Below are 71,558 nucleotides of genomic sequence, written 5' to 3'. Positions count from 1 at the left end.
TATGAGATATTCGTATCCAAACAGCCCTTAGTTTACTTCTGAAAATAATATTTAATCCTTGCTCAATAAATGGAGCTTAAGAGACAAACCTTGATGAACATTTCCAAGGGAGCATCGAAAACTACTTCCACTTCAGAAGGATTTGGAGCAGGCTTAAATGCTTTCTTTTCATTAAGTATGCCAATAACAGGAACAACTCTCAGGAGGTGCTGCATAGAAAACAATGGTAACGCAACCACCAAATAGGAGAGAACCTAATCCATACTTAACATATAATTTGTCACGGACTCACATGTGATTCAGAATTGAAACTTTAGTCTATGACAATCTCACCTGTAAATGTAGTTTACTTTGGAAAAAAATCTTACACGGTAGTCATAAGGGCAAAAAATGAAATCATTAATGATCATAACTTATGTAAGTCATGTAACCATCACCAGAAGTTGAAGGCTGAATCATTAAATTTAAAATGATAATTTCTTATAAAAAAAAATAAATGAGTCCTGAATTCTGTTGACATTTCAGAATTCTGCAACCTGAGAAAGTTCCCCAACCGGCTCAACCTTGAAAATAAAAACCTGACGGTTCAATATAAGCATAGTTCCCCTGATATGATTTGGACTACATCTCGTGACTCAGATTTTGATTGTACGCACTAGTCTTTCCTAACTGATTATGCAAAACTTCAACTTCGACATTGAAAATTGTACGCACCATGTTTTGAAAATTTTGAAGATGCTAAATGACTGGAAACACAGTAAGTCTATATTCACCTAATTGGTACATTGTTATGCACTTGATCTCCATTAAAGACATACCACAAATGCCTTACAAAAATGACAATGGAAAAAATGCAAAAGAATTGATACCTTAGATAAGAAAGGTTCAAGTACAGTGACAACATTGACAAGTGAAGTATCCAACCCAATCTCCTCCCTCGCCTCCCTTGTAGCAGTATCTACATCATCTTTATCCCCCTCGTCAGCTTTCCCACCCGGCAATGCTATTTCACCTGCAAAAACAAAATTCTAATATATTATTTGGTAATCTGAATCACTAACCACATCACAATCATCAGTTTATTTCCGTTTGGTTCCACTGTTCCATAAAATGGAGGAAAGGGGAAAAAAATAAAAAGTAAAAACCAGCCCAGAGAAAATTTCCATTTGATGTTGTATTTGTACAACAACTAAACACAATTGGAGTGAAAAAAGAAAATTCAAACCAAAAAGCCCAACACAAGACTCAATTTTTTTTTCTCCATTTATTTCCTTTACGCATTTTTTTCTCGGGCACCAAGCAAAAGGATGTGTCCGACACCACTTACCGGAATGAGTGGACAGCCTCGCAGACCGCTTCGTGAGAACCACGCGCAGATCCCCAGCATCCCCTTCAAAAAGACAGACCAAAACAGCGGCTCTCTTGGGTCTAAAACTTTCTGGATCTTGCGCAATTGGAGTGGCCGATTCCGGAAAACCAACCTGGGAAACCACTTTTCCAGCGGTTTCTTCGAGGCACTGCTCGTTGATGTCCTCGAGGGTAGGCGGAGCCTTGTAAAGGCGGAGCTGTTGGGCCAAGGCGGCAAGTCTCCGAGAGCCTCCTAAGGAGCTGGACGCGTCCATAAGCTTCGAGAGCGGGTCTATGGCCGGCACTGACTTTGATAGCCTGCGGAGAATTGGAATCATAAAGAAGACCTTTGCATTCTCTCTTTCAGCGTGATGAAAAGTGCCGAGAGGCGACAGGCGAGGATGGCTAATGGGCCTGGCTGGGAAGAGAGGTTGCGGGAATAGAACTCGACTGCATAATTCGAAACGATGTTGGGTCATTGGGTGCATCCAGAAAATTTTATAATGCATTGCTACCTACCTTGGCAATCCATATAATTTTATTGGGATCATGGATTAAAGCATACCAGAAAATTCAGGCTACCAATCACCAAAAGACGTTTTTTAAAACATTTTAAAAAAAGAAGATTTTAAGAAAAATATTAGATAGAGTTTATAAAGTGGGCTAAGTTCTGCACATTCTTCTTCTTTTAAAAAAGAAGAAGATATAATTATTTAAAAAAAAAGCATAAAATTTATGTATTGAAAAACTATCAATATCAATATTTTAAAAAAGAATTAAGTTTTGAGAGAAATTTCCCACCCTTTATGCTATACACTACATTATCATCTCATTTTTATCTCATTAAATAAAATGTAGCACATTCATTATTATTCAATGATAAAAAAAAAGTCAATAAATAATTATTTAATACTAATAAATATGTCAAATCTTATTTAATGGAATAATAATATAATAATAATATAGTGTATATAATTTTCTTTATGTACCACACCAATGGAGGGAAGGGATCTTTGCCATTGATGATATGGTGGCGAAAGAAGTCTAATGTCCTCCCCTAATCGTCTATTTTATCTTTTAATTTTATTTAATGATTTTTTCTTTAAAAAATGTAGCAGGATCCATTATATTATCGCGTAAAATATTCAGAAAATACGTATATTTATATTTTTTGATCAATATATCAAGTTGTGACCTGCCACCTAGAATCTCATATGGTTGGAAGACGGCAGACACTTGAATTGGTTAAGAATGACGCTACTCTGACACTCAGAGTGCACCGCTTAAGCTGATCTGTTGAATCCAATATTTTAAGTTTTGTGTAATTATATATTTACACATGGATTTTGATGATAACGGGTGGAACAAATTTTGAGAGAACCTTCACGAGGTGTAAGTACTCGATCATCTCTTAGAAATATTTGCAATCATACTGCTTTTCTATTTCAGATTGAATCCAAAAATATTAATGACGCACTTCTTGATGAATTTTGGATTCTAGCTATGCAAGAAGAGTTGAATCAATTTGAAATAAATGATATTTGGACACTTGTTCCTAGACCCAAAAATCATACTATTATTGGAATAAAATGGGTTTTTAGAAACAAGAAAGATGAGTCCGGAGTCATTACTAGAAATAAGGCTCGACTTGTAGCCTAAGGTTTTAATCAAGAAGAAGGAATCGATTATGATGAGACATATGCACCAGTCGCAAGATTAGAAGCTATTCAAATGCTACTTGCATATGCTTGTTATAAAGATTTCAAACTTTTTCAAATTGATGTTAAAAGTGCTTTCTTAAATGGTTTTATAAATGAAGAGGTATATGTTGAGCAACTTCCAGGTTTTGAAAATCATATTTCCCCAAATCATGTTTTCAAACTCACAAAAGCACTATATGGACTTAAACAAGCTCCTAGAGCTTGGTACGAGAGACTCAATGGTTTCTTAATTGAAAAAGGTTTTCAAGAGGAAAAATCGACACAACTCTTTTCATTAAATATAAAAATAATGATATTCTTTTGATTCAGATTTATGTTGATGATATAATATTCGGTACTACTAATGAAAATATGTGTCAAGTTTTTGTTAAGACTATGCAGGAAGAATTTGATATGAGCATGATGGGAGAACTTACATTCTTTCTCGGATTGCAAATTAAGCAAGCAAAAAGTGGGTCATTCATTAATCAATCAAAATATATTAAGAAATTACTGAAGAAGTTTGGGATGGAAAGTGCTAAGGAAATTGGAACATCAATGAGCCCATCAACTAAACTTGATAAAGATGAATCCGGTAAGCCAATTGACTTGAAAATATATCGAGGTATGATTGGTAGCTTATTATATTTAACAGCTAGTAGACCAGATATTATGTTTAGTGTGTGCTTATGTGCTCGCTTTCAATCATCTCCAAAAGAATCACATTTTATTGCAGTTAAGCGCATTCTTAGATATCTTAGTGGTACAATTAACTTAGGGTTATGGTACCCTAAGCACACATTTTTCGATCTAATCAGCTACACAGATGTAGATTATGCTGACTGTAAAATAGATCGAAAAAGCACTAGTGGAGCATGTCATTTCTTAGGTCATGCATTAGTTTCCTGGTTTAGTAAAAAATAAAATTATGTTGCACTATCTACTGCTAAGGCAGAATATGTTGCTGCGGGTAGTTGTTGTGCTCAAGTTCTCTACATGAAGCAACAACTTGAAGATTTTCAACTCATGTATAATCACATTCCAATCAAATGTGATAATACAAGTGTTATAAATCTTTCAAATAACCCAATACAACATTCTAGAACTAAACATATTAAAATAAGATATCATTTTCGTCGAGATCATGTGCAAAAAGGCGATATAGTACTAGAGTTCACAAACACACACGATCAGTTAGCAGATATTTTCACAAAGCCTTTACCAGAAGATAGATTATGTATGATCAGAAAAGAAATAGGTATGATGCATGCTATGAATATCTCTTAAAAGCTAGACCAGAGTCAATAAAAATAGAAATAGATTTTTTAAATACTTTTACATAAATTTGAGATTCTTAACCTCATGTTTGAGACGCTCATTCTCTTCATACAATATCATATCATTCTTATCCATGGGAACCGGCAAGCAGAATGAAGAATCTAATAAAGATTTCAACTGTTTATTCTTCTGCTGAATAATTCTTTCCCTTGTGTGAGACTCTTGAATAATTCGTTGAAGTACAATAATTTGTTCTTTGAGCTTTTCAACTTCATAATTTTTGGCTTGTAGTCGCTGGGAAAAAGCAACAATAGAGGAAGAGTAGCGAGTCCCAAGACTCACCAAGTCATAGTAGCATCAGAATTTGACTTATTAGCCAAATTATTATTTTCTTGCTGCAACATGGCACCAATGGCAGCTGCAGAAAGGACAGGAGGTTGAGTTGTAGAATGCCTCATGGATGGATTTAGAGAAATGTTAGAAAAATGAGCTATTGAGAAAAGAATAGAAGGCTTAAAACGAGAATGTTGAAGGAATGCAGATGAGTTATAGAGATGAGAAGAAAACTTGATGCGGATTGGATGAACTTTAAGACTGATTTTATAGAGATAGCATAAAGAATTAGACGAGCTATCATCCAAGTTACAGAGCAATGTGATTTTTTTTCCCGATCGGTGAAAATGACATTTTTTTAGAAACTCGGAGCCTTCAATCTCGTTTGTCAACAATATCAGGCGATTTTTTCAAATCTCCAGCCACACTTGTCGGGTCACGGACGGATCCAATTTTTTTTTTCAATTATTTACAGTGTCTACTAATGCACCGTTTTCTTCAGTCTATTTACTTGTTGCGGATCCTTTTTAATGATGCCAAAATGGGGAGAAGTGTTAGATTAGAACATTAACATTGTTTGAATTGCTAAACTTATTATATATGTTTGGAATTATATTTATACTTTTGCTTGAAAAACTAACGCACATTCTCAGGGGGAGCTTAAGTATTAATACAGGTTTTAGGTTCTATCAAGTATTTGTTATCATCAAAAAGGGGAGATTGTTAAACCCAAGATTTCAAGTTTTGTGTAATTATATATTTACACATAGATTTTGATGATAACAAATGAATTCAAAGAATAAAGAAGTCTCAAACTCAAGTTGTCTACATAATGGAGTCAAGCACATCAAGGAAACAAGCATGAGCAAGAAGGGAACAAGTTCACATTAAAGTTATAGAGTAATGTTGTAAATCTCTTCAAAATTCAAAATTAGGATTAATGCTCAAAATTAATATTTTATCATAAATCATTAAAATACATTTTCCACATGTGCATGAATATTTTTGAAAATTATATTTGAAAATTTTGAAAGATGATTGATTGTAATCTTTCACATGTGCATACCTTGATTAAAGGGTTGAACTTTGAAAATATTAAAGATGATTGATTGTCATCTTTCACATGTGCATGTTTTATTTGAATATTTTCAAAAGTGATTTATGCTTTTTTAGACTTATACAAAAAGTAGATGGTTCGTGGTCGAATGTGCTTCCAAGTGTAGAAGTGTCAAGTTGTATCAAGTATAAGTCCAGAATTGTATTCCACAGGGACAATGGATTATCAAAGCGTATAAGAGATTTCTGAGTAACAAATGAATCAAGTATGAGTGATGAAAATAAAATTCAAATGTAATGCAAAAAGATAATCGAAGTTGAAATTAGAGTTTCTAAAAAAAAAACAAATTAACGAACACTTGGGTTGGGTATGAGACTCTCTTTATTTCGGATTCTAGATAATTTTCTCGATTAACAATCCAGTCAAGGCATTGATAAACGAAAGATAAAAAGTTATGCTCAAGTTTCGCAATATTCTTTCTAAGGGATCTCTACTTTACTAGCCAAGCACCCATTAACAAACAATCGAGATAAGCCTTGATAATTTTCAAACTTTTGTTGTGCCTCGCGTCAACAACAAAACAAGAGCAAGAGCCGCAATCTATTTTCAATTTAAATTCAACTAGTAACTTAGTGAAATCAACATTTAACAACAAAATATAACATCAAACTAGAACCCAAAATAAATTAAGTCTCATTCCACGACCCAAGTTTTAAAAATTAGCTACACATGATATTTCTAGCAACAAAAATTAATCTATTTAAAGCCATAACAAAATCTGAGAGCAAAAATAAACCCAAAATAAAAATGAGCCTAAACGAAGGAGAAATCGCAGCACAGGAAAAATAAAACCAAAGAAATAAAAGTCGAAGGAAAAAAGAAAAGAATGAAAACGGAAATGGGGAGAAAAAAAAAAGCTACCGAAGGCCAAAATAAAAACTGTCCGAAGAGGCCAAAACTAAACTGCAGAGAGAAAAAAAAATGAAGAACAACCCAGAAGAAAAATGAAGAAGCAACCGAACTAGAAAATGAAATCCAGCCGAAGGTCTCGCAACCACTAAGAAACAAAGAAGCAGTAATACGAAACGGAAGAAAAAAAAAATAACAATAAAACTAAACATCCCGAGAGAGAGAGTTCCGTCTCCAACAAAAAAGACTCAGCTCAAAACTAAAAACGAGTAAAAAAACCAAAATGATAATCGACTGAAAGCTGTCCGTAAAGCTTCAAAGTGTAAAGAAGCAAAAAGGTTAAACATTCCCCTGCCGCCTCACGGTCTGAACTGCAAGAAAATAAAAATAAGAACTACTCCTACTGCCTAACGAAAGCAACCTAACAATAAAACTCAAAAGTCAAAAATAATGAAACCGAGAGAGAGAGAGCAGGCCTTCCACCGACTCCCTGTTCTGCAACGTTAACGAAAAGAGAAAGGAAGAACAAAACGTAAAGTAAGAAAAAAAAAAGAACCAGCCGACTGAAAGCTGAAAAAGAGGACGTAAAACAATCCAAAAATGAAAGAAGCTACCTTCCATCTATACGAAAAGAAGAGAAAAACTAAAGACTGCTGCGCCAGAGACTCCAACGAAAACAGAGTTGTAAATAAAATGAAACCAACCGCTTGCTACTAAATGAAAAAGAAAGGAAATAAAAACTTTGCACTACTCTACCCCTCGGTCTGGAAAAACCTCCAGCCGTATAAAAACAATTTGAAAAGTAAAGAGTCAAAAGCCAGCCCCATTCCTGCTGCTGCTTTCCGCTAACTTTTAAACAAAAAGAAAATAAGTAAAAACTCATCTGCTGCTGCACGTTCAGCCATCCGAAAAAGAAAGAAGAATGATTCTGCTGCTCAACGTGATATGCTCCAGCATGTGTGAATGGGTGTGAGTGCTGTCCGAAGGCTGCTGTCTGCTGTGTTTGCACTTTTCTGCATGTGTGCTGTGTCCAACGTGATGATGCATGTGCGAGTTGCTGTGGTTCGAATGATGCTGCATGTGTGCTATCCATGTGGGTTTGTTGCTGCACGTTCATCTATTCGAAAAAGAAGAACAAATCTGCTGTCCTGCATGTGTGAGCTGGTGTGAGTCTGAATGAGTGTCTTCTTGCTGCTGTACAGCGTGTGTGAACTGGTGTGAGTGGCTACTGTCCATGTGGTGCCCGAGTGAGTGGTTGCTGTCCGAATGATTTTCTTTCTGCATGTGTGAGTTGGTGTGATCCGAATGATCCTGCATTTGATCTCTATTAGATGAGATTCCATAAAACCATAATCAATTTCTTTATTTTCTCATAGGTCCCATTCTTTCTTTCCTTCAATAAATGCCCTACAATATATAAATGAAATGATATTATAGTTTAAGTATTTCAAGGGCAAATATGAGGCTTTGATGTGTAAAAATATTGACATCAATTAATTTGACATCCAATATTAGAATTTGATGCATAATTAAGTGTTCAATCCTTATTTGATAAAATAAATCACTCATTTAAACAACTTAATTATGCAATTCTCACCCTTTATCAGTAGATGATTTTGTTTGAAAAAATTGAAAAGTAAAGTGTGCTCCTTTTGTCATATACAAAAAGTAAAAGATTATGTTTGAATTTTTTGAAAAGGAAAATGTGCTCCTTTTGTCATATGCAAAAAGTAAAAGATTAGGTTTGAATTTTTTGAAAAAGAAAGTGTGCTCCTTTTGTCATATGCCAAAAGTAAAAGATTATGTTTGATTTTTTTGAAAAAGTGAATGATGTTGTCTTTGACTTGTGAATATTTTTAAATTTAAATATGAAGTCTCATATGCCTATAAATAGATCATTTGAGAACTTCACATTCACAACACCAAGAGCATACAACATTCATTCAAAGCTTTCATTCTCTTTTCTCTAAGCATTGAGCCTTAATCCTTATTCATTTTAAGAGATATAGTTTGCGCTGTATTGTTCTTATTTCACTCATTGAGGAGTGTTTTCTGGTAACCTACCCACTATCAGCTCTTGTATCAGTAAAATGATGTGTATAACCCTTGTACGTGTAGAAAGTGTTCTACATAGGGAATAGTTAAATCACCACGTATAAGGTGATTGTAAGTGTAGAGGGTGTTCTACACGGATTCTTTGTAGCGGTGTTGTTCAAAGGTGTAATAGGTTTTTATCTCCACCTGAAGGAGGTTGAATAGTGAATTTGAAGATTTTCAAGGGGTAGCTTGAGGCGAGGACGTAGGCAATGGGGCCGAACCTCGTTAACATACTGAGTTTGTTTCTCTCTTACCCTTACTCTTTATATTTATTACTATTTCATATTTTGTTTATATTTTATATTGTATATTTGATTTATAATTATTATTTTTTTAAATACAACTCAATTCACCCCCCTCTTGTGTTAGTCATCTGGGTAACTGATCGTTAGACAGTTTTTTTTTAGATTTTTTAATATATTTAAATATTTTTTAGAAATAAAAAAAATACACTAATATATTTAAAATTATTTTCTTAATTACTAAATTAAAAAAAAAATGTGACCACCGGTCAATCTGAGGGGGCAAGAGGAGAGGGCATAGTGGCTTTTCCGTTAAACCTACGACACTTTTGCTTCCAACTCCCAACTTTGTAGGTGAGTGTATTAATGTTACCTATACCTAAGCCTTTGCAATATAGGATTCTACTTCTCGTGCAAAAAGAAATGAAAAATGTGCGAGGGGCGGTTGCATCTTCTCCATCACGAGGAAAACGATAGTAGCTAGCTACCGCTCACAATTTTTTTTACTTCGTGATAAAAGAAATGTCTTTTAATAGTGTTGTAAGTTTTAAAAAAAAATTAATAAAAATAGATAAAAAAAAACAATTAAAAAAAATTCATTCATACCTTACAGTAGCTCTTAGGAGAACTGAGAGCGGTGGTAGACGTAGCACGGTCCCCATCCATAATCCCAGACTAGCACTTACTTTTTATTCAGGTGTTATTTTCTTTTTGGACAATAATATAATTCCAACTATATTACAATTGGTTTACAATTATGTATCAAATAATTATTTTTTTTATTATACTTTAAATTGTTGATAGGACAATCATTTTGACTTAAAGTAAAAAATATAATTTTTAAATATGAAGTTATAAATAAATAATAAAATAGTTGGTGATGTATCATTGTCCTCTCTATTATTGCTATTCATCACGATGCATCTACTGTTATTACTTCTATAGGATTGACTTTTTGAATGCCAAGGTAGTTAGAGCACTAGCAATGGTTTATTCATCTTTATTTTTGAAGTCAAATTTGAATAAACTTACCACAATTTCATCTACATTAGTTTATTTATCTTCATAATTTTAAATAACTATGAACAGTAGTTATTCATGTTTGAAGATATCCTTTTCCTTCTTTAAATATTATTTTATTATTTTTTCTCTCCCCTTCCAACTCTCTCTTTTCTCTCTTTTTGTCTCTTTTCTTTTTTCTCTTCTCTCTCTTTATTATTTTATTATTATTTGATCAAAAAATACATAATCCAATGTAGGAATTTTTTTTCATATTCAAAGTCAATTTTCAAAACATGTAATTTTACATATGAAAATAAAAAAACCATTGCCAATGCTCTTAGCAATGCATTATATGCGTGGAGAAGTTTTTATCAGCTAAGCCAATTTTGAATAAAGGTCTGTTTTAGAGGATTGACAATAGGGAAAATGTGAGTATATAAAATGATAGATGGGTTTCTCGTCCTTCTACTTTTAAAATCAAATCTCATATATTAGAACATTTTGCTGAATGGAAAGTCAGTGCATTAATTGATAACTCTTTCTGTTTTTGGAACCAGGTTCTGTTAAGAGAGTTGATGGCCAATGTTGATGTTGAATTTATTAGTAGGATTCCAATTAGTGTCACTAATGCTCCTAATAAATTGGTGTGGAGATGCACAAATGATGGTAAGTTCTTTGTAAAGAGTGCTGACCACCTGCAGTGCTAAGGGGGGAGGCATTTGTGAAGCTAGTAAGGATTGATACTTGGACTAAAATTTGAAAGCTTAACACAAACAATGTTGTCAAGATGATGATTTGGAAAGCTTGTCACGAATCCTTACCTACAAAAAAGAATCTATTCAAAAGGAAGATTTTGGATTCTCCTTTATGTCCTGTGTGTCGTATCTATCCTGAATTAGTGTCCCATATTTTGTGGCTATGTAAATCAACTTAGGATGTGTGGGGCTTTACTCTTAAGAAATTGCATAAAGTTGCTATGATGGACTCTTCTTTCAAGGAGCTTGTTGGTCATCTGTTTACACTACTTGATGAAGATGAGATGGCTACATTTGCAGTCATTGCTTATCAAATTTGGAAAAGAATGAATCTCTATGTGTTTGAGGGGCGATTCTTGGATCCTAATGTCCTGCTACGTGAGGCTTTCAAGATGTCCACTGAATTTATATATGCTAACCAGACAGGGAGCATAGACAAAGGCATTCAAAGGTTGCCTGAATCCCAATGTAAGTTACCTCTTATTCATACCTTTAAAGCAAATTGGGATGCTACAGTTGACAGAGTCAATTGTCGAGTTGGTATAAGAGTTATAGTACGTGATTGGAATGGGAAAGTAGTGGCTTCTCTAAGATCCCAACGTGATATGTTCCCTGATGCTTATCTTGTTGAGGCCTATGCTGCTCTATAGGCTGTTATTTTTGCTCAACAACTAGGTTTATCTTGAATTATGTTGGCGGGAGATGCATAAAAGGTCATCAATGATGCCAATGGAACTACAAATAAGTGGAGTCTAGTGGGAGTGATGGTGTCTGATATTAGATTGATGTTGCAACAATTTCAACATTGGTTTGTAAATTTTCTTTCTAGAAAGTTTAATTGTATTACTCATTGTCTTGCAAATGATGCATTAAAACTCCATGAGGAGAGCATTATTTTGGAGGAAGTCCCTCCTTGTATCCGTTTTTTGTTGCAAACATTATGAATGAAGTGGTTTTCTTTTTCTCAAAAAAAAAAAAAAAAAAAAGTTGGTCATCTAGAGTCTAGACTATAGCGAATTAAGTTGCATGGTGAGATAAGATGTTATTAATTGATTTATAAATAATAATATTTTATTAATTTTAGTAAAATGTATTTGAATATAAATATGTTAATATATGTGTTTAAATATACGAAGTAGGTTAAAATGAATTTATTTTTGTACGAGAAGTTAAAAAAGTAATAAGTCTCATTAATGATTGGGTTGAAATGAGTTTAGCAATCAAACATGTTTGTTACATTAACAATATATCAAATCATTTATGAATAATAGTGAAATAGTTTATATATGATAGTGAATAGTTTATAAATAGTAATAAATTATTGTGATAATAGTGAAGGAGTCTGATAATATATGATAACAATTATATTCCTAAACAGGATCTTATTACTTCTTAACGCTTGATATTATATAATTTGATTTTTAAAATATTTAAATTTAAAAATAATTTAATTTTATCAGATTAGCAGTATACAAAATGCGTTCTTAGCACTAATTCTTAAATAATTTTTATTCTAAGGACCAATATAGTTTTAAAAATCACTAATTAATTATTATTTGTTCTGTTTTTTAAGTTTTTTGTAATGATTATTGATCTAACTCGTTTACTCCTTAAAAAAGAAAATTCAAAGTTGAAGCCTTGGAGCCTCCCTCATGAAAGGTAGTGTGGTTGTCTATGAAAGGCAAAGAACTGATAGACACGATGATAGATCCGAAGCACAAAGATTGCCTCCAAGAAAACCAAGTCTGGGATAGGGTTGCTACTCGCACTGAGGGGTGGGGTTGCCCCCTTTCCCTACCCTTTTTTTTATTTATTTTTTATTTTTAGGGGGGGCCCTCGGCTCTTAGAATCTATTATAGGGGGAGGAGAGGGGCGGTTTGCCACCTAGAATCTGTCACTGCATCCCCAGGATAGGGCCCCTTGTTCATGTGCTAGGGTGCAAGGTAGACCCATGGTCTGTCTCAATTGAAAAAATCCACAAAAAAAAAAAAAAAAAAAAAAAAAAAAAAACCAAAATTCAAACACATGATGGAGAAGGCTTGAGAGATTGAACAACAAACAAAATACCACAAAAATAATAAAATACCATAAGAGCTCAAATCTACAACAATACATATTGAATCGAAACGATGAAAACAACAAGAAAAAAAAAAACTAAACTTAAAAAAAGAACCTAAACACAACAATGTGAGAAGGAGAAAGGGTAGCGGTGCGGAAAGCTGGAGAAGAAAAAGAAGAAGAAGAAGAAGAAGAAGAAGAAGAAGAAATTGCGCCGGACGATAGGTTAACTTAACCCTTAAAATGATGTTGTTTTGGCGTTCATTTTTTGTATTAAATATTTGTTACCAAAACGATGTCTTTTTAAAAACAAATGTTATATATATGCATTATATATAAATATATATTTTTGGTTAGGTTTAAGCCCAACTCGAGGTGTGGGCATGTAGGGAGGGCGGGCCTGGGCTCAGACCACCCCCACCCCATGTTTTCCATGTGGGTTGGGTTGACCGAGCCGCCCAGGCCAGGGAGGTGGACACATGGTGGTGGGCAATGCCCCCTAGCCCACCCCTAGACATGGAAGTGAATTATTTTTTATCCAACTTTATTTTAAATGAGAATTATTTTAGTAAAATTACTTATAAAAATAATAATATTTAATATTACCATTTTAAAATATAATTATATAAAAAAATTGGATGTATATTTCTGTCTAAGAGCATTGGCAATGGTTTAGGTCTAAAATTTGGCTAAAAGTTGAGATTTTGGCTAAAGCCAAAGCCATTAAAGCTAATAATCCACATGAGACTATCCATCTTAAAGTTAAAATAATAATATAATATTATATATTTTGATAATAATTTTTTCAATAATTTTTTTTTATATTTTATAAATACACTTCATATATTAATTAAGAATTTAATTTTTACTTAAAATTATTTTTTCTCAACTATTTTTTATATCAACCTAATTATCCAACATAAATATAGTATTGTTTACAAAATATATTTTTTAGAAAATCTGGACATAATATAACCTTGTTTACTAATAAAATTTTTACAAAGAATTTAACAAACTCTTGTTCATTATTTGTGAATAAAATATGAGTTTGATAGGTGAATAGTGACTCTAATTTTAAAAATTCTTTTAGAGTTACTATAATTCAAAATCTAAACTAAATTTTTTTTAGCTAATTCAATACATGTTATTTATACAAAATTTAATTATATTTAAAATTTCACTTATATTTGACTAATTCAATGCAAGTTCTATTAGGGTGCAGAGATAATCGTTTCTTTGCATGTTTGCCTTCTATACATCAGACTTCACCCTGGTGGTGGCTGTTACTTGATAGACAACAGCTGATCTGAGTGATCTGTGGAATCAACGTAAGAAAATAGGTAGGCACCAGAGAGAGATCAGAGATGAAGTGATCAATTAATATTTTGGCATCAAATTCTAAGAAGGCTCCAGCCAATAATAACATCTCTCACCCACTTCTTCTGCGTGCACTCATGCTGAGTTTAAAGCCTTTGTCGGGACTTTCAGCAACATCTGCATGCATCCTGAGCTCAAGAAAATAAAGATGGATTTGGATGGGAAGATGGTAATTTTTAATTTTAGATAAAAGTTTAAAATATTATTTTTTAAAAATTATTATTATTTTAAAAAAATTTATATATTTTATATATAAATTTAAAAAAATTATGTCTCATTGCATTTGTTAAAAAGTCGCTCGTTTGGGAGAATCAATTTTTTTTTTTTTTTAATTTAAAAGAAAGTAAGCCCTACCTCAATTTTGGGAAGAAGAATACATTTTTCAAGAAAAATTTGGAGATTATTAAAAGTTTAAGAGTAATATTACATACAGTTATGGAGTGTGTAAATATCGTGTAATCGTTTTGAAAAATAGTGGAGTTTATGATTAAAAAGTTAAATTTTTTTATTTTTTATTTTTTTTATATGGGTCCCGTATTAATTTACTTTTTTCATAAAAACTGTACGGTATTTATACAATTATAACTATAAATATCATTTTTTAAAGTCCAAAACCAAACCTTTAAGAAAATGTCTATGTTGTGCTAATTACCCTAACTACAGTTTGAAAGAATCCATTTCGTCTCAAAAGAAATGAAAAAATAAAAAGATAAAAATCTTGCATCTAGTGTGATTATCTCAGTATATATGTGACTCACAAGCTATGTTAGATATTAAAATAATTTCCGCTCGTCTTATTTTATTTTATTTAATTATTATAATTTATTCAAAATTTTTAAAAAAATATAATAAATAATTTCAATTTTTCGAATTTTAAAATTAAAATAATATTAAAATAAGATTTTATTTAATTTTCATTTCACCTTACTTATTGTACAAACCAGGCTACTAACTGTCAGCGATTCAGCGCCAACATATACCTTAATTCCCTGCATGTATTCTGAGTGGAAGGAAAGAAAGATGCACACTAGAGGAGTTTGAAAGCGATTATCTCTTTCAAATACGAGAGACTTCAATGGAGTCACATATTCTTTTTTGCAAAAGATTTCCCTGGCTCATCATTTTCTTAACTCGTGGAGTTCGAAAGCAACGTACTCTCGGCCTTTTTTAGGAATAGGAATCTAAAGGGAGTCTTGGGAGTGGTGAGAATTATATCTAGGAAGCCGGATAAGATATAAGAAAAAGAACGCAAAATCTGGAAAAGAATAGCAAGAGTTTTCCCATCCTGGTTCCTCTGAGGAGTCACCCACTAGATGATGGTCCTTATCAAGTTCTTCAACCAGGTTCAATGAAAGATGAGGAAGAGGAAAAAGAAGATCATGAAGTTCAACCCAACGAGGACGTGGAAGAAGACGATGATGATGAACAAGAACAAGCACAGAAAAGGATTCCAGGCACTTATCAGCATGTTCAACGATCCCCACCCTCTAATACAGTCTCTTCTTCTGCCATATTGGCACCCAGGCAACGGGCTGCAGAGTACGGAAGTTTTGTAGAGAGAAGTGTGCAAGCGGGGATTCACGAACCCTCCTCCATTTTGAGATCCAAGAGAATATTGAAAGGAGAGGTTGTGAAAGTTCGTAGTGGCCGTATTGCACGATCCAGAGGACTGAAAGACCGTCACAGCAAAATTTCTACCTCTAAAGGTACACGAGATCGACGGCTGAGACTGTCTGCTGGTACTGCTATACAGTTCTTCGACGTCCAAGACCGGCTGGGCTATGATCGACCCAGTAAGGCCATCGATTGGCTAATGGAGAAGGCAAAGGCAGCAATTAATGCACTCGCTAATTCACCAAGACAAAATCAGGATGCTTCTTCCATCAACTCTTCTCAACAATCAGAGAAAGACCAGCTTGGGAAACGCCGTCTGAATTTTCAGCATCAGAGTGAGTTAGGAATCATGATGGGTTCGAGTTGCGGTTATGATCGTCAGAACCAACTGCACATGAATGACATCCCCACTAACAGTTTGAGCTTAGTCTCAGAATCTGCCACCACACCATCATCTTCAATTCAGTTGCAGGACTACCCGCCGAAACTGAAACAAGATATTTGCCTTCTTGATGCTCCCCACCATGCCAGTCCTATTAATTTTGCCGAAGAAGCTGTCAATTCAGAGTCCTTCTTGTCAGATAGCCCCGCGGAGATTGGTTGGTTTCAACCCCACAGAGATTGGAATTTTGACACAGGTCATGGAGAAGAACTAGAAGAGTTTGTCTTCAATTCCTTGCCGCAATTACCACAGCCCGTTATAAGTCAGAACCAGTTTTCCTCTCAGCGGGGACTCCTTCAGTACTCTAGTAGTCTTGTTTCCGTTTCTGCATGTACTAACCCACCAATTTCCGTTGATTGTCATTACCATAGGTCAGTATTAAGTTCACGTTCGTTCGCCAGCTTAGGATCTGCCCGAGGCAGATCATTCTCAATGCCTCAAACTCCAGCAAGAATTGTGGGTGAAGAGCAGGAGCATGGTGCATCTGAAAGGCCGTCCTCCATTTCATCTGTCTGACACCATTGAGATCAAAATGTAGAAGTGGGATGCGATACTTTCATGCCTGATTCCAATGATGTTCACTTGTTAGTTCGCTTACTTATTATTGATGTTCGTTTCATGCATGTTCCCTAAAAGTTTTATCAAATTCCTTCACACTCCTTTACTAAATTTGTTTTCCTCTTGAAAAATGTGTCTGAGAAGTACCATTAGGTACCGATGGCCGGACCCATAACACAAAAAATTATTTTTATTTTATTTTATCTGTTTTTTAAACATCTTTAAACATGTTTAAAAAATATATATAAATTCAATAATAATCATTTCTTTAATCATTCAGAATTTTTTTTTTTTAAAAAAATACAATCGATCAAACTATAGTTCGCTTTAACATTTCTCAATAAAGGAAAAAAAAAACAGTGAGAAGTTTGGAAGGAGTCCTATCAATGTAACGAAAGAAAATGGCAATCGTGAGACATCTGACAGTCTTGGATTTTGAAATGCTTCGCATATCGTCGGTGTTGGATATAAGACACAAAACTTCTTACAAGAAAATTTTTACTATAAGAGCATATAAAATTACATATTAAATATACGTATTAATATTAATTTTTTTATATTTTAAATTTAAATTAATATTATTTTTTATAAAATTTATTTTTTAATTAATTATTTTTAATTAATATATATTAATATACACTAGATTTTTTGAAATTCTAATGTTACGAAGGAATGTTAATATCATTCATCAGACAAGCCCAAGCCCAAGCAGAAGCAGCACTCATCCGTGGGCACACCGAAACACGTTAGCATAAAACACGGAATAGAAAAGAGAATAACTTCACGCCGGTGGCTCCTGCAAACACAAAATATCGGAAGCCAATAGAAATGTGCCACGTCATTGGTTACACACTACTCGTTATGCTGCGCAACAGGGGATTCGTCACCCATTCAGTCTCACTCTGTCGATCGATCTCCCCCGAACACGAAAGAACTCTCACTCGCTTGAAACCCAGCCTCCCCCCATCTCTGTCTTCCTCACCCATTCAGTATCTCTGTCGCTTGATCTCCCCCGAACACAAAAGAAACTCTCTCACTTGCTCGAAACCCAGCCTCCCCCATCTTCGTCATCTCTCATCCTTCCTGAAAGGAGACCGAACCAAACCTGCAATATCGGAGACGAGACCGAATCACGTATACGGCGAGGACGAAAACCCAGGTTAAGCTAAACTCCATCATTATTGCCTCCAATGTTCTGCCCTCCCAAACACACCCAGTCGTTCAGAAACAAACCCAAAGATACCATTTTTTTTTACTCTCAAACCGACCAAGAAAATCCAAGAATTCAAACCCACAGGGAACACAAGGGACCCAAACCACTCAAACCCATTAAAGAAAAAGTACAACTGCGTCACTATGCAAAAAGAAAGTCCCCCAAGGCCATGATTCATGCAAGAGCAACAGTGGATGCATTTTTATTAGAGCTCAGTCTGGAATCCATCCATCCTCACGCACACGCCCATGTGGAGTCCATTGCCTTGGAACACACTCATTGCTTTTCAATATGATTAGGGAGAATATTTAGATTAATGACAAGCTTTGAAGAAGAAACATCTACAATCTTTGTCCAGCTAGGCCACGTGAATATGTTGAGCATGGGTTGCGTTGGTTGCGTAGAAAAGAGACTCGGGAATGAGAGGGAGAGGTTTGTGGGTTTGGGTTCGAGTTTGTTGTGGCACAGGCCTATCCGAAAATCACACGAAAAATTTTAAAGTGGTTCAGCAAATTGCCTACATCCACTGGAGCCTCTTTTATAGAATTTGTACGAGATTTACAAACCACTCTACAAATTTCTATCTCTCTCTCACGTCCCTCTTTCTCTCTATTTTTTTTTCTCTCCCACTGCCTCTCTCTGCTGATCAGAACTCTCCTATTTATAGGAGAAGTTCTCTTCAGCAGCTGATTTCGGTGCAGCAATCAGCTGCTGAAAATACGGAGTGGGGGCCTAATAGAAACAAGGCACCGAATGGTGCCTAACAAGACAATGCACCTTACGGTGCATGTACAAGTCATGCCACTTGGGTGGCTGGTCAACAATCACCCCCTCCACCCAAGTGTGCTATACCCGGCTGTTTGCAAATTGATTCATTCTTCAAATGAATGCACCTCTTTCTTTGACATGAGAGACTTTTGCTATCGAATATGCTCCATTGCACCCTAGGGTGCTCAGCATTGTACAATACTGATCAAGTCCAAACAGTGTTGGAACTTGATTCCTGTGACGACCTTCGTCAACATATCTGCTGGATTATCTTCAGTGCCAATCTTCTGAAGTTTGATGTCATCTTCTTCCAATATCTCACGTACGAAGTGGAAACGGACATCTATATGCTTTGTTCGAGAGTGGTATACTTGATTCTTGGCCAAATGGATTGCACTTTGACTGTCACAGTAAACGGTAACCTCTTGCTGCTCAAAGCCCAAATCTGTTACCAGTCCCTGTAACCAAATGGCTTCTTTCACGGCTTCTGTTACAGCCATGTATTCAGCCTCAGTTGATGATAGTGCAATTGTCGACTGCAAAGTTGATCGCCAACTAACTGGTCCTCCAGCCATAGTGAACACATATCCAGTTGTCGATCGGCGTTTGTCAAGATCACCTGCATAGTCTGAGTCAACATACCCAGTTACTAGACTATCTTCACTCTTCTCGAACTTCAAACCAATATCTACGGTCCCCACAATATACCGTAGAATCCACTTAGCCGCATGCCAATGAACCTTTCCAGGATTATGCATATAGCGACTAACTAAGCTAACGGCCTGGGAGATATCAGGTCGTGTACACACCATGGCATACATTAAGCTTCCAACCACACTTGCATATGGAACATTCTTCATGTAGTCCCGCTCTTCATCGGTTTTAGGAGACTGCAATGCACTGAGCTTGAAATATGAGGCCATAGGAGTACTCACCGGCTTCGTCTTCGAGTCGATGTTAAAGCGTTGCAATATTCTCTTCAAATACTGCTTCTGAGTAAGGTGAACTGTACCTTTCACCCTATCTCTGCTGATCTCCATCCCCAGTATTCTTCGTGCTTCTCCCAAATCTTTCATTTCAAACTCACTACTTAACTGAGTTTTTAAGCGATCTATCTCCCCCTTGCTTTTACATGCAATTAACATATCATCTACATATAAAAGCAAATAAATGAAAGATCTATCTGCAAGTTTTCTGAAATATACACAATGATCGTATTGGCAACGAGTGTATTTCAGATCCATCATAAAGCGGTCAAACCGCTTATACCATTGCCGAGGTGACTGCTTCAAGCCATAGAGAGACTTCTTCAGACTGCATACCCAGTTTTCTTTGCCAGCTTCTTTGAATCCTTCTGGTTGAGACAGATAAATCTCCTCTTCCAGATCACCATGTAAGAAAGCTGTCTTTACATCAAGCTGTGCTAACTCCAGATCATATTGTGCAACCAAAGCTAGCAATATCCGAATGGATGAATGCTTCACAACCGGAGAGAATACTTCACTGTAGTCAATTCCCTCTGTCTGAGCGTAGCCCTTGGCTACCAACCTAGCTTTGTATCGCACTCCATTTTTAGCAGCTTGATCATCTTTCTGATTGAAGATCCACTTACAGCCAATTACCTTCTTTCCTTTTGGAAGCGGCACAAGCTCCCAAGTCTGGTTCTGGTGAAGAGAATGCATCTCTTCATTCATCGCCTTTGTCCATTCAACTTGTTCACTGGACTGTACGGCTTCTCTGTAAGTGGTTGGGATTTCACCCCCTTCAGCTGGTAATGCATATGTCACATAGTCCGCATAACGTGTTGGTACACGTTTCTCTCGTCTCGGTCTGTTGGTTGCTATTGATTCGGGTTGACATGGAGGTACTGTGACTGGATTATCAGTCTCATCTTGTCCATGCTTCTTTGAAGTAATAAACTCCACATTCTGCGAATCATCTGATGTTTCGCCATTACTGCTGCCTTCACTGGAATCTTTATGCTTATGTGACTTAAGCATCTCAGATTCGTTGAATGTTACATCTCTACTGATGATCACCTTTTTGGACTCTATACACCAAAGTCTGTACCCTTTTACACCAGTACTAAAGCCCAAGAATTTTGCTTTCTTGGCTCTAGGATCAAGCTTACTTTCTTTAGCATGATAGTAAGCAGGACATCCGAAAATGTGTAAAAAGTCATAATCAGTAGCAGGTTTTCCTCTCCACATTTCAATGGGTGTCTTCCCATCATTGGCAGCTGCAGGTAGTCGGTTGATGAGGTGGCAGGCATATGTCACAGCTTCAGCCCAAAATTGTTTACTCAATCCAGCATTCAGCAACATACATCGCACTTTCTCTAATAAAGTACGATTCATTCGTTCTGCCACACCGTTCTGCTGCGGTGTACCTCGTACTGTGAAGTGTCTGACAATTCCCTCTCTCCGGCATACTTCCATGAAGGGGTCTGAAGTGTACTCACCTCCATTATCAGATCTGAGCCGCTTAATCTTCCTGCCGGTCTGAGTCTCAACCATTTTCTTCCAATCAAGGAAGATTTTCAGCACTTCATCTTTATTCTTCATCGTATACACCCACACACGACGAGAATAATCATCAACAAAAGTTACAAACCAATGTTTACCTCCCAAAGATGCATTTTGGGTAGGTCCCCAAACATCGGAGTGCACATAGTCAAGTATTCCTTGTGTATTGTGTACTGCGGTTCCAAACTTGATCCGCCTCTGCTTCCCCAATACACAGTGTTCACAGAAAGATAGTTTACCAGTCTTGGCACCTTTGAGTAAGCCTTGCTTCACCAGTGTCTGCAAAGCTTTTTCTCCTGCGTGTCCCATACGCATATGCCAAAGACTGGTGGTGTCATCATCAGTCTCATCCAACTTCTCACAGCCTGTGGAAGCTCTTCCAGCAACAGTACTTCCTTGCAAGAAGTACAAGTTTCCTCGCCTCAAGCCCTTCATTGCCACCTGAACTCCCATTAGTACTTTGAGAGTTCCGTCTTCAATGACGATTCTGAATCCCTTCGAATCCAAAGATCCCAGTGAGATGAGATTCTTCCGCAAGTCCGGAACATACCGAACTTCTGTTAGAGTCTTGATGCTGCCATCGTGCAGCTTTAACCGAATGCTACCTATTCCTTGAGTCTTACAGGCACTGTCATTGCCCATAAGTACTGCTCCACCCTCGATCTTTGTGAAGTCAGTAAACCAGTCCCGATTGGGACACATATGATAGGTACATCCGGAATCCATAATCCATTCATCGGAATGACAAATGGATGATGAGCTTATCAAGGAAAAATCCGAATCATCATCTCTGTCCACGACATTGGCTGTGGTGGGTTGATTCTGCTGTTGTCCCTTCCGGTTGGGACAATCCTTCTTCCAGTGTCCTTTGTTGTGACAAAAGGAACACTCGTCTCTGGCGAGTTTTCTGCCGACTGATGAACCACGTGATGTGGCCCGGGTTTTCGAATGAAAACCGTTCTTCTTTCTGGGATACCTTGACTGTGGTCTCCCTCTTGCTGTTAAAGCTTCACTTGATATATCGTGATGTACCTGCTTATCCTTTTTCCGGTACTCATTGCTAATTAAAGAGCTAGATACATCGTCAAAACTAATACTTTCCTTCCCATACAATAGAGTAGTAATTAGATGCTCATATGTATCGGGCAAGGAATTTAACAAAAGTAAAGCTTTATCTTCATCTTCAATTTCAACATCTAAATTTAACAAATCAGCAAGAATTTGGTTGTAACTATTCAGATGTTCAGACATAGAAATACCTTCACGAAATTGGAATCTGAAGAGCTTCTTCTTCAAGTGCAAACGGCTCTCAATGCTCTTTTTCATGAACTTATCCTCCAATTTCTGCCAAAGTACCTTAGCATTTGTCTCTCTCATGACAAAATACTTTTGTTCTTTGGTAAGGCATAATCGGATTGTACTACAAGCTTGAGTATTAAGCTTCTTCCAATCTTGATCAGTCATATCATCTGGCTTTCCTCCCAACGCAATATCCAACTCTTGTTGGATTAACACATCCATGACTTCACACTGCCACATGCCGAAGTTGCTTGTTCCATCGAACTTTTCAACTTCAAACTTGGCATTTGACACAGTGGACCGACGCCCGGAGCTACTGGCATTATCAGAACTCCTATCTCTTCCAGATCTTTCCATTTGAATTTAGAAATTTTAGACTCAAAATTTCAAAATTCTAACCGTACGGATGAGTCCGGAATGATCCAAATAGTAGGAAAGCACTATTTGATTGCTCAAATCCGACTCCGAATGGCTTAGATCAAGCCGAAAAATAGATCTGAAAAACGGATGGTTGAGATCTGTCTGGCGCGTGTGATGCACGCGCTGTACAGTGCGCGTGGGGGCGAGCAGGCGCGTGTAACACACGCGCTACAGCACTGTGTGCGCGTGGGAGCGCGTTGGCGCGTGGGGTTCACGCGCTGAAACACTGTATGCGCGCGTGGGGCGCGTGGGGAGCGTGTCGGACACGCGTCTTTCTCCTCTGAAGCGCGTGGGGGCGCGTGGACTGCTGCAGATGCACGCGCCGATCTTCTAGGGGCGCGTGTGGGCTCCTCCGACCTCCGTTTTCGATTCCGTTTGCGGCAACGGATTCGTCTCAACGCGAGGAACACCCTGGAGTTGTCAAAAATTGATTTTGACCAACTTGAATTTTCGGACAGCTTGAACCAGAGCTCTTGATGAATTTTTACTGTAGAAATGAATAGTACCACACTAAGTCAGTTCCCAGGAAAGATTGGAGGGTCACAATGGACACACTTAAAATTTCCAATCTCCTAGACAGAACCTTCTTAGACTGTACGTATCCACACTACTACACCAAAAATCCACCTCATAAAAAGAACCTAGTGGCTCTGATACCAATTGTTGTGGCACAGGCCTATCCGAAAATCACACGAAAAATTTTAAAGTGGTTCAGCAAATTGCCTACATCCACTGGAGCCTCTTTTATAGAATTTGTACGAGATTTACAAACCACTCTACAAATTTCTATCTCTCTCTCACGTCCCTCTTTCTCTCTATTTTTTTTTCTCTCCCACTGCCTCTCTCTGCTGATCAGAACTCTCCTATTTATAGGAGAAGTTCTCTTCAGCAGCTGATTTCGGTGCAGCAATCAGCTGCTGAAAATACGGAGTGGGGGCCTAATAGAAACAAGGCACCGAATGGTGCCTAACAAGACAATGCACCTTACGGTGCATGTACAAGTCATGCCACTTGGGTGGCTGGTCAACAGAGTTTTCATTAAGGAAAGGGAAGGAAAGATCAAGTTCGAGAGGGAGGAGAGAGCGAGATCGAGAGAGTGCTGGGCTCGAGTGGGAAGGGGAGAGAGATCCCCTGCTATGCGTCGAAACCCAATTCTTAAGTAACTCTTTACGTGACAGTTTTCTATTCGTTTCCGATAATTCCTTCTTACAGGAAACACCGGTCCAGAGTGTTTCTCAATAGAAAAATCAGGATCGTGCCATTTTCTGCAAAACGAATCCCAGGAGTTGACAGGAACATCACAGCTTTAATAAAAAGAACTGAGCATAACATTCGGATGTTAAAAGTATTTGATATCATTTACATAGTAAAATAATTTATAAATAATAAATAATTTATAAATAATAAAAAAATAACAAACACAGCCTATGATTAAAGGGAGCATGATTTTCAAAAAAAAAAAAAAAAAAAAAAGAAAAAGAAAAGAAAGGGAGCATGGAGAGAGAGTGGTAGTAATCTTGGTGGGATGGCTAGCTTAGCTAGTTAGGTAGCTTTGATGGGTACCGGTGGGCCGGTGCAGCAGATGTGAAGTGGCTGCTCTTTGAGAGGCAAAGCCACCTACCTCTCACCTGTTTATAAATTAGCTGCTGGCCAGATTGTCATTTCATTTATGTATGATCGATTCTAGTTAGAGAGACGGGTTATTTAGAAATAATTTTGATCCTCTTATCTAATCTAACCTAATCTTATTATTTTGTTAAGTATCAATTAAATATAAATATTTTTAAATTAATAATTACAATCTTTTTAAACTAATTATTACTTTCTCAAATTTTTAAATAATTTAATTTTTTAAATAAAAATAAAAATACTTTAATTTTATAATATTTATTTATTTTGTCCATATCTCAAAATTTAATAAATACTTAATTTTAACTAATTCATTACTCTTTGTCAAATTCTATCTCATCTTACGGTCATTCCATTTCCTCTAGACTTTGGAACAGGGAACTGAGTTGATGAGGATAACTAGGCCATGCCCTAGTTCCTACAAAAGAAAGGACAATAGGTACAATTATTGATCTGACGAAAACAACATTATTTACGCAATCTTATACATATATACATATGTAGTGCTACCGCTGGTAGCACCCAGTTAGCTAGTTGTAGTGTGTTTTTATTTTCAGATTATATATATATTTAATATTTTTAGATATTTTTTTAAAATTATAATATTATTAAAAAAATATTTATTTAATTATTAAGTAAAAGCAGAAAAGAAAGAGTAGCCCCCTATACATACACACACACATATATATATATATACACACACAGAAAAAGTATTATTCAGCTATCCAATTTTCGCAGATTATATTTTTTTAAAATTTATTCTTTTTAAATTAATTTAATTTTTTTATTTATATATTAAATATTTAATAAAAAAATATAATATGTATAAATTGTATGAATAGTAAAAAATTGTGTAGCTTTTTTCTTATACTTTTCCCTCTGGTTTATTTGATATTTTATTGGGCAAGAGTCCATGTGTATCCCTCCAAATAGAACACACTGGAAACAAGTTTTAGCTTTGGTGCAGTTTCGATATAATAAGGAGGGTTTTTGTTTATATCATGATTTGTCTAAGAAGCCAACTGAGAGAGTGAGAGAGTGAGGTGAGAATTTTGTTGTTATGCATCTTTATCAAGAATAGGAAATATTAGGGTTAATTTGGGTAGCAAAGTATTTTGAGATATATATTAACATATATTTCATTTTTAAATATTACTTAAATATAAAGCACTTTTTAATTTTTAATTCTTAAATTTTTTATCTAATTATTATAATTTTTTCAAACTTTTGAATAAAACATAAAAATATTATAATTCTAATATTCCCTTTCACATTTTTTAAATATTTTTAAAAACAAAACACTTCCTTAAACTTCCATATTTTTAAACATATTTAAATATTTTTAACAAATAAAAAAATTTATCAATATACTAATATTTACTTTCTTAATCATTACGCAAAAAATAATAATAAAAAATTAAAATACTAGCCTCACACACAACATATAACATATGAGGAGAGAGTGAAAAATAGAAATAATAGCCTTCCAAAACATTCTATGAAAGATCACCAACAAATATATATATAAATATATATTATCAATAATATATTGTCTTTCTTTCATGCTACACGTTATAGGGAAAGAAAGAAAATAACAAATATAAGGACAGAGGAAACAATAACTAGGTCAGTTCCATATCCAGGTCTTTCGAATTATTCAATACCGCGGGCAAAATTAAACTGCTTCCAAGCCTCTCCACCATACACAGTATCAGATATGAACACATAAATAGCAAATTTGCTAGCTTTTCATTCGCATTACAACATTTCTACTTGAAAATCCAATAGACAATTTTCTATTTCCATCATTAGCTTGGCACTAAACCACTGAGTACCGTTCTTTCTTATTGTTGGACTCCTCAGCTTTAATGCTTCCTTCAAGTGCAGCTGGTTTTGCAGCAGTAGGGTAAGACAATCTACGGGCCTTTGTAGTTCCCTTCCCATTGGCCAAAGGAGGTTTGACTGAAACATCTTTTTTTGGTGTCAGTGGATTTACATTTCCACCAACGTTGCTGGATTGCCTACTCTGGACTTTCTTTGGGGTAATAGTCCTGGAAGGGACACGGCTCTCCCATGGGCGAGCAACAATCCAGCGTTCCAACCAGCTCCAACCCCAATTAGTTTTACTAAGTTCGTAACTCCCCAGCCCATGATTCTGACCGGAGTTGGCCCTCCACTGCAAATCATGAGATTTGAATTCATATCAATCCGTCTTGTGATGCAAAGTACTGAGAACTACTTTTTCTTCATTGAAAACAACAAACCTGATGAGAAAAGGCATATGCCATGGTGCGCTCCCGCTTAACTGCTGCGTCTTCTCTCTGATGTATCCTTGCAAGAATTTCCTCCATGGTTTCAGAGCCACCACACCATTCCACCTGTTATCCATTTGAACTATTGCTCAGAGTTGAAGAGAAAGTGAGTTCATTGCATTCATAAAGATCCCTGTATTAAATATATTAATTGGTGGGCACCAGGGGCCTAGACAATGTAAAATGAATGTATGCTTTAAATCAGTTTTCAGAAGAAAAATTCAAGAAAGCACCAATGACAGAAGGGACCAATGAAATTTTGATGCTGGGTTTTGGTTTTATATGTTAACCTTCAGGTGTGTTGTAACCACGGTTTTCCTCCATTTCCTCCATTAAAAGTGAGGGTTATTAATAAAATTGGGATACTGTATTTTTCTTTATAAAAAAAAAAAAAAAAGGACAGAAGGGACCAAGAATATCAGAATGGTAATTGTATGTTCTGAAGGATAAAAAGTTCCCTGGACATAATCTCAACAAGCAATCAAGTAACCCAGTCATCACTTCATAGCCTTTCAAAGGAAGAAGATGTCAGTTACAAAGATAATTTGGCCCTATTATTGACAATTTCATGTCATGCAGGTCCTCACACATTGAGATCAGGTGGTCTAACCTCTAGGTCATGAAGCTTTGCCTCAAGTTTTAGTTGATTCTCTAGTTTCTTCTGTCTAAGTCGACCTTCTGTCACCATACAGAGTCTACGAGCTCTTATCTGAGACTGTATTTTGCTCCACGAGTGAAGATGGCTCAATGTTGTTGTAGCTTGCCTCCTAACAGAATAGTCTCGAGTCAGGCTCTGTAGTCTTACTGTCCCTTTCAAACGACGTAAACTTTTCCTAGCCTGCAAGATGTCATATTAAATCAGCAAGACATGATGTCAAATCATCGATACAAATGAACCGAAAAAAAAAAAAAAATAATGCTAGTTCATATCACCAATAAATTGGCAATGAATGGCTATGCAGTGTTCCTATTCCAATATTATTTCCATAAATGTTTCAGAAGTTGATGAGATAGCCACCTAATGTTCATTCAAAAGGACCCTTTCACCATGAAGTGTCCAATTGCTGATCATGTTATTTAAAAGTTACTTTTAGTAAAGTAGAATTGATACCAATTATACAGTAGAAATCAATTATAAGTCCTGTAATTAGAACATGAACAGAACCGTTTATTCAAGGTTCAAATAGTTAACATGGCAAAACTGTCAAAAGGAAAGCAGGAACAGAACCGTTTCCTTGTACAGCATACAGGAATCCATTGACTGCAAACAGTTCCCTCAGAGAACAAGCTCCATCTTTTTGGGAAAAAAATATGCTAAAATTATGAATTTAAGGATGACATGAAATGCCAGGAAATGTGGTTATACAGTGCTTTCCATTTTTCAGGAATGCTTATGTCACACTTTTAAAACAGGTGGCATTCAGTTAACAAAATACTCTTGATGGACAATCATGAGAATGTCCAGAAAGGGGGGACTACTTGCTCTTGTTTTGATACATCAAGCCGGTGTGCTAATCTTAGTTAGAAGCAGATCGCAGTTGACATGCAAATGCCCTTAAATCTTCTCCAACATACCAACATTAATGCCGTCTACTGACAACATAACAACCTCAAAATGACTTTAAAAAAATGTTTACATCTTTCAGTTGCTTAAATAGATACCAAAATACTTACAATTCAGCCAAGATCGTACCTAGGAAAGTCATGGGATGAATATCTACATTCTCTCCTGTGTGACATGCAGTTTAGCTCACGTAACAAGGCCAAAGCTATCCTGATCAATTTATATGATTTTTTTTTGTAAATAATAATCAATTAGGCCTTCTTCTCCACTTTATTTCAATGGTTATCATTTTTCTTTGTTAATTAAAGACGCTGGATTATGATTTGGTTTTTCAAAGCAATTGCTTGGTATTATTCCAAGCCTACTTACTGAAGCTTTAAGACCTCCACTTTCTATCCAAAAAAAAAAAGACCTCCACTTGATGCCCTTTGGTTTTACTTGGATCTCCAGCCATTATTCATCAGTAACTATAAATGAAAACTTGTTCTTCTCATGACATGATGTGAAATGGATTTCATAATTAATGCATATGTGGTTTTTACAGATAATGAATGAGCAGCATGCATGTGTCATGTGTGGCTGTATACTAAATCATCAACTCCCCTTAAGAAAGGCAACTCAAACAGTGGAAGTGCTCGCAGATTGGCATTACAAGAAGGCAAAAGGGAAAATTTAGATGGAAAAAAATGCAGATAAAGAGTGGCGCTGCAATAAATCGTCAAGATCTATATATTTAGGAATTCAGTATGTACAGTTCATGACTTGACATACCATGTGAGCTCTGAATGCAGCCTGAATCCGTGTTGCAGCAACATCCTCAACTGGCATGCTAAGAGACCCATGATTTCTAATGGTAGCACCGTTGGCAAACACAGAAGACTGTTTCCGTGGATGATTATTTGATTTTAAGGCATTTGATTTTTCAGAAGTTGAGGAGCCCTGCAAGTGCCAGAAAAGATTAGGAGTAATTTTATATCAAAGTCAGTCCTGAGATATCAAGTGCACGATAAACTTTAACCAAGTATGGTTCATAGCGGCAATGCTGCCAATATATTGAGCATTTCATGACTTCTACGATTAGTTAAGAGAATTCTGGTCATGACATGAAAAGGTAAACATCCTCCATTTATCATGCCAATGGATCATGGAAAATAATAAATATAGATAATCAATCCTAAAACTTTTGAAACTATATTTGCATCTCAGAAATTATTAAAGCAGTTCCATATTCAACTTCAAAAAAATATATATGTTGTATTAACGACTGCTCATTGGTTCCAGTTCCGAGCCTACAATTACCAAGGGGCTAATGCAATTATCTAATGAAGTTGTTAATCATTGTTAAGACGTGACAAATCATCAATGGAACATCATATAAATTTTTGATGTAGAATAAACAATAATTAGTTCGATAAAATGACAGTTTTGGTCTTCATATGAATCAAGCAAATACATAGCTTGGTTTCAACCAAGTTAAACGATGATTTGCAATTGAAGGGCTATATACCTTCGCTCGTTTTGACCTGCCATCTTTAGGTTTCTTTAGGCTGACAATCGTCTTAAACCAATCTCCCGAACCCATCCCTGCGATTAAGAATCTGTGTTCGACTTAACATAACCCTGAAAGTAATTCATCTAGTTAGAATCGGCATTAACCAGACAGCCATCAGTAAAATATGTATGAGACTCCAACTCCCGCATCTTACCCAAGTAAAAAATACAAGAATTCTAAGAGACTAAAATTTTCATCATTAACCATATTTGAATAAAAGAGAAGGAAGCATAAGTCAATAGTAAAATGAAAGATACCCTTCACCAATAATTTAAAGAAAAAGTTCGATAATTTCATAAAAGAAACCACATTCCAACTAACTAACGGTAGAAAATAACAACGTATTTCCAAAACAACCTGTATTAGTCCTTCTAATTCCCTTACAATTAGCTTTCAGATCCCACCCATGACCCATCCCTCCCAAACATCAACAAGATATGCCCAGATCGCATTTACCATCCCAGGAACGGAAGTAGACAACACAGAAGCGAAAACAGAGAGAGTATCTGGGTAAGCATGACGTACCAGAGAAATGGCTCCAATAGGTCCAACAGAACCTTTTGGGAAATGGGCACTCAAGATCTTGGGGCAAAAAGGTAGTTACGACAATAATATCAGTAGTAGTAGTAGTAAAGGATAAGAAAAGGTTGAGAAGAGAATAAAAGGTGGGTGAGCAATGTGGATTGTCACGGGCCAACACCAGCTTTTCTTCTTCTCGCTCTCTCTCCCCTATTTGTTGTTATGTCGGTCTCGCCCTCCTTAATCACAGGTTCAACGAACACTACAACTCTGTGGATTAGAATGTGGTGGTTAATTCAAATTCAAAGCTCAGCCAAGGGAGGCTATAGCGACAGTAGAACGAACTGTGACAAAGCTTGACGGTGATGGGCTGCCTTTCGTATTTGGACTCATATTTCGGCATTTTGCACGTCTTTCGCGATGGAACACGATAACTTTAAGTCCTGTTGGGGCTTCATTTCACAACCATAATAATAACTAAAAGTATAATTGTCAAATAAATCTTAAGTAATCATTTCCAAGATTTTAAGTTAATTATCAGTTACTGTTTCTAATAAAGGAAGATTTTATTGGCAACACTCGACTCATTCTTTCATTCTATTACAATGAGTTGTCATTATCTATCCATTTTTATATTTTTAAATAAAAAATTAAAATTTTTTTTAAAGATAATAAAAGTGTTACATTTTATATGATAAAAATAATATAAAAGTGTAATATATATAACATTATTGTATTATTATTATAATATTAAGGTGCAATGTAGTATTTTTAAGAAAAAATATTTTAACCACAAAATTTTTTTATAAAATTAAATTAATAAAATTTTATATGATATATTATATTATAAAATTATTTTTATTATAAAATAAATATAAAAAAATTAAATCAATTTATAAATTTAGTGATTGAAATCTCTAAGTACCACTTTCCTTTTTAAGAGTTAGACTATATTCTTGCCACGTGTATGAGTTTGGAGTTGCTGGAAAAATAATAATCAAGTAAGACAGAAGGAAAAAGCTATTTTCCGAGTTGACCGTTGGGTAAAAAAATATATTTTTTACTTAATAATTAAGAAAATAATTTTAAATGTATTGATATATTTTTTTATTTAATAATTAAGAAAATAATTAAAAAAATATGAAATGAAAAATTAAAAAAAAAAATTTTACACTAAACGGTAAGTCTAGCAGTAAGGATGAGGCGGCAGAGTAGTCTCACCCAAGACTGAAGCTGGTCCCATCCTTGGCAGCGCCCTAACCAACCTTATGGGAACCAAAAGAGTGCAGGAATTTAATTACCATACTTTTGGAAAGGATATATATAAAATTAATCAAAAACTGTACTGCGATGCGAAGTAAATACGATTTATAGTTATTTATTTTAAAATTAGAAAAAATTTAATTATTTATTATATTTTATATAAAAATTTAAAAAAATTATAATGATTATATAAAATAAGAAAAAATAGTTTGATTTTTTGTAAGCAAACTCGCCTTCATCCCTTTAATAATATCCTGCATTGGATGCAGGAACTGATGAAGATAATTGGAAGTATTGTAATGGATGTACATGTAAAACTAAACGAATACATAACAATCAAGTTTTCTGAAGCAGTAGAGCAAGCGGTTGCCTAGGACCAACATGCAACCTCGGTAAGAAGATAAATAATCAACAGAGACAAGGGGTAGAGAAGATATGCTAGAATGCTTGTCCAGAATGGAAATTTGGTGCGGAAGCTGGTAAAGAGACCCATCGCTGTGCATATGAGTAGAACAACCAGAATTTCAGCTGAGACATCCCACGACAAATCTCGTATGAGAACAAGAGCCAGGAAGATGACCAATCCCATCATGTTGTTCATGAATACTCCATTGTAAATCTGCCAAAATCCTTTCCAATGGTCAAACAAAAAAAAAACTAGTACAAGACAAGTACTTACCTAAAAGAAACAAAAACAAATTGTGTCGTTAAAATTGTTGGTGAGATCATATGGAAATTAATTGGGGAATTCTCAGATGAAATCTGAGTGGGAGAAAAATTACTAAACCTCAGAAAAGGTTAACGATATAGCTTTTTCCGTCTTCTCTCTGGCAGAGGTAATTGTTGTGAGTGCCTGTCTGATGTTTAAAGCCAGTGGCACCACAACATATGTCACCAAGAATGATGGGATGTTCACATCACTAGAGAACTCTTGGAGAGTTTGCATAAGTGGCAGTCCAAGCAGAACCGAGATAGCAGTTCCTACAAGCAATAGAAGAGCTGCCTTAACGTAATTCAACCAAGTCTTTAGAGTTTTCGTACTGTTCTCCTGTTTCTGGGTCAATAGACTCTGCTGCTCTGATCTCGATTGCTGCAAACCAAGGTTTCAAGGCAATATTGTTGTTTTTAAATCACTAATCTCAAAATCTTTGACGGAATGAAAAGAGATTCGGGGTTGGGGACTTTTTACTCGGATATCATATTAAATTAGACTGTACCATTGGGAAATGTTTACCTTTGAACTACTGGTAAAAAACTTGGGCCTGTCATGATCTTGTTCGTCAGCAGGGTGACGAGACAGAACAAGGCATTTTGAGATTCCTTTAACGAATTCAGTCTCATTGATGCGATCATCACCAGAGATGTCAAACTCCTGCATCATCTTTGCTTCCAATTCATCCTCATTCAAACCTACTTCTATCTGTATTCCCAAGATCAATGCTCTCAGTTCACTAACGGAAATAGAGTCATCTCTATTTTTGTCAATTTTCTGAAAACACCTGCAAATGTATGGTACGGCTGATTAAAGAGATAACTTCAACCCTTGAAGATTTTTTGGATGGTTAAAGCACATAGAGGGTCTTCAAGGATATCATGCTGAGAGGTTGCTTAAGAGTTGAAAAATCAGGACTACTACCAGTGCTAGCTGTATAGTTTTTCTTCTTCTTCACAGGTTGATATGGTATGCTCTACATGAAGCCTCATCAATAAAACTTAATGGCATGCCGTCCTTTTTTAAAAAAAAAGAAAAAAAGAAAAAGAAAAAACAGCTTACTCTCTTATAGCTGTTAAATTAGGTCTGCCTCCAGCAGTAAGAAGACTTGGTAGTAGATTCCTCTGAACATACGAGCGTGTCAGATATTCATATCTTCTATTCTGAATCCATGGCTGGAATACCTGCACCATTGTTGTTCATTTTCAAGGAGAAAATATTAGCATATGCAAATTATGTATCAAATGGAGAAGCATGAAAGTCAATGAATTAAGTAGATAAATCAGAGCAAACGTTCTATGGTTTCATTTCTATTTGCTGGAGAAGAATGCTCATTCATACTAACGGAATTTTGTGTTACCTGAAAGGTACAGTACACGAAGAGGAAAACAACAGTAACAATGAGTGAAACTAAGACTACGATTCTTTCGCCTGAAGTTGAATTCAGAATTTTCGCCAGTTGAAGAATGAGAAATGGGATCATAGACGCCATCATTATTCTTGCAGTGTAGTAGGTCTCAACATCAGTACTAACACCATAACCTACAATACGTAATGTCAAATGACATTCTTCGATGAACAACCATTTAAACAGCGTTTCATTGAGAATAATAAAATCTAGAATGAAAAAATAATGTTGCCTGTTCATTAATCAAAGACGCAAGGGTAGGAGAAAAACCAGTTAAACTGAATGGTTTCACGTTTTCCTCGTCTGATGAATTAGCTGAAGGCTGTGAAAGATCATAGCTGCCGAAAGAAACAACCGAGGCCCAGACTAAAGTAAGAAGCATGATAGTCGATCCTGCCAATAAGCCCATTCCCATTGTTGCCAGCGTTTCAATTGTACTTGTACTTCCTGTCACTCCAGTGGCTGCAAACAATGACACCTCAAATTAGTTTTTTATTTTTATTTTTAATAGAGTTCCTCTAATTAAATTTAAATACATGGATTTGAACCCAGGGAATTGAGATCAATATCATACTAATTACTTAATTATAAGTACACAGGAACATGAAGAAATTATAGGAAAAATCCAAATACACAGGAAGAAGTACACATGGATAACAGTACCTAGACTCAATCCAACCTGTTAATTGTTAATAATGTCAATTGGGTGGGGACACACGTACTATAAAACTAAGGCATTCGGAAAAGCTAACTGGGAGAGGGCAGGTAGACAAAAAGATAGAAAACAACTAAAATAAACATAAATAAAGTCTAACCCACTAGTTGAGTTCCTTCTTAAAAAAAAAAAAAAAAACGCTAGACGACAATATATCTTCTTTCATTGTAATCAACCTAAAGCACATATAAAACACAACTACAATGTATTAAAGAACTCGATTTGCAGAGAAATCCTCTTTTTTATTCTTTATTTTTTATTTTTAATGGACTAATTCCCACTGAATTACATACTTTTCCGGTTGCTATCTAGTCTCCCTCTAAATTAATTAGGGGGTATGATCAAAATTAAAGAAACAAAGAAATGACATTCAACTTTTGCTTTCGTAATGGGAATATTCAACCTTGAGAGGAAAGAAGCCATGCCCATTCTTTTTAGTTTTTCTCATATATCAGAGAATGCCCATTAAAATTTTGATATATATTGGAAGACGAAAGAACTTGGTAGTAGTAATCTCTTTCATAAATATTACTTTCATTTCTAATTTCTGATTAATGATATTGAAAATCATGTAATTAGTATCATTATATATAGGATAATGTTACCTGACATGAAGAAGGAAGAATGAAGTCCCATCTGCAGAATTTTGTAGGAGAAAAGAATCCACTTACGTGGGGAGGGAAATCTTAGTATTAAGATACTTACCGAGCACCAAAGCCACTTGGGGGATAGCGCCAAGAATGTGGAACAAGCTAGCACCAAAGATTCCAGTTCCAAACAATTGGAAGAAAAGTTCAGAGCCACTGGAAACATACTTCCCTGCAAGGGACAGCAGGAACTCGTATGTAATGATCATGAAGAGCTGACCCCAAACCGATGTTGCGCAAGGCAAGAATCCATAGATGGGCTCGCATGTCACTGTTGTTGCTGTGACATCCAGTTCAAGGCCTGCAGAATTCTGGCTTGTTTTGTCTATGCCATCAGATACGAGTTTGGATTTCTCTCTGAATGAACGGCTATTTACCGAATGGCTTATTAGGAGACCCAAGAGAATGACAAGACAGGCTCTTGACATTGTCTTGAAGATACTTCTTTGCACATATGGTTAAAATGGCATGCCCAAGATGGGTTTTAGCAGCAACTAATTAGCCAGTTTAAGAAGGTCTTTGATGTTCAAAAGTCAACACCGCCACCCAAATTGCAATTAGGCGGTGCAGTCCTGACTTTTCTTCCTGTCCCTAATTATTGTCTTAATTTTAAATAACAACTGAAAACTAGGAATTCGATATACTCAGATTGTAGATTATTACAAGCAATACGATCTAATGATTAGATATAGATAAAATATTGAGACCAGACACACATGTCGAAGTGGACCGAGCTAACGGTCTTAATTGAGAAGATGAATCATGAGCATTTTTCCACGTGAAAAGTAGGAATCTAGGATATCGGAATTTATCTTATTAGTATAGGTGATACATAAAGAGAGTAAAATTTTATAGACCATGTTACCATACATCTCATTTTCATTTTATTATATAAGAAATGACATATTTATCACTCATATTTTATATAATAAGATAAAAATAAGATTGTAATATGGTGTATAGCATTATTTTAAGATAAAATATAAATAATTGAATTTATATCTTTCTATCAACTCTAAGTTTTTAGAATGAGAAAATATTAGGAGCAACTACTATTTACCATTGTACACCACACACTCTATAAAAAATATCTATATAGCTTATGAAAAGTATCCCTACACCCTATAAAAACCTATAAGTGTATAGTGTGCAACATAAATAGTGGCTGCTCCCTAGTAAATCCATTTTAAAATAAGTAGTGATTTCACAAGATATTATAAAAAATATTTTGAATTCGAATTCTGACTGATTTATAGTACTCTTTTCTATTCAATTAAATATAATATTACGTGTTTCGTCCACTTAGTATTAAGACAAAATATAAACGATTAGGTTGGATTTGGATGTTGAGAAGTGTTGAGATATATTCTGAATAATAGTAAAAAAGTAGGTAAAAATAATAATAAAATATTAAATAATAGTAAAAAGTAATAAATAGTAATAAAAAGTAGGTAAAAAATAATAATAAAGTAATAAATAGTAATTGAGTATGTTAAAAAGTGTTGAGTTATTCTCTACTATTAATTTAAATTTTAAAATATGTGATGATTTAGCCATAATGGAATAAAAAATGTGTTCTTCCTTGAGCTTTGATCTTCTGGAAAAAGAAAATATATAAAAACAGGGGAACAAGGCCGCCCTTTACAACCCGAAGGAATGCCTACGTATACGGACCGCGTTATCCATGGTCCCCCCAGTTACAAACAGCACACGACGACAAACAGCCGAGCAAGATGGAAAGCCTAAATCCAGCTGACCAACTACCGAAGGCAGCACAACGTTGAAACTTTGACATTCACAAGTCACTTCTGACATATTTCCAAGTTAATGGAACCTAAGGTTTAAATTAAAAGTTTTCAATATCCTTTTTGTGTCCATTTCAGTTAAACTATTGAAACGAAATATTTAGATATTGATATTATTTTAGATACAGTTTTGAGATAGTTTATATATAATAAATTAATTATATATATAAATTATATTTAAAAATAATATATTTTAAAAAGTTAAAACACATATTTATAAAATTTAATAATACTTTTAAATTCTCAATCTAATTATTTAAAAAATAATAATCACTTATCTTCATCACGAAAAAGGAGAATAAGAATTTGATTTTCAGTCATCAAGAAAAGGGAATTTAAAAAAGTTAAGAAAGTAGTTTTCAAATATGAGAATTCGAGTGAAAATTATAAAAAAAATCAAAGTTTTTACATTAATTATAAAAATTTACTAATTTAGACTGGTACATTGAAAATTGGCCGGTATTGATTTAAACGTACCAATAAGATCGATATTTGACCTGATATGAAACACATACATTTTACTGTATTGGTCACTATTCCTATATGCGAAAGGCTAGCTTACAAGTATGGTACAAAGTTTAAAATCTTAGTCTAAATAGGAATATAAGACCATTCCCATTGCCTTCTCTATAAATCACATTTCTTAAAATTTTCTCTTAAAGTTTATTCATTGTTCAAAAACTTCCTACATCTTATTTCTTTTTCTTTCTTTATTCTATTAAAATAATTTTTTTATTATTTTTTTATTATTATTAATTTCTATTACTTTACTTATAAATCGTTAACTATTTCTTATAAAATATATATATATATTATAAAGTGATTTAGAAATAAATAGTAATTTCAAAAATATAGGGAGTTACTATTCAATCCTAAATATATATTTTTTAAAAAATAAAGAAATGGATGGAGAGGTAATTTTGACAAAAAGTTGAGTTTATTTTTTAAAATTTAGAGATTTTAAAAGTTTAGCTATCCAATGAGAGCGCTCTGAGAGAGAAAATTATCCCTTTTGATATCAGACCTGGTCAAGTCAAATATACCGGAGTGCAGATACCAAATTCTACGCTGACATTCCTAGCAGTCGCAGTTGCGTGTCTTGGTCTCTGACATGGTATATAATATGGTCTGCCAGCAAATTGAATTATCAGTTATAATCCTAAAATTAAATGGCTTTTCCTCTCGTTTCCAGTAGCTTAGTATTCAAATTTTGCGACCTTTTTCCCATACTCGTCTTCTTTCTTCTCTTACTCTCTGATGGAGGTGACGCTGCCGATACAAACAAAGTTACGAATATCGGTGCAATCATCGATGTCAGTTCCCGGATCGGGAAAGAAGAGAAAACAGCCATGCAAATTTACGCTGAAAACTACAACCACCATTCAAAGACTCACAAGCTGTCTCTCTATTTTCAGGACCCTGGCAATGACCCCTTTCAAGTAGCTTCTGCTGGTCTGTTTTTTATTTATGATGCTGTAGATGATGATAAGGATGAACATGATAGGTTTTCAAATTATAAAATTGAGGATTTTTTTTTTCTTGATTTTGGTGCAGCTGGAGAGCTCATAAAAGAAAAGAAAATCAAAGTGATTATTGGCATGAACAAATGGGAGGAAGCAGCACTTGTAGCCACGGTTGGAAACCAGGCTAAAGTTCCGGTTCTTTCCTTCTCAGCTCCAGCCATAACTCCACCACTGATGCAAAGCCGTTGGCCTTTCTTGATTGAAATGGCTAACGACGGTTCTGCACAAACGAAATGCATTGCAGATATAGTGAGAGCGTACAGTTGGAGAAGGGTTGTAGTGATATACGAAGATGATGCATATGGCAGTGACTTGGGGATGTCAGCTCTTCTTTCTGAGGCTCTTCAGAAGGTTGATTCAGAGATCGAGTACCGTTTGGTTCTTCCACCATTTTCCTCTCTGTCTGATGATCCAAAGGTGTTTGTTCACGAGGAGCTGATGAAGCTACAAGAAACGACACAGTCTCGGGTTTTTATTGTTCTTCAGTCATCTTTATCGATGGCGACGCATTTGTTCAGAGAAGCCGAGAACATGGGACTCAAAGGGAAAGAGACGGCTTGGATTATCGCGGAAAGTGTTACAAGTTTCCTGGACTCGGTTGATGATTCTGTTATTTCAACCATGACAGGTGCTTTAGGAATCAAGACCGGCTATTCTAGTAGTACTAATTCTTATAAAGATTTCTATGCCCAGTTCTCCAAAGATTTCCGAGCCGAGTATCCAGAGGAAGTTAATCCCAAGCCGGGAATCTATGCTCTCCGTGCATATGATAGCATTATGGCCATTTCACAGGCCATAGAGAGAACTAGAGACAACAGTAGCTCAGATATGTTGTTAGAGAATATTCTATTGAGCAATTTCTCTGGGTTAAGCTCCGAGATAAGTTTCGGAGCGGGAAAGCTGTTGCAAAATCCCAAGTTTAGGATTGTAAATGTGGTTGGGAGGGGAGACGAACGAGAAAAGCAGGAAAATAAGAGGTACAAAGAGTTGGACCTTTGGACGCCAGAGTCTGGCTTCCATAATGACCTTGTGATAAAGAAATGTGGGGTGAAAGCCGCCGATCGTTTGGCTGGCCCAGTCATTTGGCCAGGGAACCTAAAGCAAATTCCGAAAGGCTGGGCAATGCCAAATGAGATGAAGCCGTTGATAATCGGAGTTCCCGGTAGAACTTCATTCCATAAGTTTGTAAAGGTAGAGTACGGTGAGGGCCCGGTCGTTAATACAGATGTCGACGGTTGGTGCATTCAAGTTTTCAAAATGGTGCTGGAAAATTTGAATTATTCTCTGCCTTACAGATTTGTGCCCTTCAATGGCTCCTATGACGAACTGGTTTGTGGTATCGCCAACAAGGTAACAATTTAACTTTAGCTATATCGATCATTCATGTTGATGTTCATCATGTAGATAGTTCAACATTACATTTTAACTCACTATCTATATATAACCACCCAGAAAATTTATTTTAAATTAAATCGAATTTGATAAGAAGGAAAGAAAATTCTCCGAAGTAATTATTCGATCTGAAATGGAAGACTGAAGAGAGATAATAAAATGGAATCTATAGTATTTATTATGGAAAAGTGATAGGGTAACTATTATTTTACTATCTATTTATTACTTATTTTGTATTTAATTTTTTTTTAATTTTTTATTTTACTTAATAATTAAGATAGTGACTATTAATAAAATTATATATATATTTAATTATTTTTAATAGTTAAGGATGTTAAAAAAATACTTAAAAATATAATAAAAAATAAAATTTTTTTAATATTTTATAAATAATAAATAGATAGTGATTAAGTAATAAGCCAATCTTCACGTTACATGTATAAATATTTTGACCAAAAACAGAATCTAGATACCCTGCCTGCCCTCTGCCCAATGGCAGGGGTAGCTAGAGCAACGAGTACTGTAGCAAGAAAATTGACTTGAAATGGCATACGGAACTGTGCTCTGCCGTAGGTTGCTTCTCATGTCTAACTTGCACTTCAACGTGTCTGCAAGACATTTCCTATAGTTTGTCTAGGTTTGACTAGCTCCTAGTTTTTTTAAAGGAAACGGAGAGGCCCCTACGAACAGCTAGCTTGTATCAAGAGAAGGGACCTTTGACTATTATTTTGTGAACAGGAATTCACATTTGATTACTGTTTTCTTTTACTGTTCTGATAAACACTCCGTTGTAATGTGGATCCAAAATACAAAATGGAAGACATATGATGCAGTCGTTGGTGACGTGACTATATTAGCCGACAGAATGGAATATGTGGAATTTACACAGCCATATGCGGAATCCGGGTTGTCCATGATAGTTCCTGCAAAGCCAGAAGGGTCAGGTTGGATGTTTTTGAAGCCTTTCACGTGGGAAATGTGGTTGGTGACCTGCGCTCTCATGATTTATACCATGCTTATACTATGGTTCTTGGAGCATCGATTCGATGAAGATTTTGGAGGCACATTAAAGGACCAGATTGCCACAACCCTTTGGTTCACATTCTCCTCGCTGTTCTTCGCTCACAGTAAGTAGCAAATGTCTGGTTTGGTTTGGTAGATGATAATCACATCTCATATAATCATTATAATTTTTTTAAACTTTCTTATAAAATATAATAAACAATTTAATTTTTCAAAATTTAAAACAAAAATAACATTAAAAAAATTATATTTTTATAATATTTTATTTAATTTTTAACTGATAGATTTCATCCCTGAGTTTGCATAGACTATGAAGTTCAAATCATATCCGGCTTGAAAACGTGCTTGTGGGTGCATTGTAAATTGCATTTGAAACAAGAATTTTTTGGCAACATAATGCAAATACTGCAGAACTGACCCCGGCGGAATTAGGTTCACTCTAACATGATATGGCTTTCTAAATTCTAATCAACAACAGGGTCCCAGGATATGGACTTTAGAAGCGCAACCAAGACGAAATTTTTAAAGAATGCTTGTGAATGGTTTATATATCAATGCCTTTTTGTTGCTGGGTTAGAACCATCCGTCACACTCCATACACGGTTTTGTCTTTGCAGAAGAGACGCTTCAAAGCAACTTAACTCGAGTGGTGGTAGTAATTTGGCTTTTCGTTGTGTGGATCCTGACCTCAAGCTACACTGCAAATCTATCTTCAATTCTCACTGTGCAACGACTAGAAACGGTTCCAGATATCAACTGGCTAAGGAACAGCAACTCAAAAATTGGTTGTGATAACGATTCTTTTGTAAAGGCTTACCTGGAGGGTGTGATTAAATTCAAGTCAGAAAACATCGTTACGGTTCTAAAGGAAGATGATTATACAGAATTATTCGAAAGCAAGAAAATAGCTGCTGCCTTTCTTGAACTTCCATATGAGAAAGTTTTCATCAACAAGTATTGCAAAGCATACACTAGCAACAGACCTACCTATAGATTTGGAGGATTTGGCTTTGTGAGTATTAACTTCAACTTTGCACTTTGAGTCTTTGGTAACTTTCTGCATGGTGGCTGAAACTAGTTCATTATCTCTAGAATTCACCAAAGAAGCTTTTCCTTATTTTTCTCTAATAGAAGTAATATCTGATCATCCATGCAGGTATTCCAGAAAGGCTCCCCAATAGCCAGGGATTTTTCACAAGCGATTCTAAGGCTATTTGAAGAAGGAAAGCTGAAAAAACTTGAAGATGCATGGTTGACTCCCTCCCGTGAGTGTGCAACGGATGTAACCCCCAGTACACCTGATCGTTTGAGCCTTGAAAGTTTCTGGGGTCTCTACCTTATGTCTGGAGTCACTTCCACCATTTGTTTTCTAATATCATTAATCCGCTTGCACAAGCGTTATCAGCCCCAACAAGAGGCTTTCGGAGGCAACGCAGCTCCAAGGGATAGAATGTCTTGGAAAGAGGCGGTCAGACTTGCAAGATACTTCTATAAGGGAGAGAACAATATTCCGGCAAGAGTTCTAACTTTTGCTCGCACAAGGGAATTAGATGAACAGAGAGTTCTTCAAGGTGGGATGCCGTGAGCATTTCTGACACTCAGGACGATATTCAGCCTCCCCAACTACTGAAAGTAAAATGCCTTAGAAGTTAGAACTCCTCATTGAATGCAGTACGTAGGAAAGCTAAAGATGAGACAAAGAATTATAACCTTGGCTGTAAATATATTTCAATCGTAACTGTGGTAATAATGGGGAGCACAGGAAAATAACCGAAGATTTTTTTTTTTTTTGAGAAAAGGAAATTAAATTCTCATTGATTTTAAGCTTTCTACAATATCCTCAAGTTGTTTGAATTGTAATATGCTTCTGTCCAAAATTTTTATTTTTTCAATAAAAATTGTAGTATTGAGCTATGAATGTGCAAAGCAGCAATCGAAATTATGAATATGTCAATTTTCGATTACTCCCATTAAGATCGATTGGGAATTTCACAAAATCACGATTCAAACGACTCCGAACAATCTCGACTTCAGGGGCAAAATCCCCAAATTGTGGCATACACGAAACCCTATGACTAAACATTCCAACGATCAAAGTCAACCAAAATTAACGATATTACAGGAAAGATCAGGTCAAGAAAAATACTCAAATGGTTTGATTTGATGGAAATTCCAGTTCGATAATTTTCGGAGAGATTTCCTGCCAAATCAATGGCGGCTTACCCAATCTCAGATCGATCGTTTGGATCTCGTCAAGGATGAGTCTCGGTAGAGGGCGATGGTTCGCGGCTTCGTGGAGGTTCGTCAAAAGGTCAGGGCTTTTCGCGCTTAACGACGGCGTGGAAATGGGTCCGTCGATTTGGGCGGAGGAGAGGTGCTTTGCAACCTGCACACTGGAGATGGATCGAGGGTACACACGTTTTCAGGCTTTTGCCATTAATTCACCAAATATAAGTCGCTGATTTTGTTCCCAACAAATAGTTATAGCTGTCCACCCTCCAAATTGAATCTGGAAACTGGAAATTCATTAGCTTCTTCCATGAACGCGGAACAATCACCCCAACAAAATGGAGAATTTCAATTTTCATTATATTAAGTTTTTTTAGACTTATTCTCGCACATGTTAATTCTTGTAATCATGCCATCGTACATCGTCTCTGAAATGAATTTTTACGATATTTTTTCTGTCCTAAGTCTTTATAATTTAATACGAGATCATAAATTAAGGTCTGAGATTGACAAATTAAATTTGATAATAAAATTATTTTATTTTATCTTATCTTAATTTATCTTATCTTAATAATATTTTTAAATTTTTATATAAAATAAATATTATAAATAATTTATTTTTTTTAAATTTTAAAATAATAATAATATTAAAAAATAATATTTTATTTAATTTTTATTTAGAAATCTTATCTGATTTTACTATCTCAATCAAATTTTAAGTTTCAGAGATTTGATGGGTAATTAATTAATAGAAATTAAAAATTAGGATTAAGAAAATATTTAAAAGTATGTTTTATATATATAAAAAATTATGAGTTTAGGGTTTATCCAAAATTAGTTCTGAAGCTCATAAACCAAATTTAAATAATTAAAAAAATTTGAGATTTTGAGAATTTTTCTTGAAAAGATAAAATCTTAATTATTACATAAAAACAAAATAAGCATCTTGTCAAATCTATTCCACGCTGAATAAGGATAGTCTTTAAAAGTGTGAAATCATCATATAAAAAGAAAAAAAAAAAAAAAAAAAAAAAACCTTAAATCGCAATTCAGAAGGAGGAATGGTTGATTTCCGTATCGAAATAGAGACTACCAAATATAAAAGAGAAATATTTTAATTATAAATGTATTATATGAAAATAATTTTATAAATTGATATATTATTATGTGATTCTTCAAATTATAAAATTATTTTTATTATAAAATAGATCTAACAGATTACATGAAATTACATTATGTCTAAAATATGATATATAAGTAATATTATCTCAATCCAAGCGATCTTTTCTGTTTTTTTGTTTTTAACCGTATTTAAGCTGATTTTCTCCTCGAAAATCTTATGCTATCAAATATTTAAATCTGCAATCTTAATATTTATCATGGAGGGACCATTCCAATCGGAGGGCCCTAGAGCATATAAAAAGGGCCCATAACATATTAAACATCAAGAAGCCCAGAGTTTAGGCCCAACATGAGCCCAAACGTCACAAATGGATGGTTAAAAGGAATTCAGAAAGAGACATATATGACGCCACTTTTAACAGAAGGATAAAAACAGTAAGAAGTGATAGGATTATTCAAAATCCTAAGTCTTGATCAGTTCCGATAAATTTTAGATGAGATATGCACGGCAAATGAGCCTATATATACAGGTAATCTTTAAGGTTTTAAAAAAACAATCTTTAAAAAAAACTGACTTTAGCATCGGAGTGTTTACAGGAGGAGCCCCCTCGAGTTTCCACAAAGAAGAACGGCTGAATTGTGAAAGATTGGAAGTGAGATACGTCCTGAACATTTGGCGCCGTATGTGAGATTTTGTGATTCAGCATGGTTCTCACATGCTAATTATAACACGCTCAGTAGCAAGCCGAATGATGGACGCTAGACCATCATCTGTGGAAGTGCGACTAGTAGTAGCAAATGAGAAGTTGAAACAAGCTCTGGAGGCCATGAGAGTCTTGCAAAAAGAGAACAACGACTTGAGGCGAAGGAACGCCAATTCTCATAATGACGATGTGCCCGCTCACAGTGAGCAAGGTGAGCAAAAAGCACATTGCAGGGTCGAAAAGGATGCTGAACGCAAAGAGAAAGAAAGGATGCATGATGAGCTGAAAGAGTTAGCGGGAAAATATGAAGAGATGGCGAAAAAGATGGGCGGTTCTTCCTCGGTGGAAAGTCTGCTCCACCAAAGAGACTTGTCGTACAACGCCCGTATTATGGCTGTACCACTTCCGCCAAAATTTAAAGTTTCCCAAATCGATATGTACGATGGGTCCAAGGACCCGATAGATCATCTGGAAAACTTTAAAGCTCACATCATGCTTCACGGCTTCTAAGGGGAGATTGCATGCCGAGCTTTCTCTCTGACCCTGAAAGGAACGCTCGAGGATGGTTCGAGACCCTTAGACCAAGGTCGATAGATAGTTTTGAGGAACTAGCAAAGCAGTTCTTGACTCAGTTCATGCCTAGCCGAAGACGTCAACGCCTAGCCGCCTACCTGTTAACGGTTAAGCAAAGGAAAGATCAGAATTTAAAAGTCTACTTGGCCCCTTTCAACAAGGAGCACTTAACGACGAATGACCAAGATGAGAAGATCACTCTGGCCGCCCTCTTAGGAGGGGTATGGCCACGTAGTCCTTTTATGGCGGAGTTGGCCCGGAGGACTCCTTCCACCCTCAGGGAGTTCATGGACGGGGCGGATGATTTTGTCAATGTAGAAGATACTTTGCAGGCTTTTGGTGAACCCTTGTAAAGAAGATACCTGGGTCGAGTAGAGAAACAAGTGGGCTGACAAGAAAGGTAATCCTTGTAGGCGAGAAAGAGCGAGGGAAGGGCGATCAGATCACAACCTCAAATTAGTGCACAATAACCTGGGCATACAGGAAGGAGAGAGAGAAAAAGAAATCCGACACCCTGGCAAAACAAACGGTCAGTATTGCAAGTACCATCAGACGAGCTCACATTGGACTGAGGACTGCACGATCATGAGAAAAAGAGTCGTTGAGTTAATAGGAACCGGCGAGTTGGAGCGAATGGTTGCAGAGACGTCAAAACCTAAAAGGCGTCAAGAGGCTAGGCAAAAAGCAAGGTGAAGTTTCAGTCCGGAGAGAAGGCGCCATGCCAATAACCGCCAAGATAGGAGGCCGAGGTCGCCCCCAAGAAATGATCAAAATAGGGTGCCCATAGGGGAAATAAAAACCATAGCAGGAGGGTTTGCTGGGGGTGGTATTTCCCGAAAGGCGTATGCACGGAAGGCAAGATATGAAGAGGTGTTCGTGGCGGATAGGGTACACAAACAACCAAAGCTCGGTAATGAGCGAATGGTGATATCCTTCAACGAGGCAGACATGGAAGGAATCATATATCCACATGACGATGCTCTGGTGATAACACTTGTGATAGCTAATTACAGAACTAGGCGGGTACTAGTAGACAATGGGAACTTGGCTGATATACTTTTCTGGGAGGCATTTGTCAAAATGGGGATTGATGTTGGAAAACTGAGGCTCTCCCCTATGCCGTTAAAGGGTTTCTCAGGGGATACCATCCAGCCAGTAGGGGCGATCACGCTTCCAGTCGGGGCGCGAACAGCAACCACGATGGCCGACTTCTTAGTAGTGAAAGCTCCATTCTCCTACGATGCCATACTGGGCAGATCGACACTCAACCATTTGAGGGCAGTAACATCCACCTATCACCTTAAGATGAAATTCCCAACAGATGGCAGTGTGGGAGAGGTGAAAGGCAAGCAAGCCCTGTCTCGAGAATGTTTTGTGCAGGAATTAAAAGTCAAGAAGGAAGTCTACAGGATCGCAGGGAAGGATGGGGCCTTGCCGCCTCTACCGCCACCTATGGCGGTAACATACGAGAGAGATATAGAAGTCAGGAATGATCGGGTTCAGCAACATGTGGAAGTCAACGAACCTCTGGAACTTGTGACGTTGTATGCTGACCGCCCCGGGACAACTACCCGAATCGGGACACAAGTCTCACCAACAGAAAGAGAAGCCCTGATAAAGTTGTTAATAGAACAAAGGGATGTCTTCGCGTGGAGCCATGAAGAAATGCCCGGTATAGACAACGACATCATTGAGCATTGCTTAGGCGTGGACCTGTCGCACAAGGCAGTGAGATAGAAGAGGAGATCGTTCAGCGCAGAGAAGTATGCTGCCATTAGTGAAGAAGTTGAACTCGTGGCCGGCTTCATCAGAGAGGCCCACTACCCAGAGTGGTTGTCCAACGTTGTCATGGTGAAAAAGGCGAATGGAAAGTGGAGAATGTGCGTAGACTTCACATATTTAAACAAAGCTTGCCCAAAAGATAGCTTCCCTTTACCACGCATTAACGTCATTGTAGATGCTATAGCGGGGCATCATATGTTGAGCTTCATGGACGCATATTCGGTTTACAACTAGATACAGATGAACGCGGCGAATGAAGAAAAGACATCTTTCATCACAGACTGAGGGTTGTATTGCTACCAAGTCATGCCCTTTGGACTGAAGAATGCATGGGCGACCTACCAAAGGCTGGTAAATAGGATGTTCAGGGAACTTATTGGAAAATCTATGGAGGTTTACGTGGATGACCTACTAGTAAAAGCAAAGAGCCCGCCTAGCACCTTGGGGATTTGCGAACAGCATTTGGAGTCTCATGCCGTTACAAGATGAGGCTGAACCTATCAAAATGTGCTTTTGGGATCCAGTCAAGGAAATTCTTGGACTTCATCGTATCGGAGAGAGGAATTGAAGCTTCCCCAGATAAGATAGAGGCCGTAATCAATATGAAACTGCCAAAGAATCTGAACGAGACTTAACGACTGGCGGGGAGAGTGGCCGCCCTGGGAAGGTTCATAGCCAGGTCAACAGACAAGTGCCTCCCCTTTTTCCAATTACTGCGAAAGATACATCCTTAGAATGAACAATGTGATGGGGCATTCAAAAAGTTAAAACAGTATCTGGCCAGTCCACCTTTTTTAAAGCGACCAGAGAAGGGAGATGTACTCTATGCATATCTAGCAGTCTCCCCACATGCCATGTCCGTTGTCCTCATAAAGAAAGGAGAAGCCGTGCAACATTCGGTATATTATGTGAGTCGAGCACTCAGAGGAGCAGAAGCCAAATACCCTCGAATTGAGTTGTTGGCATTTGCCTTGGTAGTGGCGACTAGGAAGTTCTGTCCTTATTTTGAGGCCCACACAGTGAAGGTACTGACAGAAACTCCATTGGCGAAAATACTGAGGAAGCCAGATTGTACAGGGAGGCTGATAGGTTAGTTAATTGAGCTGAGTGAGTTCGATATAGAGTACAAGCCAAGGAAAGCTATAAAAGTGCAAGCAATGGCGGATTTTGTAGCAGAATTCTTAGATTTTCTCCAGGAAGAGGTAATAGCACCGAGAGGAAAGCCCTGTGTATTGTTTATAGATGAGTCGTCCTGCCGAACAGGCAAAGGCATGGGAATATATTTACTGAGCCCTGATGGTTAGGAACGGTATTACATGGTCACACTGGCATTCAAAGTAACGAACAACGAAGCTGAGTATGAAGCATTGATGGCGGGTTTGTCTGTGACCGCCCAATTGGGGCAACCGAAGTAGACACCAGGTCGGATTCACAAGTAGTAGTAAATCAAGTTTTGGGTGTGTACGCTACAAAGGGCGAAAGGTTGAAGAAATATCTTGCACGAGTTTGGAAAATATGCGATCTCTTCTCATACTTTGCTATAACTCAGATACCACGGGTGGAAAATGAGGTTGCAGACAGATTGGCACGAGCGGCATTAGGAGGGGAGGAAGTACCCCTACCATGGCTAGTCAAGAGAAGGGTCGTTGAGGTCCCAGCTGTGGGCGTCGAAGTAGGAGTTCTAGGGTCAAGTACCCCAGACTGGGCAAGTAGTATAGTGGAGTACTTGGATGAAGGAAAATTGACAAAAGCAAGAGAAGAGGCAAGAAAGATAAAGAAAAGGGCGGGCAGGTTCCTACTCATTGATGGAATCTTTTATAAAAGAGGTTTCTCTGTTCCTTTACTGCGATGCATCTCCACGCAAGAAGCACAATATGTCTTGGCTGAGATACACGAAGGGATATGTGGAAAACATAGTGGGGAAAGAAACTTGGCTAGGAAAGCGGTCTGGGCAGGGTATTACTGGCCTAATGCTCTAAGGGATGCGCAGGGGTTCGCTAAGAGGTGTACAAAATGCTAGACTTACGCACCTATACCACATGCTCCTCCGGAGGAATTAGCATCAGTAATAGCACCATGGCCATTCGCCCAGTGGGGGGTAGACCTGATGGGACCCTTCCCTCCAGGAAAAGGTGGTGTGAAATTTATGATAGTTGCCGTCGACTATTTTACAAAATGGGCAGAAGCAGAGTCGTTGGCAACAATCATAGGCAAAGCCGTGACGAAATTTTTGTGTAACAATGCCATCTGTAGGTTTGGAATTCCTCACAGTATTGTAATCGATAATGGGCACCAGTTCGATTCAGATCACTATAGAGAATGGTGCACTGAGTTAAGGATCAAGGCAAAGTACTCCTCCCCAGACCACCTCCAAGTAAATGGTCAAGCTGAGGCGACAAACAAGGCGTTACTCTCAATCCTCAAGAAAAAGGTCGCGGAGAAGAAAGGAGATTGGGCGGACGAGCTGCCAGGGGTACTCTGGGCGTAAGAACTACAACAAAAACTCTAACAGGGGAATTCTTGTTTATGCTGGCTTACGGATGCGAGGCAGTTACAGTAGTGGAAGTAGGGCTGCCAACCTACAGAACTCGGAATGACAAAAAAATAGAAGAATACCTCGACTTACTCGAAGAAGAAAGAGAGATAGCCGATGCTCGAATGCTACAAGAAAAGAGGAAAGCCGTGCAATACTTAAACAAAAGAGTAAGGCCCAGGACCTTTAAAGTGGGCGACCTGGTTTTGAAGAAGAGTGGGGTAACTACCCAAGGCGAGGGAAAAATGGGACCCTGATGGGAAGGTCCTTATCTAGTAGTAGCCAACAACCGGCCTGGATCGTACAGATTGAAAGACAGCGAGGGCAAGGAACTACCACACCTATGGAACGCAGAGCATTTGAAGAAATTTTATCAATGATTTTTGTAGTACTCATTGATTTAAAAGTCCCTTATCTTTATTTCTGTCTGAATGTTTGAGGCATCACTATTTATGAATATATTCCGTTTCATTCATTAAAAAGTTTTGTACAGAAAACATAAGCGCCATGAAAAAAGGGCGCGTAGGTCCTCAGACCACGCCGACCCTAAACACCAAAAACAAGTCTTAACAGTTTGTGGTGCCATGAAGAAAGGGCGCGTAGGTCCTCAGACCACGCTGACTCTAAACACCAAAGATAAGCCTTAACAGCTTATGGTGCCATGAAAAAATGGCGCGTAGGTCCTTAGACCACGCCGACCCTAAACACCAAAGACATCCTCACCAGCTTGTGGTGCCATGAAAAAAAGGGGGCGTGTAGTTCCTCAGACCACAACGACCCTAAATACCAAAGAGAAGCCTCACCAGCTTGTGGTGTCATGAAAAAAGGGCTTGTAGGTCCTTAGACCACGCTGACCTTAAACACCAAAGACAAGCCTTAACAGCTTGTGGTGCCATGAAAAAGGGCGCGTAGGTCCTCAGACCACGCTGACCCTAAACACCAAAGACAAGCCTCACCAGCTTGTGGTGCCATGAAAAAATGGCGCGTAGGTCCTCAGACCACTCCGACCCTAAACACCAAAGACAAGTCTCACCAGCTTGTGGTGTCATGAAAAAAGGGCTCATAGGTCCTCAGACCGTGCCGACCCTAAACACTAAAGACAATCCTCACCAGCTTGTGGTGCCATGAAAAAAAGGGGGCGTGTAGTTCCTCAGACCACGACGACCCTAAACACCAAAGAGAAGCCTACCAGCTTGTGGTGTCATGAAAAAATGGCGCGTAGGTCCTTAGACCATGCCGACCCTAAACACTAAAGACAAACCTTAACAGCTTGTGGTGCCATAAAAAAAGGGCGCGTAGGTCCTCAGACCACGCCGACCCTAAACACCAAAGACAAGCCTTAACAGCTTGTGGTGTAATGAAAAAAGGGCGCGTAGATCCTCAAACCACTCCGACCCTAAACACCAAAGACAAGCCTTAACAGCTTATGATGCCATGAAAAAAGGGCGCTTAGGTCCTCAGACCACGCCGACCCTAAACATCAAAGACAAGTCTTAACAGCTTGTGGTGTCATGAAAAAAAAGGGGGCGCGTAGGTCCTCAGACCACGTCGACCTTAAACACCAAAAGCAGGCCTCAGCAACTTATGGTGCCATTAAAAAGATGAGAAGCAAAGAAATGCAGAAGCCAAAAACGTAGAAGCCAGAAATGCTCAACAAAACAAACTAAAGTCCAAAATTACACGAGTGTAACTTATATTGAGAAACAATGTTGTTCTTCATGGTCAAATACAAAAAATGGGTTTAAATAAAATGGGAAGGGGTATTCAAGGGGCATTTTCAGGTGGGAAGGCTCGAGACACGTTAGCAAAAACGTCAGGCATCTCTTTTCGCCCGAACTCATCGACCACTATGAGGGAAGCTTCCTCAGGGTAGAACAAATTCTGGTCAAGAATCCTGAGGTTGGCGGCAGGATTAGCCAGAAGATGGTCCCTTAACCTCCTAATGTCGCTGCCATACCCAAAAGCAAAGGCATCATCCCTTGTAGCAGGGACATAGGCCAACTGGTCGCGAAGCTGTGCGACCTCCTCTCGATTAGCAGTCAGCTCCCCCTCCTTCTCGAACAAATTTCGCTGGCTAGCTCCAAGGGCCAAGTTTGCCTCTCGAAGACTCTGCTCGGAGGACTTGCAACTGTCTTGAGAACAGGCCAGGTCTCTACGAAGAGAGGACAGTGCCTCATCATGGGCAGCAAGACGAGAGCTTTCAGTCTTAAGACTCTCATGAGCCTTTAAAAGTTGCCGCCTGGCAGAGTCCCTCTCCGAAAGGAGAATTGACGAGGCAAAGTCAGCCTTGGCCTTGGCCTCGTTTGCTAGGGGGGCTGCTTCACACTGAGTGAGGAGTTCAGCCTCGCGTATCTCCAGATCGCCTTGCAAAGAGTGGGAGTAGCTCTCGAATTGCTCCAGTAGGATCTTCAGCTCCTCCCTATCCTCGGCTAGAGCAGCCAATTTAACCTTGTCAGTCCGCCAACTCTCTAAGGCACTTTTGACTATGTAGCATAGCTAGCGATGCCCCCTGACCTCCTCCTTGAGATGGGCCCGGTCGGTAACAATCCATGCTGCCAAGTCATTGATCCCCTGTAAAAAAAAAAAAAAAAAAAAAAAAAGGAAAAAAAAAAGGTCACCAACATAAAGCAAAACGGGGCAAAGGTATGAAATAAGTGTATACAAGAAATGACACAAAATACAATACCTCAGAAAGCTAGTTTTTCAGAAGATTTGCCATCTGGGTAGTGGCCTCTACCTGAGAAGGGGCTGATGTTGAAGAACCATCACCACTAGTATCACCCCTCACGATCTCGCCAGGGGCTGGTAGATTTTCTCCCTCGGGCCTTGCAGACGGAGCCATCGTCCTCCCCGATGGCACAACTAAGTGCAAGGGGGGCATAAGAGGTGGTGGTTGAGCCAAGTCAGCATCACGGAGGCGGGCTTCTTCCTCCAAAAAATTCACCCACTCCTCCTAAAGGAACGAGTCAGTGTCCTCGCCAACAGAGGAGGCATAGGTAGGAGGAAGGGAAAGTCCAGGCCCACTACCAATGGGCGAGGGGGTTTTTCCCCTAGAGATAGTCTTCGGTAAGCTCTCTGGGGAAGTTGGGGGTGAACCAACCTCGCCGCCTCTTTCATCTGGGTGTGGAGGGACGTCCCTTGTGGCGCCTTCCGCCTCATCCACAGGTAAGGCACCTGGCGTTTCCCTGTGGCCACCTCTGCGGGGGCAACAGTAGTAGAAGGGGGCGAGCAAGCTCCCACTGAAGTGATTGAGTCGAGATTGAGGGTTGCAACCACTTTGGTGCTCAACTAGAACTGATCCACCCGCCCTGCCAACACGGGAAACTCAAAGGCAGGGGTAGATGTTGGGGCGAGCTGTCGTGTCCCAGACATGGCCTGTGGGGAGGAAGCCAGGCCAAAAAGGGCAAGGTCGGCCAAGCTCTCCACATCCCTCAGACTGCAAGAACGTGGTGGCGACGAGGAAGGCAGTGGCAAGGAGGGCTTAGTGGTGCTAGGTGGGGTAGAACCCTGGCTGTGACCCTCCCCCGAAGATATTGCAAGGACCTCCGGTTGGGGCGAAAGGGCCTCAGCAGCGGCCAGCTGCATAGACCCAAGAGAAGGAGTGCCCTCCTGAGGCACCAAGTCCTGGGCGCCATTTGAGGCACTAGAGTCTCTTGTAGAGCAAAAGAAGGCAGAGAGAGACTTCCAGAGCGAGCTTTCTTTTGGTGACTGCTCGCTTCATTCTTCCTCTTGGTCCTCTTCTCTCTCTTCTATGCGGCCACCTCTTTTTCTCTATTATTCTTTTTTTTGCTCCTTTTTTCCCTCTTTTCTACGACCTCTTCCTCCTCATTCTCTTCCAAATGATTCTTCAGCTTAGAGGGTTCAGACCTCACGGTTTTCTCAGTGGACTTCGGCAGGGGAGGAGGAATGGTGTCTGTAATCATGAAGTCGCGCCCTTAAACAAAAGACTGATTGTGAGACTTCAAGAACCAATCAATGTGGGTGGTAGTTAGCAAGTTGTTAGTCTAGAGCGCCTCTGGATTAGGTTTGGCTCAAGAATCAACTATCGCGATTCGAGCCAGTTCAAGACGTGACAGGGTCGGTATCTTACGCCATAAATCCTTCTCATCGGGAAGAGGGCGCCAAATCGTCCTTATGGGGAAATCACGGAAAACTTCTTCCATACTGGGATATTCCCAATTTTGGCTGGAGACATAAAAAAACCTAGTGGTTCACGCCCTGGCGTTAGAGTAGCGAGTCTCGTACTGGGCCAACGTTTGTCCGTCATCTTTTCTACGGAAGTCTAGGACATTGCCCTTGGAAGCTTCCCTTAGGTTATAGAAATGCAAAAACTCTCGGGCAGTCAGATCAGGATAAGGGTTCCCGAGAGGCTCCAAATCCATGTGAAACACAATACAAGCACAGAGGTACGTCCTCAACGAGAAAGGGTGCATTTGAGAGGAAGCGAGGTTGAGGAGATCCAAAAGGTCACGGAGAGGGCGGCAGAAAGGGAGCCTCAACCCATGCTGCAAATGGGAAACAGAGGTAGCCACTCTAGGGGCAAAGTCCTCACTATCACAAACTCCATACTTAGGAAGGCCTAAGAGAACAGTCTCAGGAATGCGATTGTCCTCCTGAATTGTGGGAAGTTTTTTATCTCAGAGGCATGAATGCCATCGGTACCCAGTGAAGACTGTGCCTTCAGGGATCGCGAAGGGGTTTTTAGAAACCTCACCTTCAACGTAAGAAGCCATTGGAAAAAGATAGCAAGAAAAGAGCAAGAAGAGGCAGAGAATGTAACAGGAGAAGGAATGAGAGACAAGGAAAAGAATGAAGTTTTGAAGGTAGTGAAATGCGAAAGGCCAAATGGAAAGAAAAAGTAACTTTGCAAGAAGACTAACCGGCACAAGTAAACTGTCTGTCTTCTCTGCCACAATAGCGGGAAATGATGTCAAATCTACGGTTCTTCGTAACCAAATCTTCATGGGGGGAAGGAAAGGACATAAAACGGCCAAAAGGTGTAACGGGCTAGAAAACACAAAAAGGCCGTGGGTTGTTTGGGCCCGTGACCATGTCTACATAATTTCCAAATACCCAACCCCATGCAGTCACACCTAGCACTTTCATAGCGACAAAATTTGTCAAAAAAAAAATTCCATCCGCCAGAAGGCGAATAGTTAGCGGGGTAGCTGGAGGGACTATTCCAACCGGAGGGCCCTGGAGCATATAAAAAGGACCCATATACATTAAACATCAAGAAGTCCAGAGTTTAGGTCCAACATGAGCCCAAACGTCATGAAAGGATCGTTAAAAGGAATTCAAAAAAAGACATATATGGCCCTACCTTTAACGGAAGGATAAAAACAGTAAGAAGTGATAGGATTATTCAAAATCCTAAGCCTTGATCAATTTCGATAAATCCTAGATGAGATATGGACGGCAAACGAGCCTATATATACAGGTAATCTTTAAGATTTAAAAAAAAAATAATCTTTAAAAAAACTTGTAAATGTTATGGCAATTACATTTATTATTATGCTTTATTAATCTGACCTCTCTTGTTTCTATGTGTTACGTTTGGATGGATGTAAAGAAGCTTCTGGATTAGTGAAGCCTCATGACCAGCACGTGACTGTAAGCTACTTCAAACCGAGGCCAAGTTTGAGCCGTAGGATCTGTCCACGTGGAGCCATCTGTCATGCCATATAAATGCATCGTTTCAGCTGTATTCTTTAACCTAATTTCATTTGTGTATTCGGCTGATTGAGAGAGGGGGGGTCCGAGAGAGAGTGAAGAGAAGGGGGAAACTAGGGTTCATGTTTGGGAAGAAAATCTTTGATTTTCTTGAGTGTAAATGAGTGCTCTGTAATATGAGAACGTTTCTGAGGCTTCTCTGTGATGGATATTGATATCAATAAAGCTCTGAGGCCCATTCCTGCCGTGGACGTAGACCATTAGGGTCGAACCACGTAAATCGGTTGTGTTCTTTCTTTCTTGCTCTATTTTGCTTATTTCTTTATCTTCTTGATTATTAATCTTGTTGTATACGATTCCTGATTATTATTTGGATCTGTTTGCATATTAGGGTTTAGTCATAAATCTGTTTGGCTCGTTGGTTCTGTCTTGAATAAATCAGTATATGTTTTCAATATCATTACCTGTAGTACAGTTTGTATATGTATATGCTTAAAGGTTACTCTGAACATATCTGTATAGAGTTTTGCATTCGTGTTGAGACTTTGGTATAAACAGAGTGTTGTACTAAAGGAAAGACTCAGGCATATAACATTACAAGTGGTATCTAGAGCCTAGGTTGATGGGGACCATGAGGTTTGATATTGAAAAATTTACTGGGGAGAATGATTTCGGGCTATGGAGGATTAAGATGAGGGCATTGCTAGTCCAACATGGACTGCAAGATGCCCTCCTAGGTGAGAAAAAGAAAGGATCTTCCTCGAAAGAGGAAGACAAGGAATCTGTCCATAAGGACATTCTCCAAAAGGCACACAGTGCCTTAATCCTATCCCTTGGGGATAAGGTCCTGAGGGAAGTGGCCAGTGAGGAAACTGCTGCTGGTATATGGCTCAAATTAGAAAACTTGTATATGACTAAATCCCTAGCAAATAGACTTCATAAGAAAACCAAACTTTATACTTTTAAGATGACCCCTGGAACTTCAATAGGGCAGCACCTTGATGAGTTTAATAAAATCATCCTAGATCTAGTAAATATAGATATCAAGGTGGAGGATGAGGATCAAGCTATTCTTTTACTTAGTTCTTTGGACTCATCTTATCAAAGCATAAAGGAAACCATGATGTTTGGAAGAGACTCTCTTACACTAGATGAAGTACAATCTGTACTTCATACTAGGGAACTGCAATACATAGGGGAATCAAAACAAAATCATGGGGAAGGTTTGACTGTCAGGGGTAGAACAGAAAAAAGAGAAAAGAGGGGCAAGAATGAGGGCAAGAAGTTTAGGTCTAAGTCAAAAGGAAAACACTTTAAGTGTTTTCACTGTCATAAAGAAGGACATTTCAAGAAGAACTGTCCTGAAAGAAAGAATAATACAGAAAATAAGAATAAAGAGGCAGGAGATGCCTCTGTAGTATTAGAAGGATATGAAAGTGCTGAGGTACTCACTGTAAGTGAGGTTGACTCAAAAACAGAGTGGATAATGGACTCTAGCTGTTCCTTTCATATGTGTCCAATCAAAGAATGGTTTGAGACATTCTCTGAGTTAGATGGGGGGCAAGTAATTCTAGGAAACAATAAGTCCTGCAAAATCATGGGTATAGGGTCAGTGAGACTAAAAATACATGATGGTACTGAAAGGGTTTTAAGGGAGGTTAGATTTATACCTGAGTTGAAGAGAAATTTAATTTCTCTTGGCATGCTTAATTTATCAGGCCATACCTTCAAATCTGAGGCAGGGGTTCTTAGGGTTACAAGAGGGTCCTTGGTTATTATGAAAGGAGTGATTAAGAATGGTTTATACACACTACTTGGTAAAACTATAGTTGGGGAAGCATCTTCTGTACAGAATACTGTACAGAACCAATCTGTGTTGTGGCATAGGAGGCTTGGGCATGTGAGTCAGAGGGGACTTATAGAGTTGCAAAAACAAAGTTTGTTAACTGACCATAATCTAAGCAACCTACCCTTCTGTGAGGACTGCATTTATGGGAAGGCTAAAAGGGTTAGCTTTAAGCCAGCAATCCATAATACCAAACAAACCTTAGACTATGTCCACTCTGATCTATGGGGACCTGCAAGAGTAAATTCACACAATGGAGGAAGCTATTTCCTATCATTTGTGGATGATTACTCAAGAAAGGTTTGGGTTTATATACTGAAAAATAAAAGTGACACTTTTGAGAAGTTTAAAGAGTGGAAAAACCTAGTTGAAAATCAAGTAGGTAGAAAACTCAAAGTTTTAAGGACTGATAATGGTTTAGAGTTCCTGTCAAATGATTTTAACATGTATTGTAAAAAGGAAGGAATTATTAGACATAAAACAGTGAGAGAAACCCCTCAACAGAATGGACTTGCTGAAAGAATGAATAGGACTATCCTAGAAAGAGTGAGGTGTATGTTGTCAAATTCAGGGCTGCCCAAAACCTTCTGGGCAGAAGCAACAAACACAGCAGTTCATCTTATAAATAGGTGTCCTTCTTCAGCAATAGGGTTTAAAACACCTCAGGAACTATGGTCTGGAAAACCTCCCACTTATGACCACCTTAGAGTTTTTGGGTGTGTAGCTTATGCACATTCAAAAACTGACAAATTGGAACCTAGGGCACTTAAGTGTATTTTCATAGGGTATCTTGAAGGGGTTAAGGGATACAAACTATGGGTAGAAGGACCTGGTAGGTTTAGATGTATAGTGAGCCGAGATGTGACCTTTAATGAGTCACAGATGGCTCGGGTACAAGAGTCACAGTCAGTGAATAATAATGACAAGTTCCTAGAGGGATCTCAGATTGAGGTGGAGCAGGTTAATACCCAACCTGAATCTGTAACTGGTAATGACAGTGACTCTGAGGGTCAAACTTCAGAGGATACAAGTCAAGGTGGAGCTAGATCTTGGAATCTGGCTAGAGATAGACAGAGGAGGGTGATTAAACCACCTTCTAGATATGGTCAAGCTGAACTTACCATATTTGCCTTAACAGTGGCTGATGAAGTAGTGTATCAGGAACCTAGAACTTACAAAGAAGCTGTGACCAGCAAAGACTCCTCTAAATGGGTATTAGCCATGCATGAGGAAATGGAATCCCTGAATAAGAACAAAACTTGGGTTCTAGTACCAAAACCCAAAGGAGTAAAATTAGTGGGATCCAAGTGGATCTTTAAGAAAAAGGAAGGCATACCAGGGATAGAAGGGACCAGGTTTAAAGCTAGGCTTGTAGCCAAAGGCTTTACACAGAGAGAAGGGATTGATTTCAATGAAATCTTCTCTCCTGTGGTTAAACATAGCTCAATTAGGCTACTTCTTGCTTATACAGCCTTTGAAAACTTGCATCTAGAACAGTTAGATGTTAAAACTGCTTTTCTGCATGGAGAACTTGAAGAAGAAATTTATATGCAACCTCCTGAAGGTTTTACTAATGAAATTAAAAACAATCAAGTGTGTCTTCTTAAAAAATCTTTATATGGTCTTAAACAGTCACCTAGACAGTGGTATAAAAGATTTGATACACACATGATTAACAATAATTTTAAAAGAAGTTGTTATGATAGCTGTGTCTATTACAAGGAGGAAAAAGGAATATTTGTTTACCTCCTATTGTATGTTGATGACATGCTGGTGGCTTGTAAAGACACTGTTATAATTGATCAAGTTAAATGCATGCTGAAATCAGAGTTTGAAATGAAAGAATTGGGCCCTGCTAAGAAAATTTTAGGTATGGAAATTGAGAGGGACATGAGTGCTAGACTGTTATACCTGTCTCAGAAAAATTACATCTCTAAAATTCTTAAAAGATTTGGTATGGAACTTGTTAAATCTGTTAACACACCCTTAGGTCAACACTTTAAATTATCTACAGATCAGGCCCCTAAAACAGATTCTGATATTGATTTTATGCAACAAATTCCCTATGCTAGCATGGTGGGAAGCATAATGTATGCAATGGTCTGCTCTAGACCTGATCTGACTTATGCTGTGAGTGTGGTTAGTAGGTTTCTGGGGAACCCTGGTAAACCCCATTGGCAAGCTATTAAATGGGTACTAAGGTATCTAGTGGGCACTTCTAACTTAGGACTCAGTTATGGAAAGGGTGTTGAGAAAGGATGTGAGTTAATTGGTTTTGTAGACTCTGATTTTGCAGGAAACATAGACTCTAGAAAATCCTTAACTGGATATGTGTTTACTGCTTTTGGAGGGGCTGTTAGTTGGAAGTCACACTTACAATCTGTTGTGGCTTTGTCCACAACAGAGGCTGAATATATAGCATTGACTGAAGCAATAAAGGAGGCCATTTGGTTAAAGGGCATTGCAAATGAGTTAAGTTTTTTTAATGGTAATATTTCTGTGCACTGTGATAATCAGAGTGCACTTCACTTAGCTAAAAATCAAGTTTTCCATGAAAGGTCTAAGCATATTGATATAAGGCTTCATTTTGTTAGGGATGTTATAGAGTCTAAGGTTGTGGGTGTGGAGAAGGTCTCAACTGAGGATAACCCCTCAGATATGATGACCAAGTCACTCCCAAAGTCTAAGTTCAGACACTGTCTTAACTTAATTGGCATGGAGTCTAGAGTCTGTCCCCATTAGGGGAAAAGGTGCAGGAATGAGCCAATGATGAGGATTGATATTTTTTTGGCAAATAAATGTTTTGCCAAGGTGGAGATTTGTAAATGTTATGGCAATTACATTTATTATTATGCTTTATTAATCTGACCTCTCTTGTTTCTATGTGTTACGTTTGGATGGATGTAAAGAAGCTTCTGGATTAGTGAAGCCTCATGACCAGCACGTGACTGTAAGCTACTTCAAACCGAGGCCAAGTTTGAGCCGTAGGATCTGTCCACGTGGAGCCATCTGTCATGCCATATAAATGCATCGTTTCAGCTGTATTCTTTAACCTAATTTCATTTGTGTATTCGGCTGATTGAGAGAGGGGGGTCCGAGAGAGAGTGAAGAGAAGGGGGAAACTAGGGTTCATGTTTGGGAAGAAAATCTTTGATTTTCTTGAGTGTAAATGAGTGCTCTGTAATCTGAGAACGTTTCTGAGGCTTCTCTGTGATGGATATTGATATCAATAAAGCTCTGAGGCCCATTCCTGCCGTGGACGTAGACCATTAGGGTCGAACCACGTAAATCGGTTGTGTTCTTTCTTTCTTGCTCTATTTTGCTTATTTCTTTATCTTCTTGATTATTAATCTTGTTGTATACGATTCCTGATTATTATTTGGATCTGTTTGCATATTAGGTTTTAGTCATAAATCTGTTTGGCTCGTTGGTTCTGTCTTGAATAAATCAGTATATGTTTTCAATATCATTACCTGTAGTACAGTTTGTATATGTATATGCTTAAAGGTTACTCTGAACATATCTGTATAGAGTTTTGCATTCGTGTTGAGACTTTGGTATAAACAGAGTGTTGTACTAAAGGAAAGACTCAGGCATATAACATTACAAAACTGACTTTAGCATTGGAGTGTTTGCAGGAGGAGCCTCTCGAGTTTCCACAAAGAAGAACGGCTGAGCTGTGAGAGATTGGAAGTGAGACACATCCCGAACATATCATATCCAGATTTCCCTACGTTAGAGACACAGACAGAATGCAAGTTAACATATGTAAAATTACAAAATGTACAATTCAGTCTACTTATAATAGATTCGTAGATGGTGTTTTGTCTACTGATGGCCAATTGGCCCAATTCTTCGGATCATGGTCTACCATCTTTATTTTGTAGCCAAACTCCAGGGTAGCATGTGAAGAACTTTGTCATATTCATGGATCTTTTCTCCGGTAAAATTTCAAAAGTTTAATGTAATTTTCCGAATTGAGACAAAGGAAATGGTATGCATGCAGTTGGCAGTTGCTGAATTAATATTCCTTCCTCACTTATTAATGGTCAAGCCATCTAGAAACGGACCCGAAGGTTGGAACAAGTGGCAGCTAGAATTACAGATAATTCACAGTGGAAAAGATTCACGAAAACGTTAAAGGTTTACGTACGTCGAAATAAGCCCTACCAATTAATTTTTATTGTTTTTTTTCTAAAATTCAGGTTTGATTAGTATTTGTCTGATGCGTTAGGAGTCGTGATGCAGAGCATGATTCACACTTACTACTAGGTACCCAAAAACTCTCATCAGAATAGCCAAAATAAGTAGACATTTTGGATTGTATGCATGCATGATACGTATAGAGGCAGTGCTTTTCTCCCGGCATGAAAATAATGCAATATAGGACCGTAGGAGGAGCATTCTTCCCTTTCCAAAGAGGCGGGCGGAGGCCTGAAGAAAGATCATCGTACGCGGGCTAATTTAGTTACTCAACTCATATCAATTTATCTCATTTTAATCATTATAATTTTTTTTAAATTTTAATAAAAAATAAAAAATTTTAATTTTTTTAAATTTTAAAATAATAATAATATTATAATAAGATTTTATTTAATTTTTAATTTTTATGTCAACTCAATTCAATATTCAAACGCAAGAAATTAGTAGATTGTGTTTGTGTAGAAATTAGATTGTAATAATTTTCAAGACACAAGCGTGTTTTCCTCCTAAATGGTTTTGAACAGAAAAAATCAAACAACAAACGTTCACGTAATTCTGACACCAAGCTAGACTTCCTTGTTATTTATTTATTTATTTTATAACAGCTAGACCTTCATGTTGAGGAAGCTATTTATGTATGGTAATTTTGAAAGGCAAAATCTAGGGATCCCGTTAGGATCAGCTTCCCGTTCCATTTTTTTTAAATGATTAACAAAGTATTATTTAATAAAATTGTGATTTTTTTCATTTTTTAAAAATATTTAAAAATATTAAAAAGATATTGTGAAAAAAATAGATAAAAAAAAAATATAGAAATAGACTAGCAGGAGCTCCCAATGGGAGGCCCTAGCAGTGGGTGTAGACCCACCCATTTGGAAATGCCACTCTCACCACTCTTATCAAGAGTGGCTAGCTATCAAATAGTTTAAAATATTAATAGTTAAAAATGTATTTTTTAATGATTTCATGAATATTTTTTAATATATTTAAAGGATTTAAAAAAGTGTTTAACAAAAAAAAAAAAAACGTTTAAAAAAAATATTTAGCTAGCTTCACATGGTGCAAGTAGTTTACTGGATGAGAAATACTTTGGGTCCGAATTCGAGATCCAAAAAGTGTGCTGAATGTTATAAACTATCTTGAATTGTATGACCATATTTATCTAGTCGTCAAATGCATAGTGCATAGTTCTAACATAGTCCCCTTTGTACGCCTATATATATCATTGAATTCTTTAAGAAATATATAGTTTGATATACAGATCAATAAGAGAATCTCTTCTCTCGTTCTCTCTCAATCTCTCTGATTTCTCTCTCATTCTTTCTCTATGTTTGAAACTCTCTTTATTTTGATTGATTTACAATACGTTATCAGCACGATGCTGAAGAAAAAAAAAAAAAATTCTACTGCCGCATGGTTCTTGATTTTCTATCTCCATCTCTCTGTTCTTCTTTCTTCTTCACCTTGCTGCTGAGCTGCAGATTTCATGGAGCCACAGCCATGAATCCGAACCCGGAAGAGAGGCCATCTCTCAGCATCAACCCAGTTTTTCTTTGGGGCTCTCGGTTGGTCTTGGTCAGCTCGTCCCTGAATCCCTGCCTGTCTCCAACGTAAGGTCCTTCGTTTCATTTGCTCTCCACTTCTGCTTACGTTCCAATTAAATTCAAACTCCTATCGTCACTCTCTTGCAATACTCCGAACTCCTTCGTACAACTTTTTCAGCCATTTGTGTACGTACTACTTTCACTTGCTAATTGGGTATATATGCTGTGAAGTTGGTATTTTCGTTGGAAAACAAATATGTTTCTTGTTCGGCTTCTTCTTGCTTCAATCATCATGACCGTTTGCTTTGCAACTTTTGCTTCTGGAGCCTATAAACTGCCCGGTTATGAAGTTGAAGCTCTACGTGACATATTCAATTCGTTGGGGAAAGACTGGGACTTCTCTAACCCTTGTAGTCGTGATGTAACAACATTGACGGCCGGCTTGAAAATTTATGCTGCTGTTAATTGCAGCAACTCATGCGTCGATTATGGCAACAAGTCAGAGTACCGCGTTGTGGGCATGTTTCAGGAACATGGAGAAGCTGAAGAAGATTTCGCACATGGTCCAAATCCTCCCTAATATCTTTCCTCAAATCACGGCTTTTTGCTGTGTTGTGAGTGCGTTTCAGTTCAGACTTGCCTAAGTCATTGTGGCTACTGAGACCCATTTTGCCCCCTTTTCTTAGTAGGGATAAGACTTTAAGACTTTTTAACAAAGTCTTTAAAAGTGGCTCACAAGACATAGGTGAGATTTACGGCCCACCAACCACTACACCTATAAATCTAAATTGGTTGGCTCTACACGCTGAGCATGTGCAGAAGTTTTTTTTCGTTTGGTGAGTGAGAACTATGAAAGGTAGGTTGGTGGGCTGCAAGTGGAGCCCTCAAGGTGCACTAATCAATGGTTGGTGGGTGTTTACGGATGATAAATATGAATTATGAGGTTTTGAGTTTGGTAAGTAATTATTACTATTATTATAATAATAGTTGACTGGTTCACTCTTTATAAGAGATAGAGATAAATTTTTTTTATGATTAGCTTGACATGTTTGATTAATAATTTTAGTTTTTCAGACAGGAGTTATGTACTGTGATTTTTTTTTATCACACTAATTTTTACAATACACGAAGGTCCTGATGACACTGAAGATAGTAATCTTCTATTTCAAGTAAGTTTAATATATTATAATTCTTGAGGTGAGTATTAATAATTACATCTCAAGTTATATTTATGATGAATTAAAATTTTTATAATTCACATTTTAATGTGATTAATTTTATTCATATTGTTTAGATATAAGTTTTATTTATTGATGATATGATTTATCTGAGCATGGAAATGGAGCATCCTTGAAGGATCGCCCTAAATCAATAATAGCTTGTGAGTATCTCATAGTTTAAATGATTGATACTTGTACTAAAAGCTCATTATGATTTATGCACCTGAAGTTGCATAATTGAAATTGTGGAAAGAATATATATTTGAATGAACGTCTTGAATGTGCTCCTGAAGTAGCAATATTGAGTATGCTCCTGAAGTAGCAATATGAAATGTAAACGTTCATAATATATTCTAAATTTATATATAGTCTTTCAATGACTGAGCAAAATAATGAGCTTTTGATGAGAATCATTAGTTACGTCTTACTAGATCTACATCATTCCCTGAAGTGAATGATAATGAATTTATATCATTCTATTCCCTGAAGTGAAAAGAATGATGCGTTTCATTCAAAGAAACGAAGAGATTGAACGTGATAATGAATATCTTTTCGGGCCAGAAGCTCGTATTGGAAAAGCTGTAAGCTTTCTCTTTGAGATGATATTATACAAATTATTGAATCAAATATTATGATGCATCAAAAAGTGATATGATTCAAAATATTTGTATCTTTTCATGATTATCTTGATAATCTAAAATGAATTACGATAAGTCGAATGATTTTCATATGGACGTCCATAAAAGAACCAGAAGATTCTTTTACTATAAAGTCTTACCACCAGAAGTGGAAAGAAAAATTTGTCAGAAGCAAATAAGATGAAATAATTCGACGTTATCTTGATTATCATATGTGAACCAGAAGTTCATATGATAATTAAATTATGGATGCAATAAGATAAAAATGTCTCATATTCGAGCTGCTAAAATCCCAGCGAGGATTGAAGTCCCTGAAGGACAATTAAGAAATTCAGCAGTCTAATGAACATAAGACATGTCTAAAGGCATGTGAGACTTATTGATACAAAAGATAGAGCATCTCAAAAAGAGAAAGACACAAATAATTGGTGCTCCTGAAGAGGCCATACCCACGAAACAAGCAATAAAGTCCATCCAGATTTTCTGTATAAAATTCTTCTATATAAACTCTTGAAGAGTACAAATCTCCTGAAGAGTGCCTCTTGAAGAGGTTTATCATGAAAATGTCTTCCCTTGAAGAGAGACAGGTACCTGAAAATAACGAGATCTCGTTACATTTCATGAATAATGGAGAAATTATGGATAGAAATAAAATCGTTGTCGACAACGTATTTCCATATGAGATGGCAATTGACATTACCAGAAGTAATGTAGCAAGTGAATCAAGAACTGTCGAAGAATACCGACGTAAAATATTGGCCAATATTCGAAAGAAACAATTCCTGCAGAATTGATTCACTAGTAAAATATGATGCATCGGGACTTATAGTCCAAACACTTAAAGAGGTGATGCTTGTTGAATGTCAGTGGGTATTTATGGAAAGGAAATAAAAATGTGATATATAAATCACGAGTCAGTTTCTCAATTCCTGCAGAATTGATATGCAGAATTGATATCACTAAGTAAAATGTGATAAATATTGACTTGAAGTCCAAATACCTAAAGAGGTGATTTTTGTTAAATATCAGTGGATATTTATATACATGATATAAAAAGCCTGAAGCTTTTAATATGAAAATGTGATATAGAAATCACAAGTCAGTTTCTCGAAGAAACAATATTGATATGATTTTAAAATGGTTGAAATCATATTGAGATTTTTATTAGCTTGAAAGTTACCGAGAGTTTGGATATGCATGATTAACTGCATATTTATATGGATCATTGGATCATGATATATATATGAAAATCCCTGAAGGATAGAAAATGTCTGAAACTTCTAATATGAATACATCTGGAAATATGTATTCTATCAAGTTTCAAAAATCCTTATATGATCTAAAGCAATCCAAACGCAAATGAAAACAAGCTATTATTGCAGTTTATATATATGATTTAAATGTCATTGAGGCTCCAGAAGAGCTCATGAAACTGCACATATTTGAAATATAAATCTGAAACCCTTGCGGCTTCAATGGGAAGATGGATGATGTTATTAGTCATGAAATACCATCTTTTAAATACAATTAGTATTTCAGACTCATATTATAGGTTTGATAAGAAGTGTGCATTATTAAAGAAGAAATAAAATGAAGCACACAGAACATCTACCAGAAGATAGAAACACAAATATGAATATTTGTGAAATATTATTTTATTATCTTGAAGCAAGAATTACAGAAATTTAAGGCACTTTGCCTCATTCTTCAAATGCTCTTGTTCTTCAAGAATCTGCATGTCATCCCTATCTAAAGCGGTGGGCAATCGAAAAGAAGATTTAAGCAAAGATTTTAAATTCCTATTCTCTTTCTTTATTGATTCTATCTTCATGTTGGACTCCAGAAGAAGTCGCTGAAGTATAGCAATATTCTCGTGGAGATTGTCAACTCCACAAGTTCTGGATTGCAGTCGCTGAGAAAATGCGACAATGGATGATGAGTATCGGGTACCGAGACTCACAAGCTCATAGATAGCTTCATTATCTGACCTATGAGTCAGATCATTACATTGCATGATAGCACCTGTGGTAGAAGCAGGAACAGCTGATGAACGAGGTGCAAAGTACCTCATATATTGGCCATGAGAAGATCGCTGAGCCATTGCAGAGTAAAAATGTAGAGAGAGATTGCAGGATAAGAATGCAGAAAGAGATTGCAGAGTAAAATTGCAGTATGATTACAGAAAAGTGAAGAAGATGAGATGCGAATGAAGATGAGCTGAATATCTCTTTTATAGAGAAAATTATGATACAACATCTCTCGTGAAGCAAGAGAAAAGAGATGGAATATAGCTTCATAGCTCTGCGGCGCCTGACAGCTGAGGCGCCTGACAGCACGCCTGACAGCTGCAGCACCTAACAGCACGCCTGACAGCTGCAGTACCTGAAAGCACGCCTGACACCTACAGAGGAGTTGAAAATCTGCGGTGCTTGTCTGATCTTAAAAGGTTGGCCACCGTTTTTATTAAAAATGAGGTTAGCAGTTTAATGTTGATGAATTCTCCACTAACTGTATTATTTACAAGAACTCCAGAAGAGTACAACTCCAGAAGAGTAGTGATCAGCAGAAAGATCCAGTTGTGATTATTTTATCAACATGGATCAAGTCCACAGTTAGTTGGATGTACAAATGCGAGTTATCTTTCAGATACACACAAGAAGATCATTGCAATTCATGAGAAGAAAGTTGAAATTGATATCAAGAAGGTATGGTCAAGTAAAAATCTGGCAGATTTATTCACTAAAGCATTACCAACTGCAACATTTAAGAAGATTATGCAGAACATTGGAATGTGGAGGTTTGAAGACCTGTTATCATGCACTTTTCAGGGGAAGTAATGTCTTGAAAACTTGTGCTGATTGTACTCGTTTTCCTTCGCTAAGGTTTTATCCCACTGGATTTTCCTTAGCAAGGTTTTAATGAGGCAATCCTAACAGTACTCGGCGATACATATGAATACTGTACTCTTTTTCCTTCGCCATTGATTTTTTCCCACAGGGTTTTTCCTTGGCAAAGTTTTAACGAGGCATATTCTTTAAATATGGTCATCCAAAGGGGAAGTGTTATAAACTATCTTGAATTGTATGACCATATTTATCTAGTCGTCAAATGCATAGTGCATAGTGCTAACATAGTCCCCTTTGTACGCCTATATATATCATTGAATTCTTTAAAAAATATATAGTTTGATATACAGATCAATAAGAGAATCTCTTCTCTCGTTCTCTCTCAATCTCTCTGAGTTCTCTCTCATTCTTTCTCTATGTTTGAAACTCTCTTTATTTTGATTGATTTACAATACTGAAAGCTTTTTTTTATTTTTTTTTATTTTTAACTTAGTGAATAATGAAGTGTATTTCAGTGATGTTGTGATTTTTTTTTTTAAAAATACGTACGAATATAAAAATAATGAATGAAAAAAAATTAAAAAAAAAGTTTTTTGACTACTGAATTTCAAACCCTCAGCGGAGCCAAAAAGAAAAAAAAAAAAAAAATGCTAGATTTCAGCAATGTCTTCTTCAGGAAGAACATAATATGTGATCAGCTACCGCCCAAACCCCAACTGAGTAAGACATTAATGCATGACATGGGATCGATTTCCCTCCGTCGTTGGAAATTTGAAGGCAACTTCATGGAAGGCGAGAAAAGTCAAAAGATGACAGATTCCACCCTGATATTCTTCCTCGTGGAAATGTGTTTTTGTCTTAAATAGCTAGCAGACCATGCATATGCGCCCAAGACGTTGTTGATAAGGTTTTCTACTATCCCAGAATTCCCTCCTAACAACAACGACGATTCCCAAAATACAATATCGCCAAATGCCCTATCCAGCATGGTTGCTCTTCCCTGTAGTACTGTTCTTTCTTCTTATCATCTCCGATGGAGCCGAAACCAAAACCAAAGTTACGCGTATCGGTATGATCATTGATCCTAATACCCGTATTGGGAAGGAAGAGAGTTGCCATGGAAATTGTAGCTCAAAACTACAACAACCATTCAAAGACTCACAAAGTCTCTCTTTCCTAGCTTAGTGTCGCTTCCGCCTCCGGTACGTAGTCATTAATCTCTATCAGTACCCTCTTTGTTAACAGTACGTATACATATATATATATATATATTAAGGTCTCATTTGGTTACTAAATATAGATGAGATGAGATATTTTGTTGAAAGTTGAATAAAATATTATTATAATATAATTTTTTAATATTAATTTTATTTTAAAATTTTAAAAAATTATAATTATTATATGAGATGAGATAATAACCAAACCAGTCCTAAGATTTACCGTCGGCGACCATATGATATAAGATAATAAAATTAATCATTCTCTAATTTAAATAGTAAAAGTTAAGTAGTGGGAATAATTAAGATTTAATGCATCTCGAATATGAGAATTGTGCGTTTGTTATGTATTTACCTTAGTTTTTTATGCATGCACATATTCCCGAAAACAAGCATTGAGATACTCAAGTACGGATAATAAGTAGCACGATAAAGCTTTGTGTGAAATTATCGTTTATTTCAAAAGATTTAATGGATAGAAAGAGCTAGATTTTTATTATTTATATTAATCAACTTATAAGATAAATTTGTCAATTACAAAGAAAGTATACGTACACCTATAATCCAATTTATAACTATAATGCCTTTTATTTGTTGTTAAATTGATGCTTTAATATTTTAACGTACTTGAATCGCACTGCTAGCTGTTCTCTTTATTTTATTTTAACATAGCGAGTGAGTTGGTTTAGATATTAAGAGTATTTCATATAATTTATGAATAATAATAAAAATAATAGTAAATAATTTGTAAATAATAATAAAGTAATTTGAGAATAATTATAGTCCGTTGTTAATTTTTAAGAGTATTTTCTTTCTTGCAAGAAGTACTTGATAATTCATGTTTTCGAATTAAATAGTAAATTATGAGTCAATCTTAATCAATCAAATCCCTCAACACTATTAATCCAATTTACTACAAGAAAAATATTAGAATAAGTCAATTCTCGTTCCAATTTATCGTTCTCGTCTCAAATAATTCGTACTAAATATTAATCGTTTTTCTTTAAACCTAATGGATTTCCAATGGTAATAGCCGCTTTGACGTAGTTCAAAATTTCAAATTTTAACGATCTTAAATATAATAGAAACTATTAATAATGTATTATTTGAGTAATATTACCATGCCTCTTAATTTATACCTATCGTTTTACTTTCTTGATGTAGCACCACAATGCATATGGCTTATTAAAACAATTAAAATATATTGCTTTTGAGGGACAGATCACATGTTGCTTTTAAAATGACTTGAGCTCTCTACCATGGACAAAACCTCCCAAATATTGCAGTACGTTCGAAGGTAAAATACACGATGGGCCCTATCAAACTATATCCACTTTACAATTATCTCACGAATGATCAATTTTGGCAATCAACCTCCAAAAATTTGACATAATATATTATAACTTTGATAATTTAAGAAATCAAAAATTAAAAAAAGGAGTATAAATTTTGAACAAATAAAATAAAAAAATAAAAAGATTTAAAATATATTTAAAACTTTTAAAATTTTGAAAAATAATTTTTTAAAAATAAAAAAATAAATTAGTTCAAAAAATAAGAAAAAAGAACATGAAATAAGAAAAAAAATAAAGATATATTTTTGTTTTTTTATTTATAATAAATAGTTTTATTTACCGATTATTGTTTAAATTTAACATAGGATATTTTGTCGTTTTATGGATTTTAAGGGCAATTTCGTCTTTATTGGGTAAGAAACGGGTACGCTGCAGCTTTTTGGTAGCGTATTTTATCCCGTACCAAATCTCATCTTTGAATTGCTTAAAGTATTGTGTGGCAAAATACGCTATTGTCATCAAAGATGACAATTAATGTAAATCATTTCTTTAGCAGCTTTTTGGTAGCGTATTTGTAATCTTTAAAGCTCTGCCAAAGAACAGAATAGTCACAATAGGGAGTTCAAGAGACAACAGAGATGGATGAAATCAATAAGAAGATGGGTTAAGACAAATTGAGATGTTGATTTTGATCAAAAATAGAAAAAATATGGTTTTGAGATTGCTATAAGGGATGAGAAGGGGGAAGCTCTAACTATATGTTGTGGTCAGAAATCAAATGTACCTAGTCCAGCTACTGCAGAAAGTTTGGCATTATGGAGAGCTATGGAACTATGTAAAGACCTTGGCTTCAGCAGAGTCATTATTGAAGAGGATGCACAGTTGATTGTAAAGGCTATCAATGAAGAGAGCTCTGATTTTCCTTTATATGGCAGTGTGATTTAAGATGCTAAAAAAATGCTCCAGCTATACCAAGGATGGAAGGTTCAGTTTGTTCACAGAAAAGCAAATGGAATAACGCATAGGCTAGCTAAGGCAGCATTACAATTGGATACCGAATTAATTTGGATGGAGG

General features: G+C 36.9%; 5 protein-coding genes and 1 long non-coding RNA gene across 9 annotated transcripts in view; 2 read left to right on the top strand and 4 right to left on the bottom strand.

The window, feature by feature from the left end:
- The window catches only part of LOC122280043 (nudix hydrolase 15, mitochondrial-like), a 3,005-nt gene extending 1,126 nt beyond the window's left edge, over positions 1 to 1,879 (bottom strand). The window contains exons 1-3 of the mRNA XM_043090998.1: positions 1,328 to 1,879; positions 870 to 1,012; positions 90 to 209 (exon numbers count right to left, since the gene is read on the bottom strand). Coding sequence (XP_042946932.1) covers positions 90 to 209; positions 870 to 1,012; positions 1,328 to 1,856 — 792 coding nt within the window. The 5' untranslated portion in view covers positions 1,857 to 1,879. The remainder of the gene's footprint in view (positions 1 to 89; positions 210 to 869; positions 1,013 to 1,327) is intronic.
- Positions 1,880 to 15,120: 13,241 nt separating this feature from the next.
- Positions 15,121 to 16,880, top strand: LOC122279708 (transcription factor TCP3-like). Its single transcript, XM_043090487.1, has one exon. It carries the CDS (start codon positions 15,504 to 15,506, stop codon positions 16,725 to 16,727), a length of 1,224 nt encoding a protein of 407 aa, XP_042946421.1. The 5' UTR covers positions 15,121 to 15,503; the 3' UTR covers positions 16,728 to 16,880.
- Positions 16,881 to 26,122: 9,242 nt separating this feature from the next.
- On the bottom strand, positions 26,123 to 30,829 carry LOC122280139 (protein IQ-DOMAIN 9-like). 3 transcript variants are annotated; one of them, XM_043091121.1, is made up of 6 exons: positions 30,577 to 30,829; positions 30,007 to 30,119; positions 29,271 to 29,438; positions 27,546 to 27,773; positions 26,888 to 27,001; positions 26,123 to 26,799 (listed from the first exon to the last, which is right to left on the bottom strand). In XM_043091121.1, the coding sequence occupies exons 2-6, from the start codon at positions 30,079 to 30,081 to the stop codon at positions 26,443 to 26,445; spliced, it is 942 nt and encodes a 313-aa protein (XP_042947055.1). In that variant the 5' UTR covers positions 30,082 to 30,119; positions 30,577 to 30,829; the 3' UTR covers positions 26,123 to 26,442. The 3 variants fall into 3 exon arrangements, with proteins under 3 accessions (XP_042947055.1, XP_042947056.1, XP_042947057.1); XM_043091122.1 differs by lacking the exon at positions 30,577 to 30,829 and adding an exon at positions 30,409 to 30,541; XM_043091123.1 differs by lacking the exon at positions 30,577 to 30,829 and adding an exon at positions 30,206 to 30,226.
- Positions 30,830 to 32,075: 1,246 nt separating this feature from the next.
- LOC122278898 (sodium/calcium exchanger NCL2-like) lies at positions 32,076 to 35,800 on the bottom strand. Of its 2 annotated transcripts, none has more exons than XM_043089107.1 (7): positions 35,374 to 35,799; positions 34,224 to 34,415; positions 33,906 to 34,087; positions 33,608 to 33,729; positions 33,068 to 33,332; positions 32,621 to 32,923; positions 32,076 to 32,452 (listed from the first exon to the last, which is right to left on the bottom strand). In XM_043089107.1, exons 1-7 carry the CDS (start codon positions 35,741 to 35,743, stop codon positions 32,204 to 32,206), a joined length of 1,683 nt encoding a protein of 560 aa, XP_042945041.1. In that variant the 5' UTR covers positions 35,744 to 35,799; the 3' UTR covers positions 32,076 to 32,203. The 2 variants fall into 2 exon arrangements, with proteins under 2 accessions (XP_042945041.1, XP_042945042.1); XM_043089108.1 differs by having other exon boundaries at positions 32,325 to 32,452; positions 32,616 to 32,923; positions 35,374 to 35,800.
- A 2,485-nt stretch (positions 35,801 to 38,285) lies between these two features.
- LOC122279299 (glutamate receptor 2.7-like) lies at positions 38,286 to 42,972 on the top strand. Its single transcript, XM_043089846.1, has 5 exons — positions 38,286 to 38,572; positions 38,675 to 39,993; positions 40,856 to 41,162; positions 41,676 to 42,070; positions 42,215 to 42,972. Exons 1-5 carry the CDS (start codon positions 38,290 to 38,292, stop codon positions 42,641 to 42,643), a joined length of 2,733 nt encoding a protein of 910 aa, XP_042945780.1. The 5' UTR covers positions 38,286 to 38,289; the 3' UTR covers positions 42,644 to 42,972.
- LOC122279300 lies at positions 41,384 to 43,688 on the bottom strand. Its single transcript, XR_006229554.1, has 3 exons — positions 43,282 to 43,688; positions 42,046 to 42,684; positions 41,384 to 41,875 (listed from the first exon to the last, which is right to left on the bottom strand). It is a non-coding gene; the product is annotated as an uncharacterized LOC122279300 (long non-coding RNA).
- Positions 43,689 to 71,558: the final 27,870 nt, after the last annotated feature.

Source organism: Carya illinoinensis, chromosome 10 (genome assembly GCF_018687715.1).
Source record: "Carya illinoinensis cultivar Pawnee chromosome 10, C.illinoinensisPawnee_v1, whole genome shotgun sequence".
Classification (NCBI taxonomy): domain Eukaryota; kingdom Viridiplantae; phylum Streptophyta; class Magnoliopsida; order Fagales; family Juglandaceae; genus Carya; species Carya illinoinensis.
The sequence above is the reverse complement of the archived record's forward strand: the minus strand, read 5'-3'. Positions and strand labels throughout refer to the sequence as shown.

Bases quoted from the DNA above. Each gene is read 5' to 3' on its own strand.
- LOC122278898 (XM_043089107.1), bottom strand. From the start codon at position 35,743: ATGTCAAGAGCCTGTCTTGTCATTCTCTTGGGTCTCCTAATAAGCCAT. The intron at 34,416-35,373 runs GTAAGTATCTTA...CATTGTTTGCAG, and splicing joins CCAAGTGGCTTTGGTGCTCG to CCACTGGAGTGACAGGAAGT. The intron at 33,333-33,607 runs GTAAGCTGTTTT...ATACATTTGCAG, and splicing joins AATTTAACAGCTATAAGAGA to GTGTTTTCAGAAAATTGACA.
- LOC122279299 (XM_043089846.1), top strand. From the start codon at position 38,290: ATGGCTTTTCCTCTCGTTTCCAGTAGCTTAGTATTCAAATTTTGCGAC. The intron at 39,994-40,855 runs GTAACAATTTAA...ACAAAATGGAAG, and splicing joins TTTGTGGTATCGCCAACAAG to ACATATGATGCAGTCGTTGG. The intron at 41,163-41,675 runs GTAAGTAGCAAA...TTGTCTTTGCAG, and splicing joins CTCGCTGTTCTTCGCTCACA to AAGAGACGCTTCAAAGCAAC.
- LOC122280139 (XM_043091121.1), bottom strand. From the start codon at position 30,081: ATGGGTTCGGGAGATTGGTTTAAGACGATTGTCAGCCTAAAGAAACCT. The intron at 27,002-27,545 runs GTTAGACCACCT...AATGGATAACAG, and splicing joins CAAAGCTTCATGACCTAGAG to GTGGAATGGTGTGGTGGCTC. The intron at 26,800-26,887 runs GTTTGTTGTTTT...CATGATTTGCAG, and splicing joins CATATGCCTTTTCTCATCAG to TGGAGGGCCAACTCCGGTCA.
- LOC122279708 (XM_043090487.1), top strand. From the start codon at position 15,504: ATGAAAGATGAGGAAGAGGAAAAAGAAGATCATGAAGTTCAACCCAAC.